Here is a 62,868-nt window from a genome sequence, read left to right as displayed (position 1 = left end):
CCCTCTCATTATAGAAGGACATTCTTTTGAGCTCCGCCCAGACAGTGAGTCTGAGTTGTTAGTCTTTGAGAAGCCTCCTTTGTAAGCCGTTCTGAGCATAGGACGATGTTAGTCTGCCTCTCGTTTGAGAGCCGTCATGCTGACGTCTCTCTCCTCAGACTTCAGCAGGGCAGTATGCTAGGTTTTTAGGCATCCTCTCATTATAGAGAGTCACTCTTCTAGGCCTCCACTCCCTAGAGCTCCACCTGAATAGCGGTTCTGAGTTGTTAGGCTTTGCAAAGCCTCCTTGGTAGCTGTTCTGAGCGTTGAACACCGATAATGCTCCTCTCACTTTAGAGAGTCGCCATATTCAGGGCGCCATCCTTAGAGCTCGGCCAGGCAGTAGTGTCAAGTTGTTAGGCTCTCTGTGAGCCTCCTTGACTACTGCCCTTACAGAGGAGTGAGGTTGAGGCCTCCACACCTAAGAGCAACACCTGGGCAGCAGTGTCACATGGCTTGGCACTTCAAATATTAAGGTGCACCTCCTTGATGGCTATTTTTAAGTGTTGCTAGGCCTCCTCTCACTATCAAAAGTTAGAGGCCTCCACTCCTTAAGTCCGATTGAATAGATATTCTGAGTTGTAGGCTCTCTGTGAGACTCCTTTGAAGTTGAGCATTGAATGTATTTAGGCATCCTCTCCCTTCAGAGAGTCGTCATGTTGAGGCTTCTGTTCTCAGAGCTCGGCTAGGCATTGGTACTGAGTGGCAGGTTCTCTGTGGTACTCCTGCCCAGCCAGCAGAGCCATGTGGGGCCCAAATGGGTTTGACCTGGGCTATCTAACTGGGACCCAGCCAGTTTTGCACCCAGTTTCCATGTAGGCCCCACATGGATTTGCCCAGATGAAATGAACACTGCTTAGTGTGCACACTACAGGCGGTTTAATGTAACACTTAATCAGTGTTGGAGGTAATGAGATAATTAAGTGACTGAATAATGATTTTGTATTAGTGAAGAACACCTGCTGTTAACAAGCATAATCACTGAAGGAAAGAGAAACACAAGAACTACTTCCAGCCACAGCCTTGGATGAAATCAACTGAAGATAAAATACATTACATCTCTCAAGATCTGATTAAACAACTCCACAAACAACATTAGCTTCACTTATTACTAACCAGACTGACTTTATTTCTGTCAGACATCTACAGAAGTTCGTATTAAGAATTAAGAAGAGGCTTAGATGTTGATTACTTATTTGAAAGTAATAGTTTGATTTGATGTTACCATTGTGGTGATTAGTGTATGCTTTAGTCAGGCTCTTGACTTTTTAACATTAGTTTTTCTCTTGACAGCTGTGTCTGTTTGTTATTTTTTTTGTAATACATGTATTTGTGTGTGTGCCTTGACTTTGTTACAGTTTTGGCATTGAAGGGAAGAAATGTACTGCCCGACAGGGAGTGAGCAGAAGATCAGCACGGTGGTGCAGAGTGATGGCCATCAACCCACGTCAACAGCTTCGTTCGGTCCTTTGTGTTTAAATGGAAGACTTCACACTGAGGGACTGTGGCCTGTTTGCAGCCATCCACGTGCCCTTCAGTTAGGGGTGAATCTTGTGGGACACTTGTTGTTTTTGCTCACTTTTTAAGATAAATCAAATTGCTGATGTACTGCACCAGTATTATATAATATATATATTATATTTATATATATATATATATTTTATCATTATTAGCAATGATTATAAGTAATATTTAACAGTAAAATAACAATATATATTACAATATAGTAAAATACAGTAAAACTGGAACAAATTACAAAATACTGTAAAAATACAGTAAAATACTGTTATGTAGTTATACAGTACTGTTCTTTGTACTGTAAAATTGCATTACAGTACATTGCTGTAAAGCAAAATACAGTACATTGCTGGCAACCCTGCTGCAAGTACTGTACTGTAAAAATACAGGGAAATCGTTAACAGTGTGCCCATGCTGACCCCTGTCCACCACCAAAAGCATCAACAGAGGGCATGTGAGCATGGATTGGATACTTGTTTGTATACTTGATTTTGTTACAATGTCTGTTTCTACTTTATTAAATAATGTTTGGAAATGTTTTTTTTTTTTAAAATTGCAAATTCTTCATGTTTTTCCTAATTGTCCCAAAATTGGATTGTTTTGACTGACTTCTCAATTATTGTCAGATGTTTTGGGGTATATTATGTTTTGTTTGGTTCTGAGTGTGTGTTTGTGTTGTTTTACTGTATACAATGTGAGAATGTCTGACTAGCTTTATAAATTACACAATTTGTGCTGTCCAGGGGAGGGCTCCTAGCTCAGAATTTTGGCCCGAACCCAGAGTACTCCCCCCAGATGTAGACAGAACTAGAAGTGAGGAGATGGGGTGGTGGAGGGATGCTGATAAACTGTCAAAGAACAGAGGTATGTCTGCAGCATATATACCGCTTGTTGTTGGTTGATTAGCTGAATGCTTTCCACTTGTGCTAATTAGGTTAATTATCTGCAACTGCTCCTCCCAAACTTCATTAATAAAACATCATATAAAATATAAGTGTATTATTTAAAAAAAAAAAAAAAAAAAAAGATAATTTGAATAGAACAAATTTGTCTTGGAATTTTTACTCACTTCTGAATTATTCTTTCTTATGGTAAACTTATCCGGTTTTACTGTGGTGTAAAAAATTGACATGGTACCATGGTAATACCATGTTTTTTGTTGGGGTTTTTTTGGAATCTACCATGATTATAATATCTTTTTTCTTTTTCTTTTTTTCTTTTAGGTACCTTTAAGTTGTTGTTGAGGTGCTGGTTAGTCGGCCCAACGAAAATGATCAATTCAAACAGTCTTTATTTAAAAACCATTTAATAACTTGGAATACATAAACAGGCAAAACATTAAGTAAACCAAACTGCACTCATACATTGACAAGGACCGTCAAAAAAACAAGATTGACATATTAGTGGCGAGGAAATAGAAAAAGTAAACGCGTAACCGAAGAGAAAAACAAACTAAAAGTCCATGGAAATGAAACTAAACACAAAAAGGATGACAGAAGTAGGCTACCATGCACATACCATGGTATATGACTGTGATAATCATACAGTACTATGATATATATCAAGGTATTACCATCTGATGTACCACAGTAATATTACAGAACATTTTGTATTGAGATGATAGAAACAGCCTTGATACAACAATTGATACAAGGTTACTAGTTTAGTTTATTTAGATGTAAACATATAGGCATGAGTAGTTATGAAATGTTGAAAAACAATTTGTCGAACTTACTAAAACAAGCATTAAAATAAAAATTGAAAAAAACCGAATGATTAACTAATGATTAACTTTCATTCTTTGAACAGCAGCACGTTTTCATATTTGCAATTACAAAAATCATCATCTTTATCATATTGGGGTGTAAATTCATTTAGTGTATTTGACAGGTGTGATGATCAGTGGAGTTGAGTTTTTACCTCCATCATTAAATTCTGGGCTAAAATATGGATAGAGTTTGTCAGTGAAAGACTGACCAGTGAAAGAGTAGATATGAGAGCTGGACTCCACATCATAAAAGGAGACCAGACCCTCCTCATAATCCACAAACACACCGACCCGCTGCGGCTTCACGCTCAGAGGCAGAGGGACAGGAGGACCAGTACAGGATTCATATTCATTTTCATTCATCAGAGCCACAGTCCAGAATCCATCCTCAGGACACAGTGTGATCAATCCCTTCCTGTCAATGGATTCTCTGGCCACTCCTAAAGTCCATTCAGTCTTCCCCTTCACCTGCACCTCAAAATAAAATCTCCCTGAGGAGAATCCCTCCTTTCCCAGGACATCTACACATGTATCAAATCTCTCTGGGTTGTCTGGAAGTTTCTGTCTTTTGTCTCCACATGTCACTTGTTTTCCATCATCAGACAGGATGAGTTTAGGATGAGCTGTATCAGGATCCAGAGTCACATCCACTGAGAAAACAGAGAATATGAATCACAATTTTACAATACAGATACTTTGTGATGATGTTTTTAATATTTAATCGGTGTTTAATCATCCTGTATGTCAGTAATGAAGCTGTAAGTATATGAATGTAATCTAGTGTAGTTCAGACACACACTGTACCTTCATACTGCTGCATCCTCTTCAGATCTGTAGAGACTAATGACAATAGAAAAAAAAAAAATCATCTGGGGCCGTATTCACAAAACATTTTAACTTACCACTAAGAGTTCTCCTAAATAGCAGTAAAAGTTCTTAGCTAAGAGTTTTCTCTTAAAACCTATTCACAAAGCTGCTGAGACCAACTTGAAGTCTTAAGCTAAGAGTAAGGGCGGGGTTGACCTCGTTGCTATGGAGTAAACACAGTGATTGGCTGATGGGGGAGGAGTCAGTGATTTAATCACAGAAATATTGTAGAATGAGGTGTCATGTTTCCATATTAAAATAAGGTTTAAAAATACAAATGTTGCCCTATTCAAAATAAAATGTTGCCATATTGTTGCCATAAAGGTTTTAAAATATAGGCTAAGTGTCACTAATTAAACTAGTATATACAGTTAAAAAAAAATATATATATATGTGTGTATGTGTGTGTGTGTGTGTGTGTTTTTTTTTACTCTATTCGATCATTTGTAAGTGTGAACTAATGAAAACCACTGGCACAGGTAATCAGACAATCTTTATTTATTTGTTAAAGATTTTTTTTGGTGTCTCATCGTAGATTCAAATCTATAAATCAAAATGTATTGCATTTAGGAAGAAAAGGTTCAGCACCCAAGGCTCTGTCGCTATTGCCTCAATGGTGTTCAGTGTCTTTGGGTGGATTAGGACTGTTTGTGATTTGGTCTTACCTACATAGAAGGCAACGTTCTCAGGACCTTACGCAATGTTCCCTAAAAGTTCTCAAAAGGTGATGAAATTTCTGAACCTTTACAGAACATTCGGGGCGTTCCTAAAACGTCCTCTTTTTGGTAATGAAAGTGCTGCAGTTCAAGGTTCCTTATATGACTTTAGGGCAGGGATGGACAACTCCGGTCCTGGAGGGCCAGTGTCCAGCAGAGTTTAGCTCCAACCCTAATCAAACACACCTGAACCAGCTAATCAAGGTCTTTAGGATTAGTACACAGCAAAAACTGCAGTGTTAAATTAACTCTCCTGGAGTACATGTGAGACCATACTCAAGAGTGTTAAAGTGTTAAAATAAAAGTGTTAAAAGAACACTGAAAAGTGTTAAAGTTAATTAGATAATTAAGTGATTAATTGAGTGATGATTGAGCATTATTGAAGACACCTGATGATAACAAGTAGAATCACCAAAGGAGAAAATCACAATTTTTAAGCCACCATCGTGGAGATGAGGGTTTGTTTTAATTGGGCTCTTGTCCCTTGACTTTTTAAAATAAAATTTTGTTTGGGCTGTTTTAACTGTGTTATAACATCCAGACAAACAAAGAGAAAAAATGATTAGGTGGTGTTGGTTATGTTTTCACATAATCATTATTTGATTTGAATCACTGAACTCATTTAGAGCCCAATCTCTGAGTTAGATTTACATTATTGATTACAGCAGAACTGTGATTCTACAGCAGAAGATCAGCTTTATCAATATAATCTGAAGGATTTCACAAACAGTTGTTCTGAGCAAAAAAAGAAAAATCTTTCTCTTAGGCACACACAGACATCAAGAATCAGCCTGTGAATCTCAATGACGGTGACAAGCAACATATTCTGATCAACAGATCAACTCTGAACATTAGAAAACAAGCTACTAAAAAGTCGCATAAACGGAACAAAATAAAATATGAGAATAAAGGAAATTACTAAAACAATTCAGCTCATAATTTATTCATGCAGCAATGCATGATGGGAGCCATGGATGAATTTTGATTGGTGGCACCCAGAATGCACTGCAACATGGTTTATTATTCTCACCATTGTTGAGATTCACAGGCTGATTCTTGATGTCTGTGTGTGCCTAAGAGAAAGATTTTTCTTTTTTTGCTCAGAACAACTGTTTGTGAAATCCTTCAGATTATATTGATAAAGCTGATCTTCTGCTGTAGAATCACAGTTCTGCTGTAATCAATAATGTAAATCTAACTCAGAGATTGGGCTCTAAATGAGTTCAGTGATTCAAATCAAATAATGATTATGTGAAAACATAACCAACACCACCTAATCATTTTTTCTCTTTGTTTGTCTGGATGTTATAACACAGTTAAAACAGCCCAAACAAAATTTTATTTTAAAAAGTCAAGGGACAAGAGCCCAATTAAAACAAACCCTCATCTCCACGATGGTGGCTTAAAAATTGTGATTTTCTCCTTTGGTGATTCTGCTTGTTATCATCAGGTGTCTTCAATAATGCTCAATCATCACTCAATTAATCACTTAATTATCTAATTAACTTTAACACTTTTCGGTGTTCTTTTAACACTCTTATTTTAACACTTTAACACTCTTGAGTATGGTCTCACATGTACTCCCAGGAGAGTTAATTTAACACTGCAGTTTTTGCTGTGTACTAATCCTAAAGACCTTGATTAGCTGGTTCAGGTGTGTTTGATTAGGGTTGGAGCTAAACTCTGTTGGACACTGGCCCTCCAGGACCAGAGTTGTCCATCCCTGCTTTAGGGGGACGTTCCATTTTGGTTATTTTATGGTCAAAAAAGAACGTTACAATGAGGATATTTGGGACATTAACAGAACGTTCCCACACGGTCCTCTGTTGATCATTTAATAACGTTCCCGATATGAGTTTAGGGGAACGTTCCATTTTGGTTATTTTATGGTCATGCAAGAACGTTACAAAGAGGACATTTGGGAAGTTATCAGAACGTCCTATAGTAATAGTACCCTCAACATTCCCAGAACGTCCTGAATGTTCCCTGAAGGTCCACCAAATAACGTTCCCCAAACCTTAAAAGAACTCCACATCGTGACCGTCTCTGAATGTTCTGGGAACGTTACTAGGTGACAGGTTGTCCTGCTAAAAATTTTACATTCCCAGAACATTCTCAGAACGTCCACTGGTATTAAGAATGTTGTCTAGTAACGTTCCCAGAACGTTTAGAGACGGTCACGATGTGGAGATCTTTTAAGGTTTGGGGAATGTTATTTGGTGGATCTTCAGGGAACATTCAGGACGTTCTGGGAATGTTTAGGGGACTATCACTATAGGACGTTCTGATAACTTCCCAAACGTCCTCTTTGTAACGTTCTTATGTGACCATAAAATAAACCAAATTGGAACGTCCCCCTAAAATCATGTAATGAACCTTGAACTGCAGCACTTTCATTACCAAAAGAGGACGTTTTATGTCCCAAATGTTCTGTAAAATTTCAGAATTTTCGTCACTTTTAGACAAAGTTGCCTTCTGTGTGTGTGTTTTATAGAAAATAATAAAGTTTGAAGTCACCGTTATAGAGGAGAGCGTTTGCTTTAGATGGGCTCTTGATTTTTGCTATTTAATTATCAGATTTTCTTTGGTTGCTTTAACTTTTCAAAACATGTTTGTTATAGCAAAAGATGCAGGAGAAAGTCTGATCAGATGAATTTGGTTGTTTAGTGCTGATGATTCACTGGTCTTCTCCAGAGTCTGAACTATGAGTGTGTTAAATGTCAGTTTTGCATCAACTTTTTTTCCCCTCCTTTTTTTATTAGTTTTTTTTTTTTTAAATATTTTATACAGAGTTTTGAGCAGTGTCTTTCAGACTCACACAGACATCATGAATCAGCATATGATCCTCAACAATGGTGACACTAAAAAAATCTTTTTTTTTGTGACTTTAGTAGCTTGTTTTGTGATGTTCAGAGTTAATCTGTTTATCTGAAAATTTTGTCACCATTGTTGAGGATCATACGCAGAATCTTGATGTCTGTGTGAATCTACATGATGCTGTCTGAATAATTTAAAAACTTTCAAAAAAGGACAGAATCTTATGCGTTATCATATGTCTACGTAAAAGAAAACACAATATTCAAAGATCAGTGAATAAGGTCACTGTATGATGATCAAATCAAAAATAGAAAGACACAGTTACAACAATTGGAGAAAAAAATAAAGTTAAATTGTCAAGGGTCAGGAGCCCAACTAAAGCAAGCGCTTACCTCCGTAACGGTGACATCTATAAATTTTGATAAAACATCAACACCTCATTATGAAGATTTGTATGAAAGAAACAAAGTCAGAGTGGTTTGTAATAAGTGAAGATGCAGATATCTAGAGAGATCTGGGGCCGTATTCACAAAACATCTTTAGGCTAAAAGTAGCTCCTAAATTGCTGATTTAGGAGAAACTCTTAAAAATAATGGGCGTGTCAGTCCTAATTTTAGGACTCTTAAATTTTTGCTCTAAGAGTATTTCACAAAGCATTTTAGCACTAAAACTAGCTCCTAAATCTGTGAAATGTTAGGAGTAGTCAAGAGGACCAAATCACAAACAGTCCTAATCCACCCAAAGACACTGAACACCATTGAGACAATAGCGACAGAGCCTTGGGTGCTGAACCTTTTCTTCATAAATGCAATAAAATGCAATGCAATAAAAAAATTTGATTTATAGATTTGAATCTATGATGAGACGCCAAAAATGAATCTTTAACAAATAAATAAATATTGTCTGATTACCTGTGGCAGTGGTTTTCATGGGTTCACACTTACAAATAATTTAATAGAGTAAAAAAAAAAAAATAATAATAATTTTATATATATATATATATATATATATATATATATATATATATATATATATATATATATATATATATATATAGTCTGTGTATTTATTCCTCTTCTCGTGCTGATTAGAAAGACCGTTTGAATGCGTTTCTCCCAAACTTTGTTTATAAAACATAATTTGTCGGTTGAATTCTGCATTCTCTTGAGATGCAGACATCCAAGAGGTGGACAATTAACTGTATAGTTTAATTAGTGACACTTAGCCTACATTTTAAAACCTTTATGGCAACAATATGTTGTTTATTTTGACTGTGGGAACATTTTTATTAAAAAAACATTTATTTGAATATGGCAACATTTGTATTTTAAAACCTTTATTTTAATATGGAAACATGACACCTCATTCTACAATATTTCTGTGATTAAATCACTGACTCCTCCCCATCAGCCAATCACTGAGTGTTTTCTCCATAGCAACGAGGTCAACCCCGCCCTTACTCTTAGCTTAAGACTTCAGTCTATTCCTTAGTAAAAGTTTGTCTCAGCAGCTTTGTGAATAGGTTTTAAGAGAAAACTCTTAGCTAAGAACTTTTACTGCTATTTAGGAGAACTCTTAGTGGTGAGATAAAATGTTTTGTGAATAAGGCCCCTGTTATTGTTTAATGTTGTTTGTGTTATCTGTTTTTTATGTGTCACCATTGTGCTGAAGGGTAGCTCCTGTGCTTCAGTCAGTGATGATCCAGAAACACTGATGTTCTGCTGCATGTTGCTTTATTTAAAGACAGTAACTGTGTAGTTGCTGGTGCAGTGATACAGCAGTTACGTTAGTTCATGTGTGTGTTTTTGTCAGTTAATGACTTACTGCAAGAGATTTGCAATTTAAAGAAAAGGTTTCATAATATTAATCCAGGAAATACCTGTAGAGAGCTTTAAGTGAAAATAGTTTTTGTTTGAACAGCCACTTTTATTAGTCAAGTTTTTGACAAGGGCAGCAGGGACGTTCTGAGAACATTTCCAAATAAAGTATGGTTCCCTAAACGTTCAGAGAATGTCTTGAATGTTCCCTGAAGGTCCACCAAATAACGTCCCCCAAACCTTAAAAGAACTCCACATCTTGACCGTCTGTGAACATAATGGGAACGTTACTCAACACCAGTGGGGACGTTCTGAGAATGTTCTGGGAACGTAAAATTTCTAGCGGGGATTCTAACTTAGGAGTCCTCTTGACTACTCCTAACATTTCACAGATTTAGGAGCTAGTTTTAGCGCTAAAATGCTTTGTGAAATACTCTTAGAGCAAAAATTTAGGAGTCCTAAAATTAGGACTGACACGCCCATTATTTTTAAGAGTTTCTCCTAAATCGGCAAGTTAGGAGCTACTTTTAGCCTTAAGATGTTTTGTGAATACGGCCCCAGATCTTTGAGATGCTTTTATATATGGAAATTATAGACAAGATTTAAAGTTATATTTAAAGAATTGTGTACATGTTTTATCTGTTCAATGTGTCTCTACTGATATTTAGATGATCAAAGCAGATGATCATTTTGCTTTGAGTTCGAGCTCTGAATATTCTTCTTTATAAAAAACGAAATTATTTTATGCAGGTTATTTTTTGACTAACAATATTAATTCAATTTTGAAGTAGATTAGTGCTGATTATGCAGCAAATACAATATTTTAAAACTAACCAAAAAACAAAAAAACAATTAAAGTCCAGCGCTGAAGAAAAAAAAAAAAAATGTCTGCCCCTTTCACACATGCACACACAAATCCAACTTCTCAGGAAGAATACATTTGCTATGATATAATGCTATAAAATGATATTGAATATTATAGCTAATGATATATGATTTAACATTTATGATTACAATAACTTACATATGTTCTGACCAATGTTTAAACTCATTGCACATGATCATTTTGTAATTGTATTATGTTATCATAGATCACAATGCAAGTTTCAATATTCACAGAATTAAATCCCCTTAAAGAACGTACCAGTTAGTGTGAGTTTCTCCTGTAGAGTGTCCTGCAGTTGAGTCAGAGCTCTCCTCAGAGTCTCCAGACTCTTATCAGTCTTCACACTGATCTCAGACCAGTTCCTGGTGTTTCTAGAGCTGCACAGGGATGAGTAAATCTACAGCAGGAGAGAGGAGAAATCCTTCAGCATGGGGAGTGTTATGGTGTCATATACTGCATTATCATTGATCAGAGAGATGTTGACTGACCTGTAGGAGGTGGAGGTGATCTTCAGTGTGTGAGAGCTGCTCCAGCTCAGTGTTTCTCATCTTTAGCTCAGTGATCTCCTGCTCCAGCTCTTCAATGAGCTCTTCCTCCTGTTTCTCTGCTGCTTTCTGCTGCTCCTCCATCATCTCCAGCAGTTCAGTCTGACATCTCTCAATGGAGCGGATGAGATCAGTGAAGAGCTCGACACGGGCTGCTTTCTCCTTCTCTGTGTTTCTCTGCTCAACCAGGACAATCAATATTTTATTAGTCGTGTTTACTAAGATAAGAACCACATTACTACTGCTCATAATTGATAAGTGTTTTAAGGGGTTTTCAAAATCTCTCAACCGAAGAATTATCCTGTACCGTTTGCACTGAATGATTCCTCAAATCATGTGCCTTATTGAGGTGAGATGTGTTATTACTCCACTAATGGATCAAGTAATCTCAGACATGTCGATATTTAGAGCAGCAACACTGTGTGATATTACTTTTACACAACAACTTAATAAAGAAGTTACTATAAAATAACTTACATTTTAGAGAAATTATTGTCAGTTACCTTGTCTGTATTTACTTATACAACTGGAAAGAGTTTCAAATAAGTTGCACTAGTGGTGAATGAATCAGTTTTTGAACAAATCATTAGAGCGAATGAATCAAAATCAATGACTCGCTCATTAAGAGTGGTAAAAACAGTAGAAAGTCCCAGTGCTGACGGACTGTGTATAAAGAAACCTGGAGAACCGGAACTAAATGATGTATAATAGACATTTAAATTATACATATTTAATTATTTTAAACTCACTTTTCTGACTTCTGCTGAGTGTTTGACTTCTAGAATCTTCTTGGTTCTGTCCTGGATCATCTACTGCAGATCTTTTTGTGTCTTCATCAGTTGAGTCTATAGACAGAGAATGCACAATGTTTTCATAACCGATTCATTTACATCAAAGAACATGTGATTCCTCATTATAAGAGCCCTTAAAATCAGCTTGTCAGTAACTTCTACCTTCTTCTCTTCACTCTCCTCTTCTAAAGAAACAGTGTTGTGGTTCTTGTGGTCTGTTACACCACACACTAGACACACGGTTGTCTGATCATCTCTACAGAACAGCTCCAGAGGTCTCTCATGTTTCTGACATATATAGTCCTCCAGATTCCTCACAGGATTGATCAGTTTGTGTTTCTTTAAACCTGCCACTCTCAAATGAGGCTCCAGGTGAGTTTCACAGTAAGAGCTCTGACACACCAGACACGACTTCAGGGCTTTCAGCTTTCTTTCCTCACAGAAGTCACACAGAAGTTCAGGTTTTTTCTCAGGACTTTTCTTTTTATAGTGATCTACGAGCTCTCGGAGTGTGGTATTAATCTTGAGATCAGGTCTGATCTTGAATGTTTCTGTGCAATATGGACATTTGCAGGTCTGGCTGTTGTTCCAGCACTTATTCAGACAGATCTTGCAGAAGTTGTGTCCACATGGAGTGCTGACTGGATCAGTGAACACGTCCAGACATATCGAGCACTGAAGCTCCTCAGTCAGTGGACCGCTGGAGGATGACATCACTGGAAAGAGAAATGAAGATAAATCACCTACACTGCTAGTCTGAATGTAGTTATGTGCTGTTCGTTTAGGGTGTACACTCAGAATGTTTGGGGTCTCCCCAGACCGAAGACAGTAGGATGAGATTTTGTAACAAATTAATGCAATTTGTTTTTTTTTTAAACAAACATATCATCACTCACTTACATTAGTGGAAAATTGCTGCCATCTGCTGGACGACAATCACATATATAACTTAACTTTAAATTTCAGTGTGTATGTGAGCATGAACGTTCCACATTGTGGATGTTTTATAGTGTTGCCACTTCATTTCTGTATTCGTGTTCTGCATTGTGGCTGATTTATTGAATTTATTTGACAAATTAAGAACATTTATTGATTTTAATCAACCCCCATTCATTTTCAATGTGGGGTCTGAACATTCTGAGAGGTACTTTTTATGTCACAAGAACATACACTAAATATCACTTATGTTTGTAGATATAGCATGTGCCCACAAAAGTCACCAAGTCTCATACCATTTAGATGAAGGTACCTTTTTTATTATTACAGCAAACATCTTTTGGGGGTTGCCCATGACCGCAACAGGGCATAACGGAGATCAAAAAAATGAGCGTTCTTGGTAAAATGGTTATAAAGGAAATCCTGCCTCAAAAGTCAGATTTGCGGTGACTTAATATTCTGTTAAGAAGTTCTCTTGTGAGCATTTAATATATATATTTATATTGATGTGTTAACATTTCATTGATGAGGTAAACATTTGAACTATGACATGCTGTTTAGATCAGAAAAGTACAAAGTAGGGGTTGACAACTTTATTTTTTTTAAAGTCGACATTTATGTGATTAAAGACGAGTCGACGTCAATGATGAACAAATAAGGGGCTGTTCATACAGAACACGCTTTTCCATTCCAATGCGCTGCTTTTCCATTGTTTTCTATGTAAACGAGCTTGACAGACATTTTTAACTGTTGCGCTTGCGTCATCTGCGGTGCTCAAGTTCAAATCAGTTCAATTAATATTAAAAAATAAAATAAAATAAATAAAAACATCTCCAGACCTTGCGTTTTCCCCCATTCTACTTTTGAAAGCAAAAATGCATTCTGTGTGAACTATAGGTCCATGACTATGGATTTAAATAGTCAAATCATATTTGGGGGTTGCGCACAACCTTTTTTTGTGTTTTTTGAGATGTTTTACGTGTTAATACCCAAGCGATTTTCACTGGAGATGCGCCGAGTGAACGTGCAAATTCACTCCCTGACAGGATATGGCTCTTGTTCTTAGTGCAAGTGAACGGTAATGCAAATAAACACTTTTATGATATTAATAAAATTAAAGAATATAAAAATCCTTATATAAAATGGCATATATGGCATATACATGACATGAAGAGATGGTAGTCAGGTAGGGAAAATAAGTCACAATGACAGCAGTGCAAGTGAATGATACAGTGCAAATAAATTTTTATGAAATAGACATTCTCAACTAGATTTCTTGAATGTAAAAGAAAAAAAAAACAAATACAAATGTTACATTCCACGTATGTTTTTGTATTTTGTTTTTTGTTTTTCTCTCTCTCTCTCTTTGTATCTATCTGTCGAATTTTAGGTTGACGGTAAATCGGTGCTCATCTTGGTGACGTCATGACGCTCTGACGTCCCAACCAGCGTTCTGCCAATCTGCGGGTGGCTGATCATTTAAAAGGCTTTGGCGGCATTCCACCTGCAGTGAGCGTTTGGGCTCGGACCTCACTCAGGCTTGTCGAGCCAGAGCCAGCCATCCTTTGTGTCTGCGAACTGTTTATTTAGTCTGTGGTTTATTGAGACAGCACCTGGTTGTTTGTTTCTGTGTAATAGTTAAGCTGACGGAGTTAGAGAGTGATACAAGTCTCGTGTAAATGTTTGAGCCCATTTGAATTCTGGCGTGAAGTCATTATCTGTCAACCGAATGGTTGACCGATAATGAACCCTTTTGCTGCAGACAAGTTTCTCGTGTTAAATGTTTGAACCCATTCGAATTCTGGCGTGAAGTCATTATCTGTCAACCGAAGGGTTGACCGATAATGAAACCTTTTGCTGCGGACAGCTCAGAGATAACATCAACCTCACTGACCATTGTTAACGCCGTATAGTGCTTGTCGGCTCGATTTGGTAGCTAGCAATTAATGTTAGTTATAATGTCGGTGCTCGCCTCCCTTGTATTTTTGTTTATTTATTTAGTGGAGTTTAGTTAAGGCGCCGCGCCGAAGTTTTCGGTTTTGTTTCTACATTTTATTTTTGGTAGTTAGTTTAGGGGCGTGGGCGCTAGTTAGTGGGTTTTGTTTTGATTATTTCTTTTCTTTGGCGACATCCTCGTCTTTTTCTTACTTTCATTGAGTTTATGTCTTACTTGTGTTGACTTATTTCTACCGTGTTAATAAATATCGGATATTAATTGCATCCCTTGTCGTTTGATCTGTTCCTCCCCACACCGCAACAGCTGCATTTAATTGTTGCGGTCATTCCATTTAACAACTTTAAGCACGTAACACAAAAATAGAATGGCATATAATACACATCTATTGGCATCTTTAGCAATGTTGTGTCCTTGAATTGCTGTCAGGGTTTTATCACGATTGTGTGTCCACACAAATCTGTTAGCCTATTTGTAATAACAAGAATACTGTCTTTAAAAACAAATTATTTTTAGAAAATGCTAGGCTATGATAATGGCATTGTTCTTGTGAGATTTATTTAATGGACACCTGAGAGTAGCACATCCACATATAATACTCTGAAGAATTAATGGTGTGAAGATTTTAGATCACTTTTATCAGGGTTTCCGTTGTCCGGTAATTACCGGACATTGGCCGGGAAAAAAATTAAATGTCCGACAAAATTAAATCTCTCCGGTCAAATTGTCAGATTAAAACTGCCTAATAATCCCGGCCCCGCCCCCCTAACACAATCTGAATCGACCGTTTGAAAGTTTTTAAACAACATCGCATGTTGCATTTCAAATAAAGCGCACGCCTAACGGCTATAATATAGACCTAAACCACGAACTATTGAGAGACGTTTCAAATATGGCCAGGCCCAGGCAGACTAGCCTTAAAAGTTTTTTTCAGAGGCCAGACGCGAAGGAGGATACTGAATCAGGAACGCCTGAAGCCTCAGATGTCCAGAGCCAGACAGCTCCGCCACCACCGGAGAAAAAGCCGAAGTGTAGGGCGTATCGGTCGGAATGGAGTGACAAGTTCCCATGGCTAAGATGTGAGGTAGTTGATGGTAACGAAAAAATGTTCTGTTCGCGCTGCGAAAAGGCAGGACGACGCAACGGATTCACAAGAGGGTCGAATAATTTGAGAATGTCTGCTCTCATTGAACATAGTCAGAGCAATGACCATGTTGCGTTCAAGTTCATTTGACAAGGAGTCATTTCACACGGTGGCCAATTTAAATGTTACCAGCTAAATGAGACATACTGAGTTTATAATTAAGTTTGCTTGAGTAAAAACAATGCTATATTCGGATATTTTATGTGGGGAAGGGGGGTTGGTTTGTTAAACTATGAAACGTGAAACCATAGTAAAAAACAATTGGTTGATTGACGCCAATCGGACGTTCATGTTTTTTTTTCCGTCTATTTGAAAGTTAGGCTAGTAAACATGTTGCATATACGGCCTGATTATGTCATTTTTTAAGTTACATAAACTGCTTTCAGTTTTCCTCAACTTGACTAATTAAGAGGCGATATTTGACCGGCATATCATCAAAATGTCCGGAAAACGAAACCTCTGCCGGTCACTTTGACCGGCACCATTTTTTTCTAGCGGAAACTCTGCTTTACATCTTATCAGTTTAAACTGAAATGGTGCGATATATTAAGATATGTATAATGTATAATTTGTAAGAAGTATGTTCTTTTAATATTATTCCCTGGAGAAATAATTAGATTTAATTCATTTAATGCTGCTATAACAATGCGTACTTATGTAAATCCTCTGTATATTTTTGTATGAATAAGCTTATGTTGATCTTTATTGTGCAGGCACTGAAATAAGTAGAACATTAAGCATTGAATGAAAAGTTGTTGTTTTTTCTGCATGTAAACGTCAGAAACGTACATTTATTTCACAAATACATATTAACAACTTCATCCGTTTTTAAACAGCTTCAAAGTTTGCAAGTTACTAGGGGCAGCTGTGAGGTGAAGACCATAGACATATAATAAACACTAGACGCCCCATTGGCCTCTGGACCGTACGTCAACGGCGCCGCCATGTTGCGCGGGGCAACGTTCGCATTACGCTGATAACTGGAATTGAGAAAAATGCCTGCTTCGTGTGCTGCTTGGGGCTTTACAAATCGCTGCACAATTGAAAACTGGTCTCGGGGAATAACCTTTCACAGGTAAGACTGAACATTTGTTTCTGGTTGTATTTAGTCATTATATAATTGATAGTAGTTGGCCAACGGAGTCAGTTAGACTAAGCGATGTCACTAATTAGCTGTGAAAGTTGAGACGTGAGTTTACATGATTTCTAATATAGTTTTAGCTTATGTTATTTTATAAACTAAAGTTTAAATATGCATCTCTATTTTATTAAAACCGACTTTTATGACAAGTACTCGTTACGGCTAGGTGACTGATATTTTGTTAATCTTAATCTAACCCTTACTTTAAGGTTAGTTAGTGGGCTAGCTTTTCACACATTTAAGGTTTCACAAAGACAACGAGTTGAGGAGACAGTGGTAAGTAGCTAGAAGGGAAGTTTCCCGACTCATCTACATTATTTAAAAGTTTGCCATTAAATGGTGATTTGTTTATATTTTTATTTCTTTTTCAGCCCATTGCAACCAGGGCTACACAAGCCTCAAGGAAAGCTAAGGAGAGCCTGTCAGTGGATTGTTCTCACCATTTCCAAGAGACTGATGGAAAATATATATCCCAGTTCTGGGATATGTGGAATAATCTGAGCACAACAAAACCACAAGACCTACCAATACAAGATGGAGAAATCTGGACAAAACATTTTGAAAATTTATATAAAGAAATCCCACCAAAACAACTCAATGACAATTATAATCTGATCAACCAAAATCTACAAATTTATGAAGACACAATTAAAAATAATCAAAATCCACTCGACTTCCCAATTACACATGAAGAATTAACAAATAAACTCAAAAGCCAAAAATGTAAGAAATCTTGTGGTGCTGACAGCATTCTGGGTGAAATGCTGAAACACAGCACACCTGAGCTGCAGATGGCTGTGCTCAAATTATTCAACATTGTACTTAGTTCAGGCTGTTTTCCTGACATCTGGAGCCAAGGACTTATTACCCCAATTCTTAAGAGTGGGAATAAATTGGACCCTAATAATTTCAGAGGCATTTGTGTGAGCAGTAATCTGGGGAAGTTATTTAGCAGTATTTTAAACAATAGAATTGTAAACTTCCTTACCGAACACAATGTTCTGAGTCCGAGTCAGATTGGCTTCCTTCCAAATCACAGAACAACCGACCACATTTACACCCTACACACCCTAATTAATAAACACGTAAAACAGACCAAAAACGGAAAAATATTTGCATGCTTTGTCGATTTCAAAAAAGCATTTGATTCTATTTGGCATGACGGATTATATTACAAACTTTTACAAAGCGGTGTAGGGGGTAAAGCTTACGACATTATTAAATCAATGTATTCGAACAACAAATGTGCAATACTAATTGGCAACAAACATACAGAATTCTTCACCCAGAAGACAGGAGTGCGGTAGGGCTGTAGTCTGAGTCCAACGCTGTTCAACATTTACATTAATAAACTAGCGGTGCAGCTGGAACGGTCTACAGCTCCCGGACTCACTCTACAAGACAAGAACATTAAGCTCTTGCTGTATGCAGATGATCTGGTGCTGCTGTCACCCACTGCACAGGGACTACAGCAGCACCTGGACCTGCTGGACGACTGCTGCCAGAACTGGGCCCTGGCAGTGAACCTCAAGAAGACCAACGTTATGGTCTTCCAGAAAAAGCCCAGATGTCAGGAACACAGATACCAGTTCAGTCTAGGCAGCACCGCCCTAGAACACACGATGCAGTACACTTATCTCGGTCTGATCGTCACTGCATCAGGGAGTTTCAGTATGGCAGTGAATGCTCTCAAAGATAAAGCTCGAAGAGCTCTATACGCCATCAAGAAAAGATTCCAAAACGTTGATTTACCAATTCCAATCTGGTGTAAAATCTTTGATAGTGTGATTCAGCCCATTGCGCTGTATGGAAGTGAGGTTTGGGGTCCACTCAGTGATCAGAGCTACACTAGATGGGACAGACATCCAACAGAAGCCCTACACACAGAATTCTGCAAAATGATCCTAAAATTACAAAGAAGAACACCCAACAATGCATGTAGGGCAGAATTAGGCCGATTCCCATTGATTATTAATATGCAAAAAAGATCCCTCAAATTCTGGATGCATCTAAAATCAAGTCCCACAGAATCGCTACATTTTAAAGCATTACAAACCCAAGAACTGAACCCTGAAAAGAGTCCCCTCAGTCAGCTGGTCCTGAGACTTACTAACCTGACTAACTCTACTAACACTAACCAGTCTCAGACCAGCACTGCTTCTCCAAACATCAAAATAAACCAAATTTTCAAACAATCTAAAAATACATATCTGGAACATTGGGATGAGGAAACTAAAACACAAAGTAAATTACAATTCTATTGAACTCTGAAATCAAATTATGAATTAGAAGAATATCTCCAAAGTGTCAAAGACACAAAGCAGAGACACATCCTGACCAAGTACAGGCTCAGTGAACACAGTCTAGCCATCGAGACCGGCAGACACAGAAAGAGCTGGTTACCCAGAGAGCAAAGGGTGTGTGTTCACTGCAGGACAGGAGAGATTGAGACAGAGATGCACTTCCTCCTTCACTGTCAAAAATACATATCAATTAGAGATCTCTACTTCACCAAATTCAGTAATGTAATAAATAACTTTACTGCCATAAGTGAAGTAGAACAAATAAAGTTAATATTAGGAGAGGGACCGACAGCAGCACTGGCCGCGAGATACGTGTGGATGTGCCACAGCCTGAGAGACAGCAGGTGAATGTGTGTGTCTGACCTCAGTGTGTTTCCCTACCGTCCACCACAGTGACCCTTCGTACGTGTGTGTATATATATTTGTTTAACCACTGTGGTACCAAATGTTCAGACATGTTCTATTGTGTCACACTGTTAATTTAAGTTTAAGTTATGTTGTAATATTTGATAGCATTATAATATTTGATATTATTGTCTTCTATTATACAGATGTTTTTATTATTGTTTTATGTATGCTTTGGCAATATTGTATTATTTACAGTCATGCCAATAAAGCAATTTTGAATTTGGAAAATATATAGCCTTTTGTTATTATTATTATTATTATTATACCAATACTATGTTATTATTGTACTAGTCACTATTTAATTTACTATTTTTTTATTGTCTATATTATTCTGCAATTGATATTACATTGTATTTGCAATTATTATTATACCAATACTATTATTAATCTATTATAGTTATGATGTTATATTATTGTCTATATTCTGTAAATGATACTACATATTCTATTGCTATTATAGTATTATACTATGCTATTATCAATATATTATGATATTATATTATTGTACTTATACTATTTTATAAATGTTCTATTCATTACTATTTTATTTGTTGTATACTGTTTGTTTATTGACAATATTATATACTTTATTATTGACTATATTATTATATTATATACTACATAAACTATTTCTTATAGTGTATAACAAACTATTTACTATTCTCAATTTCTTTATTTGCATTGCACTAGATGTACCATATATGTATTACCATAAAGGATCCATCAGTTATCTTTGTTGTTGTATGTTTTTGGAGTATCTATCTGTATCATTTTAGTGCTATAAAAATACAGAAAGCAGCCTGTGTGATTTGTATTTGATGATTTTTGTTTCATTTTATCAATGGTGGTCAATTCTAAGTTCAAGAAAAGCTAAAATTGTGTTAAAGACAGAAAATCCCTTTTTTACAATAAGAAAACGTTATTTAATTTAATGTGAAAATTAAATTATATCTCAGTATGGGCGTTTTCACAATTCTTATTAGGGCTGCACGATATAATCGCATGGGATTGTCACGCGCATTTAGTCAGTAAAGCCGGTTCCCTGATTACCGCTAAATCACCATCACCTGCTTTCAAATGGAGCGGCATTTAATAGACAGAGCCGTAGTTCACTGACAAGTTACGCAATATCGCGTTCATTATCGAAGGCGATTCATCTGCGATATGAACGCAATATTGCAAGAATAAAGCAGTCAAATACATGACAAGCCTGAGCTTTGACTATTTTTTATTAAAATAAATATTTTATATGTCTAACTATAGAGATCTTAAGTAACTAGAACTTTTTGTACACCACGTACATTATAAACCACTGAAATTGGTTGATAAATGTAAATGTTATTTTTGTTTTTACATCATGTTTCCGCAGCTCGTCCGTTTACTTGTGTTTGTTAACAGCGCAGTCTTGCCCCGCACAATATGGCGGACTCATTGACGTATCACAGCAACAGTCCAAAGCGGCCAATAGGGCGTCTAGTGTTTATTATATGTCTATGGTGAAGACCACATGTCCCAAGATTCTGCGCTCAAACTTGGTGTCATCAAGCTACGCTTTTGTTTTGAATAGGACTCTAGCGACCTCTAGCGGACAGAAAATATTACATATTGCACCTTTAAAGGTGGTACAGGGGATGTTTTCGTCAACTGAATTTTTGAAATGAGCGCATGCGGAAGAACAATCCCCCTCCTTCACAGCTCATTTCAAGTGAACGCCTCCCAAAACTCGTGCACGAGTGTTTGTTTACCACCGGCATTCGCTGTGTTATTAAGCCGAGCACAAATTTTACGACTAGCTAAAACATTCTGACTATGCTCAACATACAGTGATAGTTTCCTGCTCCTGAAGCAGATTTATATACTTTCACATGGAATTTGAACACCGACTATAATCGCAGACTAAACGCAACTCGCTCTGACTGGACGCGTTTGAGCGCGATCAGCCATAAGTATCAATTTGCATTCATAATCGGCCTTACAATCGTTAAGCCGCGCACACACTTAGTGGATTCATTATGTCGGACTCACCGCAGGTAACTCATAATCTGCAGTTGTTACTCCTGTCTCCCGACAAAAACATTGCATGCGGCGCCTGTAGAGTGTGGAAAGTTACTAGAGCGCGCAGCCGCGCGTCTCTCACAAGGAATGTCATGGCAGTAATCGACAAGTCAGAGGGCCAATCCGCGCACGTCTCTCACAATGGCAGTGATTGACAAGCCAGAGGGCCAATCGTTTACGCGATTGGCTAATGTTTTTAAGGCCCTACCTCGTGCACATATGATGTATATTAATAATTTTCCTTTCAGTGCACCTAATAAATAGTCTTTTATCAGTTAGTAAAGACGGTTTCAAGTAATATTGCAAAAATGTATAAAACAAAACATCCTCTTTACCACCTTTAACTGATATATTGTGTCCAGGTATGTATGACTTAGTGCAGTTTTAATCTTGATTTTCAGCTGAAGTGTTGCAGGTTTGTGTTCAGTCTGTCTGCAGTTTCTTTAGCCTTTATGTCATGTGACAAAATGACAGAAACACCAAACTGCTTGAAACCAAACAAATCACAATAAGTTTAATACTATTCAGATACCATTTCAGTGCAGTAAACAACTAAAGCAGTTGTGTATTTGACAAATTGTTCAACTCATCCCAGTTTGACAAACCTACTAAACCTGAACACTTCCATTAGAAACCTGTTCAACTCAATCTCTCTTATATTTCTATCTCTTAACTGGGAGTATCAGAGGTGTTCACAAGACTGTTTAAACAGATCAATAAATATTCTGTTATTTAAATAGGTTGATCATTCAGGTGTTCATATTGTTGATCAAGTTCGTTCAACTTTTTTCTTTTTAATCTCTCTGAACTACAGTGATGTCAAAACTCCTCCTGTATTTACACATTTACATTTCTCCCTGTATTCAGTGTGTTGGGTTCATGTGTGTCTGTTTCTATTGTGACTGATGTTTCTATCAGGTCACAAAGAATAATAATGAGCAGACTTACAAAAGCTTGAAAAGATTGGTCATATCTGTAAAGAGTTTTCATGCGGGTATTCTAGAAAGCAAAGTTAACTTACCGTCACAAATACACTTAACTCTCGGTTGGTTAACCCAAACCTTGCTTACTCGAGGTATGTATGGTATGCTGGTTCAAAAAATGCGTCCGGGAGTAAAGCCAACTCTGGTTAAAACACAAGACATTCTCAACAGAGCGACGAATCGATGATTTACCATAACAAACGCCAAGAAAAAGCGCGCCATTCTACTTCCTTCTTCTTCTTTTGTTAAATGGCGATTTACATAGCTTACTTAGTACACATCGCCACCTATAGAGGGTATGCATCGACGTCACTTTCCCGCCGAAAGCGCGCTCCCTCAGCTGGACTGAGTGGCAAAAGAACCTGCTGCGTGACTGGATTTAATAGGGGAAAGCTGCGAAAACGCGAGTAAAACTAACGAATTACACTAAAGGCTGGAATTGAATGTGTTCCTTACAACTTGTCAAATAAACCTAATCCATGGATACTGACATGCAGCCAGGAGTCATGTTTCCTGACATTTATATGTGCCTGATGATTTGACGCCGGGGAAATACGTTACATAAAGCAAATCTGCCTGTGAATATTTTATATAACTACATATCGGCAGGTTTAAATCCGTGTAATCACTTATATCAATGTTATATCGTCATATTGTCCAGCCCTAAAACATATAACGTTATAGTTTTATATAGTTTTTGTCAGTGTTGTTTATTGAAAAACACTTAATTATGCAGAATTTAAGATGGAAAATATTTAATTGATGAGTTGTAACAATACAGTAGCCTATATACGGTATGATTTCACCTCAAAATCCAACAATTTGACACAAAATGATAACTGCAAATCCATGTTTCTCTGCTGGAGTCGAGCTGTTTCTGTGAATTGCAGTGATCCATTTGCTTCTTTTTTCTGTTGCTTTCTTTAGTTTTTAAATATATACCTCGGGTTTTGTGTCAAAGCTATTTGTACTGTCAATCACAAAGCTCTTTTTTCCGTTTTGGATGTGTTTTGTGTGTTTTTCGCGACATTCACGCTGAAAACCAATGCTGCCGCTCAGTCTTTTTCCACTCAGTGGGCGTGACCGCAGTCGTAACGGTCGACGGTGACGTCATGTGCAATACCCTTTATTTGCTGGTTGTGCAATCATTTTTCCAATATTTTTAGCTAATAGCCTAATCTTTATTCACTGAGAATAATTAAGAATTGTTTGTTTGATGCTAATTATTTAATGAGATCACATATGTATTTTATTATAGAAATACATTAGGCCTATAGCATAGAAAATGTCCCCTTATAAAAAGGGGGAAAAATGCATATTCATGTTTGAGATGACAATAAGATAATACTTTCGAACATACACACACACACACACACTTACATTGGCTACTTGCAGCCTGAGAGTTACATCCGTTTTTGGAACCAAAAGTTGAAGTTATCCGCTTACTTACTCTTAAACACACCCAGGTATGTCACATAACCTGCTTTCTGTAAAAAAAGTTAAATTCACTAAATGAAATAAGTTCATTTTACTTAAAACTTTAAAAAAGTTAATTCAACTTAACACATTTTGTGATGTGAACTCAAAAATGTATTATATTAAGTAGAACTCAAACTAAATAAGTCACTATGTTATTTTAACTTTAATGGTTTAAGTTACAGAAATTAATTTAATCTAGTAGCTTACCTCGTCTATAAATAAATAACTAAAAGCTATCAAATAAACACACAAACAATAATAAATACATTGATCTGTTTCATATTAAGCCTACATTCAACCTTTTTAAAGTAATTACATGTATTCATGTCAAAGTATTACCCAAGTGCGTTTCTAGGCAACAAAAATCGCGCCGGCGCCATTTTCCCTCCTTCAGTCGCAGCAGCAGGACGGGCTCACGCAACGGTCAAGAAAAATAACAGGTATGCATTTCTAACTACTTTATTCATATTTGTGGCACTTTTGAACGTTTTCGGTTTTATTCTCGTACCTATTTAATTGAAGATTAACCAGCTCAGTAATACTAATTTGTTTAACGTTTGCTAGCAAACAGTCGAGGCGCCAGGCCGCCAGCCAACACGTTATCCAAGTTATCGACGGCAGGTGAAATGCTGTGTTTTTGTACCCCACAGGTTGTCTGTGGTAAATTAAGAAATATTTTTTTGTGCTTTCCAACAGTAGGACTCAGATAACGCGACTTTTATATTTTGAGACGGTTGGCAGTAGCCTGACTTCGTCATACTCATATTCTAGGCAGAATGTGAGTCTGATACTGCTCCATTGCACTTGAATTATGGGGCGTGTCTTAACCGAACCAGTAAAAAAAAAAAACTCTGCACTCAATTGGATAGACCTACAACCAATCAGAGCAACGCAGTAAGTGACGTATGTTGAACTTGTACTTAAACTTTTGCCGAATCCCGTTGGAAAGACGGCAAACATCTTTCCCATCGACAAATGCCTTGATTGCGGTTCTTTGTTCGTCTTTTAAAATGAATGCGCTGTCGATTTCTTTTATTACAGACGTGATAGCGGAATCTAAACATCTTACTTCTCCAGCTGTAGTCATCGTTGGTGAAAACCAATTCAACCCAAGCGCTCTTTGATGACGTGGGTGGTTACGTAATTTCATATAATATATCCTTGTAATGCTAATTCAGTTTACTAAAGCAAGCCGAAGCCCCGGTGAACAGAGGCTCGAGGGTCGTTTATGATGGCTGTTTTGCTAACGTTAGTTAACATTTAAGACTGTTGCTCTTCACGTTTTCTAATGTGAAACTCATAATAACAATTTGTTGTCATGCTTTTGAAATTAATCTTTTCAGAGCAAAGACGTTGAAAGGTGGTGTGATATCAACATGGCTACAATAATATGAGTAAGTATAATTCACATTGAACAAATCGATGGGCTTTAGTATGGTACGAAATGCAAATTGTCACGTTTATGAACATGTTAAATGCATCTTTCTTCAATTTAAATTTTTAAATTGCCATTTTTGCAAATGTATGTAATGATGACCAGAAATTTATTGCAGCACAAATGGTAAGTATACTGAAGCAATACAATATTTGTTTTTGCAATTTATTATAATGAAATTTAAATCTAAACATATTGATCAATGCATACACAGCCCACACAAAAAATAATACAAACCTCAACTAACGTCAAGCTATATTGGTTCTTGCACACCACATGAATGGCATCATGACCTCCAAGGACCAATGATGTTTGATAATGTATTGTCACCATTTTCTGTATTGGCAGAGTGAATAACAACTTAAATTTCAGTCTGTCTTGTCATGTTGTATTGCTTCAGAAGAATACTGGTTACGTCTTAAGTTCTGGTTATAGCTGACTTTATTAATATGGATAGAAAAATTATCTTTTGTGTTATTTTCCACTGGCACTTATCCTGAAGTTGACTTGGGTTTGTATAAAGGTGTCAATTAATTGCTAATCCTAGGTTGCAGTGATTGAAAATTGTCTTATCATGAATCATAAAAATAAACTGACCATAAATGTTGTTTAATTGTGAGTTAAACTAACCTAATTTTTTGTTTTGTTTTCAAGGGCTGCATTTTTTGGCTTTGATGTAGGGCTGCACGATTAATCGCATGCTATTCTCACGCGCATTTCGTCAGTAAAGCCGGTTCCCTGATTACCGCTAAATCGCCATCACCTGTTTTTAAACGCAGCGCCTTTTAATAGACGGAGCCGTAGTTCACGGACAAGCCACGCAATATCGCGTTCATTATCGCAGGCGATTCATCTGCGATATGAACGCGATATTGCGTGGCTTTTCAGTGACCTACGGCTCTGTCTATTAAATGCCGCTTCATTTGAAAGCAGGTGATGGCGATTTAGCGGTAATCAGGGAACCGGCTTTACTGACGAAATGCGCGTGAGAATAGCATGCGATTAATCGTGCAGCCCTACTTTGATGTCATTCGAACTACGATCTGGCGGGTCTTACTATCTGTAAAGAAGAGTCTGCCGATGTTTTTAAGACACAAGGTAGGTCAAAACAACATTATATTTACTTAGCAACATTTTAAGCTTTTTGCTGACATGAGCATAAATGCATGGTGTGGGTAACTGTGTTTTTATGTTCCTCTTGAAGCTGAACTATACTTTTAAAGGGTTAGTTCACCCAAAAATGAGAATTCTATCATTAATTACTGTCCCTCATGTCGTTCCACACCCGTAAGACCTTCGTTCATCTTCAGAACACAAATTAAGATGTTTTTGATGAAATCAGATAGTTAGTAAGGCCTGCATCGCCAGCAAGATATTGTACACTTTTAATGCCCAGAAAGCTACTAAAAACATTTAAAACAGTTCATGTGACTACAGTGGTTCAACCTTAATATTTAGGGTTGTTCCGATTCCGATACTAGTATCGGAAATACCACCGATACCACAAAAATTTCTGGCATCGGTATCGGCGAGTATTTAAACTCACGTACCGATCCGATACCATTTTCTTAAACAATACCTAGTTGTGCCAGCTATCTTTGCTTAACGCAGCAAATCGGAAATCAATTCTTCTTCGCGGCTCAGAATGCAAACACAGGAAGTTGTGCTGTGTTGCCACAAGCAACCACTGTTTAGAGCAGCGGAGAAGTGAAAACGCGCTAGCAGTATGTCTGCTGTTTGGCTGTATTTCAGACCAGTAAAACGGCGACATGTCTCATATGCAATGCTGCAATTTCGAGTGGCACAAGTATTGGCAACTTTAACACAAATAACTTAATAAAGCATTTGAAGACGCGTCACCCCGCGCAACACGATGGTTACATAAAGGCTAATGCTGCGTTCACACCAGACGCGAATGAAGCGATAAGCGTGAGTGATTTACATGTTAAGTCAATGCAAAGACGCGAATTGACTCCCTGCGGCGCGATTCACGTGAATGACGCGGTGCGAATTGAGCGATTCGGGCCTTTGACGCGCTTAAGATGGAGAAGGATGAGGCGTGCCAGCTTCATTCAAACAAAGATAAAAGTTTTCAAAAGACAAATAAAGATAACCGACAAAATTGTCGGGTTTATTGTTCTGGATGACCAGCTGCTGTCAGTCGTCGAAAACGTGAGATTTTTATTTAACAAAATTGTTTCTGGACTTTAGGTTTTAAAGAGATTATTTTCTTATATAGCCTAATTATATTCCTAGATTTATTTGTTGCACTGTTTTTATAGTTATATTGTAAAACTAATATACCTTTTTCAGTTTACAGTGTTAGATTTGTGGCTGCATTTGAAGTTCTTTTTCACTTAAAATAAATAAATAATATAACTGACAAATGTATGTCAGATAATAAAAAATACTCTAGTTCACTGTATGTTTTTGTTCTTGTTTTATTAAGGGATAAGTCTGAAGCACACCATAAATAATTCTATCAATTCATACGGGGACTAGTAGTATTATATATATATATACAGATACACACCCAGGTATCGGATCGGTACTCGGTATCGGCCGATACCCTGAGCTCAGTTATCGGAATCGGTATCGGGAATGGAAAAGGGGTATCGGAACATCTCTATTAATATTATAAAGTGGCTAGAATACTTTAACAATATCTAATGATTGCCGATTTCAAAACACTGCTTCATGAATCTTCAAAGTGAATCGAAACAAAAGATTCGTAAAAGTGGTTCAGAGTGCCGAAGTCACTGATTTCAGTAAACGAGGCTTTGTTACATCAAGTGTTTTGAAATGTCAATGGTTCATGTGACTTTGGCAGTTTGATAGCCACTTCAAACCACTTATACGAAACAAGATTCGTAAAGCTTCATTAAGCAGTGTTTTGAAATCGACCATCAATAGATATTGTTGAATAAAGTAATTTTGTTTTTTGGCTTACAAAAAGTATTCTCATCGCTTTATAATATTAAGGTTGAACCGCTGTACTCATGAACTGTTTTAAATATGTTTTTAGTAGCTTTTTAGACATCTGAAAGTGTTCAATATCTTGCTGGCGATGCAGGCCTCACTGAGCCACCGGATTTTATGAAAAATACCTTAATTTATGTTCTGAAGATGAAAGAAGGTCTTACGGGTGTGGAACGGCATGAGGGTGAGTAATAAATGACAGAATTTTCATTTTTGGGTGAACTAACCCTTTAAGCACCACTTTTCTTTAGTTAGTGTAATAAATTTATAACTTTAGGCTGATGCCAAATTAAATTTTTATTAATAAAAATGAACATTCAAACAACTCTGGAAGACATGTTGTGAAAATTAAAGTACTACAGGGTTTTAAATAAGCACACCCTATTGAGTAAACATTACTCCAAAACCTTCACAATGTTATTTTCATTTATGAAAATTTAAATATGGTGTCTGCTCTGACAAGGGTTGTTTTTATGTGTGGTGATATACACTAACACAATTTTTTTTCCCAATGCGTTTAGAAAAAGGAGCTTGACCAGGTGCAGAAGGCAACACTCACCATCATTGCTGTTGAGGAGGAAGAGGGAACTTTTTACCTTTTAACCCACTGGATATTTTGATTGTCTTTGAAGATGAGGTGATGTCTGCCAAGTCAGTGCACTGCCTTTGGAGTACACTTAGTTCGTACAGAAAGTACTGTTGAATTACCTTTCTTACATAAAAATTATCTACTCTGTTTCTGGTGGTGTTAGAACATAGTTATTTTATATTATTAATTTAATTTGACAAACTTTTACAATTTTAAAATTAAAATGTTTAAACAAACATATTTCCTTGTTTGTGCGGTCTTATACTTGGAGGGAAAAAAATCTAAGATTGTTTTAAAGTTATATTTTTGACTTGACAGCCCAATTATTTTATGCTTGAACATTTTGTGAATTAACTGTTGTTTTTCAATAAATACTTAAGAATACCCTCTTGTTCTGTCATAATTTTGTGCCAGTGTTAAGTTTTGCTTAGTCTTACGTAACTTTATTACTTTGAGTTGGATTAACTTAAACCATTTGTCGCAATCTGTTTCCTAAAACCATTTAAGTAACGTTATAGTTGTTAAGACCTAGTTAGATTTGTTACCTGAACTCAAACTGAATGAGTGGAATAAACTTAAAATCTTTAAGTTGACTTTACTCTTATGATTAACTAAACCAACTCTAAAATTTAAGTGAATTTAACTCAATGCATATGAGTTTAGAGTACTTATACATATTAGTTTTAAAACTTAAATGGTTTGAAGCAATTAGTTTCCTCAAATGGTTTGAGTTACCGCAACTTATCGGGTTTTACAGTGTGGAATACCCACCAAATGCTGCTCAACTTACAGATGTTCCATAAAGTCATAAGGATTGTCAATATGTTGCTCTTATATCCAACATTTTATGGGATGGTCTGTTGCTCTCGTAGAGGAGAGCAGCAGACCAACAGACCAACAGTTGATCGGTTGGAACCTGCTATGAGAAACACTTCTATGATTTTATAAGATCCAATTAAAAAGGTTTATAATGTCTAAAACACAAAAGACAGCAGCAGTAAAACAAGTTTCTTGATATGAAGATTAATCTCAGCATTTGTCTGAATAACTATTAATAGATTTAATAACATTCATCAAGATGCTTACTGTCCAAATGATTTAAAACTGGCCACCAAAGAACATATTGTCTTATTTCAGTTTTATTCAAAACAAGATGGTAAAAAAATAAAATAAAAATGACATGACCAACTTTTTACATCAGCTACACAAAACAAAAGTGATGAATATCTAAAAGCGGGGGGGAAAGGTTTGGATCCACTGATACATCATCAATGATGTCTTCAGTACCTTTCTGTATAGCTCAAAATTGCTCAAGAAGTTAATGCTGGTTCTGATAGAAAGGCATCAGAATACACAGTGCACTGCAGTTTTTTCCATATATGGTTAGGGGTCACTTCTGTCTAGTTTATTTCTTGCTTTTGTGACAGAGCTCTGACACTGCTATTGTCTCATCTTTTTCATTGTGTATATCATATTAGGGCTGTAAATTCATTTATTGTATTTGACAGGTGTGATGATCAGTGGAGTTGAGTTTTTACCTCCATCATTAGACTCTGGGCTAAAAAATGGATAGAGATTCCCAGTGAAATACTGACCAGTGTAAGAGTAGATATGAGAGCTGGACTCCACATCATAAAAGGAGACCAGACCCTCCTCATAATCCACAAACACACCGACCCGCTGCGGCTTCACTCTCAGAGACAGAGAGACATCAGGACCAGCACAGGCCCAGTATTCATTCCCATTGCTCAGAGCCACAGTCCAGAATCCATCACTGGGTCTCAGTGTGATCTGTCCCTTCCTGTTAATGTATTCTCTGGCCACTCCTAAATCCCATTCAGTCTTTCCCTTCACCTGCACCTCAAAATAAAATCTCCCTGAGGAGAATCCCTCCTTTCCCAGGACACAGGGACATGAATCAATTCTCTCTGGTTTGTTTGGGAGTTTCTGCTCAATGTATTCATGTCTCACTTGCTTTCCATCATCAGACAGGATGAGTTGAGGATGAGCTGTATCCGGATCCAGAGTCACATCCACTGAGAAAACAGAATATGATTCACAACTTCACAATACAGACATTTTGTAATGTTTTAATGTTTAATCATCCTGTATGTCAGTAATGAAGCTGTGAGTATATGAATGTAATCTAGTGTAGTTCAGACACACACTGTACCTTCATACTGCTGCATCCTCTTCAGATCTGTAGAGACTAATGACAATAAAACATCATCAGATCTTTGACATGATTTATGTGTGGAATTATAGACAAGCTTTAAGGATATATTTAAAGAATTGTGTACAACACCACTATTTCAATAGTGTTTGAGCTTTAAATATTCCTGCTTTTTAGAACATCTTTGTGAATGTTTTGTGAAACATTTTATGATATTTTTATTTTAGATAATTTTATGACTAATGTTATTCATCTCAGTTTAAGAGTGGATTAGTGTTGTGGTTATTAATGAAGACAACACTATAAAAATTAATCTTTAATAAAATTAAATTAATTAAATCCCAGCACTGCAAAGCTGTTTGAGCTATCTGAAATTTATCTCTACAACAACAAATTTGCATCTTAAATACATGATGTCAATTGATTTGATTTTCTTCTGCTAAATTGAATTTATCTGACACATAATCACAACATTTAGATGAGACAGCTGAAAAGACTAACAGCAAATGGCAGAAAATAAATGTTTCTCTCTGTAGTTTCTCATCTAAACATGTTCGCAGATGTACTAAAGCCTCACATTTGTGGTTACAGGGATGAAGCTATAAGATAAATACTGCATATTTTCTGAAATTAGAGCTGAAAATGACCTGCTCTCTTCAAGAAGAACTGTGAGCTGAAGATAATGAGACACAAACACATGATCACAAACTTCTCTTATTTCAGTTTGGACCAGGCTCATTCTCCATTACTGATATTAAAAGATGATTAATATGTTAAAATTTATGTACAGTATCTGTATACAGAGTATTTGATGTTGTCATACCAGTTTGTGTGAGTTTCTCCTGTAGAGTGTCCTGCAGTCGAGTCAGAGCTCTCCTCAGAGGCTCCAGAGTCTCATCAGTATTTATACTGATCTCAGACCAGTTCCTGATGTTTCTAGAGCTGCACAGGGATGAGTAAATCTACAGCAGGAGAGAGGAGAAATCCTTCAGCATGGGGAGTGTTATGGTGTCATATACTGCATTATCATTGATCAGAGAGATGTTGACTGACCTGTAGGAGGTGGAGGTGATCTTCAGTGTGTGAGAGCTGCTCCAGTTCAGTGTTTCTCATCTTTAGCTCAGTGATCTCCTGCTCCAGCTCTTCAATGAGCTCTTCCTCCTGTTTCTCTGCTGCTTTCTGCTGCTCCTCCATCATCTCCAGCAGTTCAGTCTGACATCTCTCAATGGAGCGGATGAGATCAGTGAAGAGCTCGACACAGGCTGCTTTCTCCTTCTCTGTGTTTCTCTGCTCAAACAGGACAATCAACACGTTATTAGCGGTGTTTGATAAGGCAGGACTCAATAGCGTTACTATTGCTCATACTTTTTCTTAAAACTGAAGTATTTCCATCAGCTGAAGTATTAAGTTCATCCTGCACTGTTTGCACTGAATGATTCTTGCAATCGTGTGTTGTTGAGGAGAGATGTGTTATTACTTTAGTGATCACAGCCGTGTCGATATTCAGAGCAACAGTGCGATTGTGAGTGTGATATTGTTTTTATAGAACAATTCAATAAACAATTCAATAAAGAAGTTATTATGAAGTAACTGTAATTTTAGACATATTATTGTCAGTTACCTTGTTTGTATTTGTTCTGAACACCGAAAAGAGTTTCAAACAACTCAAACAATACAAACAGTATAAAGTCTTAGTGTTGTTAGACTGTATCAGGACTCTTGGAGAACCAGAACTAAGTGATGAGTAAAAAAATATTTAGATTAATTAAATTAAATTATTTTAAACTCACTTTTCTGAGTTCTGCTGAGTTTTTGACATTTTGAATCTTCTTGATTCTGTCCTGGATCATCTGCTGCACATCTTTCTGTGTCTTCATCACTTGAGTCTATAGACAGAGAAGGTGAACGTGATTTCACCAAGTACAACATGTTCCTGTATCAACATCTTTGTTGTTCCTCGAACAACATTCCAATCAACCTATCAGATTTGAGGGACAAGTTTACAGTTTATGTCAAGTTTGGCTTACAACCAGGGTTAGGTGCTTCTACTGTACATCAGTTTCACCATCATTTCCCTCTGATTTTAGTGATAATTTATGGGTAGGGGTAGCGAAAGTGTCAGGACCAAATTTTCAGACAGGAATGTTGTTCCAGGATCAACAAAATATGTTGATCCAGGAACATGTCGGACTTAAGGAATCACAGTGACCAGACACAATATTATTCATACAATTCATACAATAATATTCATAATTGATTAATTTTTTTCACAAAATCATAGAATATGATTCCTCATGATATGAGTCCTTTAAAATAATTTTTTAGTAACTTCTACCTTCTTCTCTTCACTCTCCTCTTCTATAGGAACAGTGTTGTGGTTCTTGTGGTCTTTCACAGCACACATCGGACATACACATGTCTGATCATCTCTACAGAACAGCTCCAGAGGTCTCTCATGTTTCTGACATATATAGTCCTCCAGATTCCTCACAGGATTGATCAGTTTGTGTTTCTTTAAACCTGCCACTCTCAAATGAGGCTCCAGGTGAGTTTCACAGTAAGAGCTCTGACACACCAGACACGACTTCAGGGCTTTCAGCTTTCTTTCCTCACAGACGTCACACAGAACTTCAGGTTTTTTCAGAACTTCAGGTTTTTTCTCAGGACTTTTCTTTTTATAGTGATCTACAACTCCTCGGAGTGTGGTATTAATCTTGAGATCAGGTCTGATCTTGAATGTTTCTTTACAATATGGACAGTTGCAGGTCCGGCTGTTGTCCCAGCACTTATTCAGACAGGTCTTGCAGAAGTTGTGTCCACACGGAGTGCTGACTGGATCAGTGAACACGTCCAGACATATAGAGCATTGAAGATCCTCAGTCAGTGGACCACTGGAGGATGACATCACTGGAGAAAGAAATGATGAAGATAAATCATGTGTAAGAGATCATGTACAGTCAAAATGAACACAGACAAGCTGATCAGTACCGTAATGTGATGCTCATTACATGACCACTTACCAAATAAATAAATATATAAATGAAATACATTGATTTGAGCTCAAATTATTTTATCATCTTATTTGAAGTACAACAATACTACCGCAATATTAATTCTAATTCATTATTTATTTTTTTATTTTTTTGGTTATTGACTTACATGGAGGTATATCCTCAATACTCCATTTCCTGGTTTTTCTTGCTTTTGTTGATGATGGTGAAGATTCTGCCATTGTTCTTTCTCTTTTCAATTAAAAAAAAAAAAACACATTGTTTTTCACCGTATAAATTATGACCAATGGTCTGATAAGAAACTGTCAGGATTATGTTATGTGTTAGTTTCATTCCTGTGTGCTTGTTTCCTGTGCTTCAGTTCAGTGCATTCAAGATTGCCATCGTGAAACAATCATTGCGATTTCTGTGATCGTTAATTGGTGGTCCTATGGTGGTCATACAGTGAGAGAGGTTAAAAAGACAGCTGATTTGCCGGTCTTGCGATCTTTTATGTTTGCTGCTACGACCTACATCTACTGACCAGCCAATAAAAATGCAACATGAAATCAATGCGTCATGCTGCTAAAATTTAAAACTGCTTACCTCAAGCTCCTTTGTCCCTTCCTTTTTTTCAGCACACATAAAAACTATAACTGCCGAAGTGTGATTCTACATGGTCTTTTTGTTTACCACTACGCATACTGATGACGTTTTATTCTTCTATAGAAATTTGCAATGTAGCCTACGAGTCAACGGGTGATGAACAAAGTTCAGCTTCCTGACAGCCTGATGGACGAAGCTGTTTGAAAGCCTTGTGCAGCAAGCCTGGAGGTAAGGCGGGTGTGGAAGATGTCCATAACGGAGGGCAGAGAGACACAGATGATCTTACTGACTTTGGCTTGCTTAGTTGGGGACACTTGACATTTGACTTGACATTTGATATTCAACAGTATTCTTGACATTTATTCAACAGTGCTTTGATCTGCCTGCATTGACATTATTCTTTAAGAGCTGCTGTGCAGCCAAAATTATGTACCAGTTATCAATGTAAAGCTGCTTTGACACAATCTGCATTGTAAAAAGCGCTATATAAATAAAGGTGACTTGACTTGACTTGACTGCATTTACTATGCATTGCAAAGTCTTTCGACAGGATGCAGCATTGCATCTGTACTACACTGTGATGCAGCTGGTGAGGATGCTTTCAATGGTGCCTCAGTAGAAGGAGAACATGACAGGAGATGGGACTCATGCTTTACTCAGTTTACAGAGGAAGTTGAGGCGTGACTGAGCCTTCTTGGCCAGCGATGTGGTGTTTGTCATCCAGGAGAGGTCCTCAGAGATATGCACCCCTAGGAACTTGGTGCTGCTCACCCTCTCCACTACAGCACCATTATTCTTCTGAAGTCAATGACAAGTTATTTGGTCTTCCCCATATTGAGTAAGAGATTGTTGTCATTACACAATCGGAGCAGTTGGCTAATTTCACTCCTGTAGTTGGCCTCATTGTTGTTGGTGATGAGATCCACTACCGTTGTATCGTCCACAAACTTAATGATGTGGTTGGTACTGTAACTGAGTGCACAATCATGGGTCAACAGGGTGAAAAGCAGCGGGCTGAATACGCACCCTTGTGGTGCCCCTGTGCTTAGTGTGACAGTCTTAGATGTTTTTCCGCCAACCCTTACATTTAGTAGTTGTGGCTGGATGTGTGCGGCTTGGAATTATTGTGGTGGCCTTGAAATACTTGGGGATAACTGTGTGACTCAGTGAGATGTTAAAAATGTCAGTTAGTGCATTCTTAAGTTCTTCAGCACAGTCCTTTAGAACCTGACCAGGTATGTTGTCTGGTCTGGCTACCTTGCGTGGGTTGATCCTCAGGACGGTCTTTTTCATGCAGTCTACACAGACACACAGCCTGCTCGTGTGGGAAAAGTGCAATCTTCTGTGCCTGTGTGTTATTTTGGCTCTCAAATCGGCCAAAGAAATCACTTAGGCAGTTAATCAGAGATAGGGCTTTATAGTTTGTTAGAGTTTGGATACCTTGCCAGAGATTCTAGTCTCTAGTGTTGCTGAAATGTCCAGATATTTTATTGCTGTATTGTCGTTTTGCTTCCCTGATTCCATGGGACAAGTTGGCTCTTGCTGTTGCTAGGCCTGCAGTGTTACCAGCTCTAAAGGCTGCGTCAAGAGCCCTTAGAAGCTTGTGCACTTCTCCTGGTTTCTGGTTAGCCCGAATAGTGATGGTTTTCCCGTGTGTGACATCATCAGTGCACTTTGAGATGTAAGTAGTTACAGCTTCAGTATATTCTCTATGTATGTATGTTTGTTGTTGTAAGTTGCTGCTTCTTTAAAGATCTCCCAGTTTGTTGTGTCAAAGCAATCTTTAAGGGCAGACTGGGCCCTTGGTCTGGTGACTTTCACCTTCGGTCTGTACACAGAGCATGATGGTGATGTGGTCAGAGAGTCCAAAGTGGGAGGCTGTAGCGGTTTTGTACAGTTATTAATCAATTTATGGGTGGAATATGAATATAATAATTCATAAAGCTTTATGAATAATTATTATGCACATACCGACCCAAGGGGGAATTAACCATATATGGTGAATTAATTACAACGAATTATAATCAATTATATATATGATTAGTTCTGGTTTAATAATTATTTAGAGAAACTGTTCGTTTGTCCAGCAAACTAAGCTCCTCATAGAATATTATCAAAGGAAGGTTTTTCTCTGGCCACGAGAAGGACCTCCTATAGCATCCAAATGTAAAGCAAGGATAGGATCTAAACATTAAAGTGACTTGGTTTTTGTTGAACGAGTAAGAGAACAAAAAGCATGGATATAATGTATTTAATATATGAAAACTACTACTACAGAGGTTATACGCCTAAATACAGAATATACACATATATACAAGAGTGGAAGTTAAGAAAGGGAAAGAAAGAAAGCAAGTAGCAAAACCTAACAGTCATTGAAAGCCAGCACAGAAATCAGTTTCATTATCTAAGATTCAGAAACGGTACTTGCGTCAGTTTGCTTGCTGGGTTTCAGTTCAGTGCTGCTGCAGTTCATTGGCTTCTTCCGTTTCCGTGAGAGGGTTTGAACGGAGGACGTGAAAGTTAGTTTCGCCGGAAAAATGGTGGTCCCGAAGAGACTGGCGCGATGGTCGCGCGGTCGCCGTGACGTCCGGGAGAGACGTGCGTGAGTGGGCGATGGATGATTCAGGGCAATCGGGAGAACACACGGGAGAATCCTGGTGTTCCTCTTTTATGACAGATAAGCCGACACACCTCCTTGAGGAGGAATAGCCAATGACATAGGTGCAAAGTTGGCGGGCAAACCTTTGTCCTGTCTTGTAACTTAATTTGCATAATTTATGACTATCAGATCGGATTTCAAGATGGAGTACTTTCTTCACAGCATCATTAAACAAATGCATTTGACAGCCATATAATATACATAAGTGAATGAGACGTGGAAGTAGCTTTAAAATGAATCTAAACTTAACATATAAGAAAAGCATGTAGAAGATGTTATGGTTTACAGACAAAATTCCATCATTAAAATGAACACTAGCACAAATACAGCCATTTAAACTAAGTCTAAACACTAGGAAGCATATATGCCCTGGATATACGTGACGGGTACACTTTGGCACAGTCATATTCTAAGAGTAGCTGTACATACAGTCTCTAAACATGTTTGTGTGTTTTTGTGTGTCTGTGTGTGTGTGGTGTGTGTGTGTGGAATTTGATCTGGCACTCAGTTTACATGAGGGGCCCCTTTGATGTCCCAAGAGCTAGGAAATTAGGCCCTCTGTTTTACCTCGGAGGGTAACAAAGATGTCAGAGTGTCTGTTTTTCTCTGGACTGGCCGGAGCCGAGGTCAGATTACAACACAGTCCAGCATGCGAGAGGCATCCTGAAGATTCCAGATTTTATTGACTGTCCTGATAAGTGTGCATATGCTACAAGGCTTTGTATGCTCCTTTTCTGTTTGTGTATGCCAAGTCCAATGTTTTGTTGCCCTTTGTGGGAAAGTCTATGTGCTGATGAAGTTTTGGTAGAAAAGGCTTTAAATCTGCATGATTAAAGTCCCTAGCAGTGAAGAGAAATCCGTCCGGGTGTCACTCGAGTGCCTCGAGTTCAGTCACTGTTGTTAGCGCTGGTGGGGGGGGGGGTAGAAGGGCCTCAGTAGGTAGAAGGGCCAGCACTCGATGATAATAAACTCTACCAGCGGAGAACAGTGTTTACGAACAACAGAAGCATTTAGGCACCAAGCATCGCTGATATAAAGACAAACACCCCTGCCCGGAGTCTTACCACCCTCAGCACAGACTTGGTCAGCACGGTAGCATGTTAGGCCAGCTAGCTGGATAGCAAAGTCCGGAATGTTGTCATTTAACCACGTCTCCGTAAAGATGTAAACACAACATTCTGTCACCTCACGCTTGCATCTTACAAGTTGTATGTGATCCATTTTATTATCCAGTGATCTTACATTCTAGAATGGGCTAGAATGAGGGATGGTATCGTGGGTCTGTGTGGGCTAGCTGCTAGCCTAGCCCAAATGCCTCCGTGTTTGCCTCGCTTCTGCTTCCACTTGCAGCACTTTCGGCACTTCCTCTCTGGGTGATGAGCAGCAGGCGAGGTTGGTGTTTTAGTCGGCCAGCGGAATATACCAAGGGCTCGAAGTTTCTCAGATACTGTGTTGTCAAAGATGTGGTTTATTGTCCTTGTTTCAGTTTCCAAAAGGAAATGGCGACTGTATATTACATGGGACAAAGATGATGGAAAACTAAACAAACATGAACGTGAACAAAAAGCAAACAAACACAATATCGGAGAGAGAGGGTCCGTTGCGTCCGCTTGCACCGCCATTCATGTTGGAATTATTGTTATCTTCATCTTCGTCTGCTTTCCTGCAACCCACCATGACAGAAGAACCGATCCCAAAATGACAGAAGAACCGATCCCAAAATGGATTATGAGGACTGCTTTTCACAGAACCACTGGTCACTGAAGAATTATGTGCAGGAGTACCTACAGCTCTATCACGAGGCGCACTAGGATGATGAATTTCTGAAACCACATTTCTGGAGCGGGATGGACGATATTCTTGCCCAGATGTTGCTGTTGGGGGTCGGATCACTTTCCTTTCATCGAGTTTGTTGACTATGCCTTGTGGGTGTGTGGATCTTCCCTCACTGTGAGAGTCATCGAGGACAATGACACCATTATCTCTGACTCCACAGGACTATCAACACCTCCAGCCGCCATCTCTCTTCCCGCTCCAGAGAAAATGTCCTGGAACGACAAAGAGATCTCCCGCAGCGATTCCAGTGATGACAGTTCTCAGATGAGAAGTGAGGAGTTGAGGAGTTGAGGAGTTGAGGAGTGCTTGCTCATAAATTTCTTCACGTAGCTCATCCCTCTACATCCTAACACACTCTCTATCATAGATAAATCTATCCCACCCAATATCCTGCCCACCCCATTGTCACCATCATCTCCGCTGATTCCATCATATTCCCAGGATTTACCTGCCCCACTAGTGTCTCATAGCTCCTCGAATCTGCCCTCGCCGCTGATCCCCACCAGCTCATTGGCTCCACCTCAGGCTCTTTCTACTCCAGCATGGCTCTGTGATGCAGATCCCCTGGCTACACCTTGGGCCTCCAGGCCCAGTCCTCCACCTCGACCTGTCAGCCTTTCAGATCTGCCTTGACTCTGCGCTCCATCAGCTCCGCCATGGTCCGCCATCACTAAGGCTCCACCGGGTTCCCTCATCCCTCCAGCTCCACAATGGTCTCTCGTCACCCTGGTTTTGCTGCGCCTCAACTCTCCACCCCTCTAGCTTCACCGGGCTCCTGCTTTCCTCTGGTTCCACCATGGTCCTCCACCATGGTGTCAACCCATTCTGCCAGGCCCCTGCCTACACCTTGGTCACTCAAGCCGACAACGTCACCTCAGTCCTCCAGGCCTGCGATGATGCCCTGGGCTGTCATCCTTGTGGCTTCGCTTGGGTCTCCAACTCATTCCGCTCCACTGCTGTGGTATTCCTCCCTGCTGTCTCCTCCTGTCTCCTGCCCAGCTTCAGCTTCTCTTCACCCTCCTCCTAAACCCCCTCCCTCCCTCCACAGCTGGACTTTTACTTTACATCCCTAGTGAGAGGGGGGAGTACTGTCAGGATTATGTTATGTGATGTGTTATACCAAGTTCACACTACAGGATTTTAAGCCTGATTTGCAAGTTAACGAGCTCGGCGACAGGTCGGGCTGTGATCAGGGGCAAATCAGCGAGTGATCAGCACTCGCCAATCTTTATGTGTGAACTACTCAAAGACGCTTGCTGATGCCTCGCCAACGCCTCATCGACACCAGACAAATATCTAGCATGCCAAATATCTGGAGCTGTCAGCCGAATTGAAATCCTGTGGTTTCACATGTCTTGACAAGCTACAGCTAATGAGAGCATAGGCGCCGGTCCCGTTCACCCAAGGAAAAACATTCTCCATTCATTTTAACCAATAATAAAGAAAAACAATTGCAGCTCTCAGACACAACTTTCTTCTCATTTTTATAGTTCATTTGAGGCCGTTTCCATGATGTTATTTTAATGACAATTGTGGAGAGTGCATTATTGAAATGCGAGAACACATCCATGTAATTAATCTCTCCGCTTTCTTTCACACAAAACTGGACGTGCACTCGCAAATATACAGAAGACTCATGGCTCTGCTCTTGCTCAGATTTTATGTGTGCGCACTCACTAGAATTGAAAAGCTTTCAACCACCAGACTTTCACGATTGACTGATAACACAGTATAGCCTACCTTTAAATTCACCATTGTTTCATGAGATAGCATTTTCAAGGTGATTTTGGTCATCCAGTTCTTTAACTGATCATCAGATATCAACGTGAGTGCGATTCCGTACCTACAGCACTCTTGAATGGAATGTGTTTTTGTTTGGTTGGTAATGTATTTGCAGTCTGTGCGTTACTTGCGAAACACAAAAAACATTTGTGTAATTAATTCAGCAAGCGCATCATCGAACTGAGAAAATGACAGTACTCTTGGAAAAATGAGAATGATCCTTGTCCTCCCTGTCTCATTCAGTTCATTGTCGGTTCTTGTCTAAGTTTAGTGTATGTTGCTACCCGTTCGCTGTTCTTTGGATTGTGTAAATAAACTTTTGTGTTGGAATTATTATTATCTTCATCTTCGTCTTTCCTGCAACCCAACGTGACATAATCATCTAAGTCCATTTGCACCTGGTAATAATGAGTTTGTATTTGGTCACTGATGTTTAAATGAGTCAGTCTGGTTACTTATTCTTCATACTACTATTTCACATTAGTTAATTTCAAAGAGCACACAGTTCATACACTCTTGTGAACAACTCTTCACTTTGATTAATTTCTGAAAGAGAGTGACATTCAAGTTATTTAAATAATTTATTTTCTCTCAAACTTAAAATCAAATTGGATCATGGCAGTAAATCAACTGAAACAAATTTACAATCATTCTTTTAAACACAGTAAGAGACTCATAAACTCACACAATCTGAACAATCTGAACTTTGACCTGCTGTTTAGATTAACGAAAGTACAAAGTAGCGACATATTTTCTAACAAATATATATATTTATATATGTGTGTGTGTGTTTATAAATCTCTCTACAAAATATATTAAATGTAGTAATTTTCATCTTGTTCAATGTAAATGTGATGATTTTCAGTTTAGCAGGTTTGTGTTCAGTCACTCTTCAGGCTTCAGTCTTCCGTTTAATTCCTGTTTCTTTAGTCTTAATGTTGTATGACAAAATGACAGAAACACCAAACTTTGCTTTACAACCAGTCAAATGATATACTTAATTTTAATACCATTTCCAACTAAAGTAGTTGAATATTTGACATGCTTAAACCTGATTTTGTTCAACTTATTCCAGTTCAACATAAACCCTACTAAAAAGATCACTTCCATTAGAAACCTGTTCAGTTCAATCTCTCTTATATTTCTATCTCTTACCTGTGAGTATCAGATGTGTCCACAAGGCCCTTTGAATGGCTTAATAAATATTCTGCTGTTTAAAGAGGTTTCAGGTGTCCATATTGTTGTTGATAAAGTTAGCTTCACTTTCTCTGAATGTCTCTGAACTGCTGTGATGTCAGAGCTCCTCCTGTATTTACACATTAATTTGTCACTGTATTCAGTGTATCATGACTGATGTTTCCAGATTAATCTCAGTGTTTGTATATATATAGAATATACAAGAAGAAATTGAAATTGTATGAATTTCTAAATGTCTTTTGTGCTCCACAGTCACTTAGACATAATGAGTCAATGATGACAGAATGCTGCTCTTCCTTTAAACATCTTCAGTCTTTTCAAACATGAGGTAATTAGGGCCTGAGGACCAATGGTGTGAGAACCCTATTGTAATTGCTCGGTCTATATTCTTCTTCTCCGAAATTAATCGCATTTTTGAGGGACTAAACATGCTTGAAAACTCATGAAACTTTGCACACACGTCAGAAGTGGTGAAAATTTACATCTGATATGGGTTTCAGAATTAAGTGTGGCAAAATGGCTTGATAGCACCACCAACAAAATTTAAATTAAGCACCCTTTGCACTACATTTCACGTACACCATGAAATTCGGTAGACACATGTCAGCACAAAACCTACAAAAAAGTCCCTGGGAGCAAAATCTGAAAATATAATATTTTTAATTTTTTCTGTAAACTTTTTGCAGTTTTTGCCATTTCCAGATGTTGTACTTTAACGAACACCTCCTAGAAATTTTATCAGACAAACATCATATTTGGTCAGTCTAATCTAAAGGCCTTTGCGATATTCAGTTGCGAAGATCTTGAGTTTTTGCCACGAAACAGTAAGTTTTTGTAACTCTGGCATACAATCTACATGCACATTTTCAGTTACAGTCATAGCGCCACCTGAAGGCAACAGAAAATTACATTTTTACACTGTGATTAACTCCTCATTGAGATTTAACCAGATCAGCATCATGTTGTCAGTCTAATCTTAAGGCCTTAGTGATGTTAAATTGCGAAGATCTTGAGTTTTCATTGAAAGTCTGATGTTTCACCATGAAAGAGGAAGCTGCTGTAACTCAGGCATACAACCTGCCCCAAACTTCACATGTTTGATAAAAGTCCTGGCCTGAAGGCATCTATATGCCAATGTTCAGTTAGTCATAGTGCCACCTGTTGGCAACAGGAAATGGCACGCTTTACACTGTAATTCACTCCCTGAAACATATTTAAATATGCCATGAAGTACCAAACATGCTAGAAACACGTTAAATCATGCAACACTTGGCTAAGTGCTAATGTAACTCCACGAAACAGGAAGTTATAGTAACTTAGGCCTACAATGTCCGATCTGCCCCAAATGACTGACGTAGTCCTCCTATTGTAATAACACAGTGGGCATTTCGAAGAAACTATTTTGCTGTATTTCTGGAGACATAAATTAATAAATACATTGTAAATATGCAAATCATTTTGAACAATTTTTATATTTTGGTCTTGCATTAAATGTACAGACAAGAAGACAATTCCCAAAAGTCTCCAGCAGAGGCCGCCATTCAGTTTCAGATTCCAGTTGCTTTACATATATTTGCACATTCGTAGTGCATTTTCAGCATTGCTGCATACAATTAAGAATAGAGCAAAACAACGTAAAGAAAGGAAGAAAAAACAGTAATATAACATAGATGGTGTTAAAGAATAGAATACATTTACAAGTTAGAGTAAATAAAAAAATAGCAGAATGATTTCTGAAGGATCATGTGACACTGAAGACTGGAGTAATGATGCTGAAAATTCAGCTTTGCCATCACAGGAATAAATTACTTTGTGAAATATATTCAAATAGAAAACAGTTATTTTAAATTGTAATAATATTTCACAATATTATTGTTTTTACTGTATTTTTAATTAACCCTTTCGAGCGTGAGTTTAAAATATTCTAACTGTCCCCCCAGAGTGAGTTTTTTAAGGCGACTGTTATTTTAGAACGTTTGCCTTTAATGTTTCCATAGCGACGCGTCATGCGTGTCACGAGCGCTGAGCGCAGCCACAATAACACTGTATGACAGGTGGATCGCTATTATTTTGTTTTTCCTTGTTTATTTAAAATATTCACAAACTGGCTTACCATGTTATCAACTATCTGATATTCCGATCCACAAATATGTGTAAGTGAGTGTGTTTTGTCGTTTAAAAGCCTTTATAAATGATCTTTATCTTGATCTATAATGCGAGATGGGCGCCGCCATCTTAGTTTGCCCCGCAGTTCGCAGAGTCCTGTCAGTCGGATTTACAGCAGGTGAATTCATCATTTTCTCCCAAAATATATGCAAGTAAGTGGCTGGTGAACTGGAAGAATAATAGAGTAAACTTTGTAGTTACTTGGGCCCATTATGTGTGTCTGATATGAATAAATGTCGGCAAATTGTAAACGAATGGATTGTTATTGCTCCTTCCACTGATGTCTGACATCAGTGTGTATTTTATAAACTCTAAATATATTGTTTTAATGGTGCTTATGCGTATTTAAATGTCTGAAACCTTAAAAGAAACGTTATGTGGCTGAAAACACTGCATAGCTGCAATATATGACAAGAGCTGCGCGCGTCCGTCTCACAGCCAAAGCGCGAAAGCGCAGTTTGAATATGGCAGTTATGTGACGTCGCTGAACGTTCGAAATCCCATATGTGGGACCGTACGCCCAGGGGCACTGGAATAAAAATCCCATATGTGGGACCGTACCGCTCAAAGGGTTAAATAAATGTAGCCTTGGTGAGCAGACGAAACTTCTTTTAAAAACATTAAAAATCTTAGTGGTTCCAAACTTTTGGTCTGTACTGTATATTTAAAAAAAAAAAAAAAAAAAAAAAAAAAAAAAAAAAAATTATAATGGTAGATTTGTTTTAATGGATAGAGACAAAATATCAAACATAAAATCCAGGTGGAAAAAAAAACATGATATAAAGGTTATAAATTTATTTGTGTTTTAGTGAGTGAAATAAGTATTTGATCCCCAAGCAAAACATGACTTGGACTTGGTGGAGAAACCCTTGTTGGCGAGCACAGAGATAAGATGTTTCTTGTAGTTGGTCACCAGGTTTGCACACATCTCAGGGGGGATTTTGGTCCACTCCTCTTTACAGATCCTCTCTAAATCCTTAAGGTTTCTTGGCTGTTGCTTGGCAACTTGAAGTTTCAGCTCCCTCCACAGATTTTCTATAGGATTAAGATCTGGAGACTGGCTAGGCCACTCCATGACCTCAATGTGCTTCTTCTTGAGCCACTCCTTTGTTGCCTTGGCGGAATGTTTTGGGTCATTGTCATGCTGGAAGACCCATCCATGACCCATCTTCAGTGTTCTGGCTGAGGGAAGGAGGTTCTCGTCCAAGATTTTACGGTAGGCTACATGGCTCCACCCATCGGCCCTTCAACGCGATGATGTCGTCCTGTACCCTTAGCAGAGAAACGGCCCCAAAGCATAATGTTTCCACCTCATGCTTGACTGTAGGGATGGTGTTCTTGGGGTCATAGTCATGTCTCTCCCTCCAAATACGGCGAGTTGATGCAAAGAGCTCAATTTTGGTCTCATCTGACCACAGTACTTTCTCCCAAGCCTTCTCTGAATCATTTAGATCAGTGGTTCCCAGACCTGCCCTGAAGGACCCCCAGCACTGCATATTTTGGATGTCTCTCTCATTTAACACATCTGATTCAACTCATCAGCTCATTAGTAAAGACTACAAGACCTGAAGTAGGTGTGTCAAATAAGGGTGACATACAAAATGTGCAGTGCTCAGGACCAGTTTGGGAACCACTGATTTAGATGTTCATTGGCAAACTTCAGGCAGACATGTACATGCCCCTTTTTTAGCAAGGGGACCTTGCGGGCACTGCAGGATTTCAATCCATTGTGGCATAGTGTGTTACCAAAGGTTTTCTTGGTGAAGGTGGTCCCAAATGCCTTGAGATCATTTACAAGCTCCCATGTAGTTCTGGGCTGATCCCTCACCTTTCTCATCATCATCCTTACCTCATGAGGCGAGATCTTGCATGGAGCTCCAGACAGAGGGCGACTGATGGTTATTTTGTATTTCTTCAATTTCTGAATAATCACAACAGACAACCTTCTTACCAGGCTTCTTGCTGATGGTCTTGTAGCCCATTCCAGCCTTGTGCAGGATATGGGCAAACTTACAAAATCAGCAGGGCATCAAATAATAATTTTCCCCACTGTGTGTCCTGAAATTAAGTTTTCATGTTTTAAGGTACTCTTTTATAAGGTTTCATATTTGTATCTTCAGATCAGCACCATCAGATATTTAACACATTTTATTTGAAGATGGACTCAACTGTATCAGTAAAAAGGAGCATTTATATTAATCTAATGTGTGCTGAAATTTGTATTTTGAACTTGACTAATTCATTCTATTCTTATGGTTTAACATACCTAGTTTTACCATGGTGTTAACATTTAACTTGTCTTATTATTATTATTATTATTATTATTATTATTACCAAAATCATAATATCATGGTGTTTTAGGCACCTTTAAGTACCATAGTGTTGTGTAAGAATATGGTAATCATACAGTTCTGTGATATATATTGAGGTATTACCGTCTGATGTACCACAGTAAAATCAAAGAAAAATTTGTAATTGAAATAGTAGAAACAACCTTAATACAGTTTGTCAAGGTTATCATGTGGTTTATTTTTATATAAAAAAATTACAGGCAATTTCACATTGTCAGGTAGAAATGGGGAAAATTGCATGAATAATTATGAAAAGTAAAAAAAAAAAAAAAATGTTATTATTTGTTAAACAAGCATATTTTTACATTATAGTTTGCAATTATAGCTAGAAATGATATTTTAAGAATGAAAAGCAAATATATAAAATAGCAAAACGTTTTTAGATTTTTAATTTAGCAATCATTATTTTCATTGTGTATTTCATATTAGGGATGTAAATTCATTTATTGTAATTCACAGGTGTGATGATCAGTGGAGTTGAGTTTTTACCTTCATTATTAGGCTCTGGGCTAAAAAATGGATAAAGATTCCCAGTGAAATACTGACCAGTGTAAGAGTAGACATGAGATCTGGTCTCCACATCATAAAAGGAGACCAGACCCTCCTCATAATCCACAAACACACCGACCTGCTGCGGCTTCACTCTCAGACACAGATAGACAGAGGGATCATCACAGGCCCAATATTCATTCCCATTGCTCAGAGCCACAGTCCAGAATCCAACACTGGGTCTCAGTGTGATCTTTCCCTTCCTGTTAATGTATTCTCTGGCCACTCCTAAAGCCCAGTGAGTCTTTCCCTTCACCTGCACCTCAAAATAAAATCTCCCTGAGGAGAATCCCTCCTTTCCCAGGACACCTACACATGGATCAAATCTCTCTAGTTTGTTTGGGAGTTTCTGCTCAATGTGTTCATGTCTCACTTGTTTTCCATTATCAGACAGGATGAGTTGAGGATGAGCTGTATCAGGATCCAGAGTCACATCCACTGAGAATACAGAGAATATGAAATCACAAATTCACAATACAGATACTTTGTGATGTTTTAATATTTAATCCATTATTTCCCACTTGGCGGGGAAGGTTTCTTGCGCATTCCGTCTTTTTCAGCGTGGCAAAGTAGTTTAATTCCAAATATTCCTTTATCTGACTCCATGTTATTATGACCTCGAATTTAGTTTAGAATGTCAATTGATTATTGGTCATTTTGTATAATAATTTAGCTTTACATTTGAATATTCTATTTAACTCTTTACTCTTATTATACTCGTTCATTCGGTTCTCAGTGTCGCACAGGGTCCTCGCACTGGCCATTCATTAATATGCGGGCCCACGATCACAAACTCGTCAGTCTTGGTCACTAGACAGAGGTAATTGACTATACTAATAGAGTGCCGCTCTCATGCTTGCTTTCTCTAAAAGTATTTGTGTAGTCCCCATAGATCTGTATACACTTGAATTAAAGTAACACTAACTCTAGTCAGAGGTCATAACCACTACTACAGGTAAGCCGACCAATATTACTTCTCTTATAGTAGCTTTGGTTTGGTTATGCCATGATTTCTCATGTACACTTAGCTAGAGTAACATTACAATAAACAGAGGTAAGGCTCACCCTATTTAGGTTGGTCGATTAGATGTCCTAAACGGAATTCCCTTTTAGCCTTTACAGTCTAAGTACACTTGAACTAATGCCAAGCGTTAGTTGGAGCTCTAAAATCACAGTTAGTGTGCCCTATGCTCCACTCAACTGGACTTTAGTCCGTTACTAACCTGACGCAGATTTGCGGTAACAATGGATACATCGTAATCTACTGAAGTCAATAATTTCAGAGTAAGTCAGAATAAATCAAATGTGACAATTTATTAGTCAGGTAAATGTATCATGCCAATTACATAATCAATTCAAAGGTGATCAATACCAAACATCAAATGCTCAGAAATAGAGTAAGATGCATACCTGACATTAGGAAAATACACACTGCTGAGTGTCCTAGACACCCAGCAATGAGGGCACGTCTGAATACAGAAGCGCCTTGAGCCTTTTGCAACATTTCTTTAAATACTCAGACCAAGACAAAACATCCCCCAATGTGGGGCATGAACTTACAATCAGAATTTGCATTGACTAGGGTCACAGACCTCAGGGGTTCGCACCTTGCTGTGGAACAGGAGGTAATTTAGATGAAAGACCCTGGGAAAGAGGCACACCCATGGTTGCAACCAAAGTATCTCTAAAACTCTTAAAACCTTTAATACCTTTGGTTTACTTTTATGTAGACGAGACCATTGTACCAGTTGCATTGAGACATTTCAAATGATACCAAACATGACTGTTAATTCATTTGCATTGACAGAACATTATAATTTGTATATAATCTTTTTAAGTGAACTGAGTGATGGAAGAATGTGTAAAGGGAAGGAAGTGGGGGAGAAGGAGCAAATGCGAAGGAAGGACAGGATGGAAAGAAGCCTTCCCGCAACTTCACGCTGTGGGGTGTGGAGACAAATGGCTGTATGCGTTTGTGCTGTCCATATCTCAGGAGATCAAAGTATCTGAGGATCTGTTGATCTTACACGAGTTTATTTTCGCCCACTTGATGCAAACCTTGAGCATAATACCTATAGGTTTCTGACGAACAAAACGGTAATGTAGGCTACATATACATTTCCTTGCTTTGTTCTTAACCTGATGAATTAATTATCTCTTACATCGAGCAATGCTGCTGAATAAATAAATATAAACACATTATTGCGGTTACAGCAAATACACAAGGATTGTCTCCGTCCTGTTGCATATTTCCCGACATTATAGCTGTTCTTTGTGTGCTCGTAATTACAATGCGCGGTGAGCATTTTTCAGTTCAATCATAGAATAATCAATTCTGTCAAACTTCCAATAGACAATTCCTAGACCTACAGACAGTTCTGTAATAACTACTGGCACTAGACCTATATTTTTTTTTACCAGTAGCATATATATTCTTCTTTTTTTATTGGCCTACGCACTTTAATAGATTCAATTAAAAAAATAAAGCCTTTCTTTCGGTTGGAAAAATTATATCTTAATATTGATCAATGTTTTCAACAACACACACACACACACATATATATATATATATATATCAGAGGTTGCGTTAGACTGTAACTTTGACGGACAAGGTCGTAAAAAATCCGTCATAATCTATTATTACCCGTCATTTTAATTTTCATCTTTTAATTATAATAATTGCTTTTATTTTTGTTCACATTTGAATTGGTAATATTTCCTCCATAGTGAGAGCGCCTCTCTGAAGATTCTCGCTCAGTCCGCTCGTTCAACTCAGAATAGCCCTTTGTGACGTGCTGGATCGAGAGAGAAAAAAAAAAAATTATATAGGCTATATATATATGTGTGTGTGTGTGTGTGTGTGTGTGTGTGTGTGTGTGTGTGTGTTGTTGAAACATTGATCAATATTAAGATATAATTTTTCCAAACCGAAAGAAAGGCTTTATTTTTTTAATTGAATCTATTAAAGTGCATTGGCCAATAAAAAAAAGAAGAATATGCTACTGGTAAAAAAAATATAGGCCTAGTGCCAGTAGTTATTACAGAACTGTCTGTAGGTCTAGGAATTGTCTAATGGAAGTTTGACAGAATTGATTATTCTATGATTGAACTGAAAAAATGCTCACCGCGCTGCTAGAAATTGTAATTACGAGCACACAAAGAACAGCTATAATGTCGGGAAATATGCAACAGGATCGAGACAATCCTTGTGTATTTGCTGTAACCGCAATAATTTGTTTATATTTATTTATTCAGCAGCATTGCTCGATGTAAGAGATAAATTAATTCATCAGGTTAAGAACAAAGCAAGGAAATGTATATGTAGCCTACATTACCGTTTTGTTCGTCAGAAACCTATAGGTATTATGCTCAAGGTTTGCATCAAGTGGGCGAAAATAAACTCGCTTGTGTAGGAAATATTTTTAATCAACAATAAACCCGACCCAAAGCCATTGCACACAACAATAAGAAACCTATATTTAGCTGTTGCGTGTAGGCTATTAAAGCATGTGCCAGGTCGCCTGTTAAAAAGCATTATGAATAAAGCATTTCCTGTTGGTTAAGTTGTCAGCAACATACAGTTGTAGATATTTAAAAGACCAAACAGAATAATACAAAAACGAAAAGGAGAGAGAGAGAGAGAGAGAGAGAGAGACCTCGAACTCCTGTCACGAAATAAAGAGTAGACTACTGACTAGTGAACAAACGATAGCTCTGTGGTTTTCACAAACAATAACGTACACAAAAGATTATAAAATAGTTTTACTTAGGCATATATGATTAAGGAAAAGGCACATACACACATGCCCAATGAAAAAATACAAATATCACACGATGAAAGTCCAAATATCAGTTGCAATAGCGTTAAAAGACAGGACTCTTGAGGTGGATCGACATTCTACTACACAGGTCTTACCGTCTTTTAATGGGGCTGGGCTGTGTAGTAAAAGGAGGGGCTGGTTTGAATATTATAGAAAACGCCGCTTTTTACGCCGTCTTTGACAGACTGAAGCGCCGTAACTGACGGCGTAATATGGAACGCCAAACGGCGAAATGAACGGCGTTTTGGGTCGGATCAAAACCGCCGATATTAACGGCGTTTCTGCGGTGAAAACGCCGTAATTTACGGCGCTTGTACTACATAACGCCGTATTTTGCGCCGTCTTTTCGTCTAAAACGCCGCAAATAACGGCGTTTTCTGGGCACCAGGCGTTTGGTTACTGGCGTATTTTGACCCATTTGGCGTTCCATACCAGAACTGCAACTGATAGAATGTGCTTCAAAGGCAGATAGTGGAGACAACGACGGACATTGGTGTTCGACAAAAAACATAGGGAAGTTAATTCGGGATTTTTACATGGGTGATGATGATGAGAGAAAAACACTGACATTCTGCATTCAAACGGCAATAAAATCAATCGACTCGTCCCTGTAAATGTTGAAAACACCTTTCGTTTCCATGAGAAACAATTACCATCCGAATAGGACTTAACTCGTTATATATAAGAATAATGACTTGCTGCAGTTGCTATCTCACCTTCTTCAACGTGTAAAGCACGCAGATCGGCGACGGTGTCGGTGGGTGAAGATAATTGTGAGCTGCCGCTGCACGCGGGGTCTTCTGGCTCGGATGTTTTATGTGAACCGTAGTAGTTAGTTTTGGAATTTTTGCTGTAAGATTAGCATCCCTTTTCTCCCTTTCAAGCTTATTTTTCCTCTTTTTTTTTTGCGCATCACTTTTTTAATCATTTTGAACACCAGCGAGGCTGAACAAGCAAAAAAGGCCAATTTCCCATTTTCTAGTCTACATCTACATGCGATAGCATAACGCAAAGAGGCGTTTTCCGATGTCATTTTGATTGGACGGTGATTTATCAGTCAGGCACGTTTTCCAATCAATTTTTCTTGTTATTTTATTAGACACAAATCAACCACCTATGACTTGTCAATCTCATGTCCTCCAGCCAATCACGGGCCCCCTTTACCCGCGGGCCCTGGGGCTTCAGCCCCACCTAGCCCTTATGTTAATCCGGCCCTGATCAGAACTTCAATGTTTCAACCACATAATGTTTATCTGAGGTTTCAGACATGTCTGTCTGTAGTTCTTTATTTCCTGTTTCTTTAGCCTTTATGCCGTGTGAAAAAATTACAAAAACGCCAAACTTTGCTTTGAAACCAAACAAATCACATAATTTTAATAGCCTATTCTGATACCTTTTGAGTGCAGTAAACAACTAAAGTAGTTGAGTATTTGACATGCCTGATTCATGAACTTAGCCTATTCCAGTTCAACATGAACTCTACTAAACCAGATCACTTCCATTCAGAAACCTGTTCAAGCTCAATCTCTCTTATATTTCTATCATTACCTGTGAGGATCAGATGTGTCCACAAGACTCTTTGAACGGCTCAATAAATATTCTGTTGTTTAAAGAGGTTGATCGTTTCAGGCGTCCATATTGTTGTTGGTCAAGTTAGTTTCATTTTCTCTGAACTACAGTGATGTCAGAGCTCCTCCTGTATTTACACTTTCACTTAAATTTGTTCTCTGTATTCAGTGTGTCTAGTTCATGTGTGTCTGTAATTTGGAACCTGATGTTTCTATCAGGTCACAAAGAAGAAAAAAATAGCAGACTTACAAAAGCTTGATTGTTTGGTGATTTCTGTGAAGTTTCCAGGACAAATGCTGCTCAACTTACAGATGTTTCATAGTGTCATAAGGATTGTTAGTCAATATGACATTTTATGGGGCAGTCTGTTGCTCTTGTAAAAGAAGGGCACACTCATGCTCTGAGAAACACTATGAAACACAAGATCCAAGTTAAAAGGTTTATAACATCTCAAACACAAAAAATGGCAGCAGTAAAACGAGTTTCTCGATATGAAGATTATCTCAATGTTTGTTTGAACAACTAGTATTAATAGATTTAATAACATCAAGATGCTTACTGCCCAAATGATTTTTAATTCAATCATTTAATTTTTTAATCTGGCCACCAAAGAACAAATCATTTTCTTATTTCAGTTTTATTCAAAACAAGATGGTAAAAAAAAAAAAAAATGACATGACCAACTTTTTACATTAGCTACACAAGTTTAACAAAACAAAAGTGATGGATATCCAAAAGCAGGAGGGAAAGGTTTGGATCCACTGATACATCATAAATAAAAAGATTCCAGCATTATGAGCAGTTCTGGAACATGTTTGAAATACATATCATGCAATAACCAGGATCTGAATCCATCAGAGACTAAAAATCACTTGAGAGCTTCACTACGGTCAGGAAAGAAGCAAACACAAGAGTGGAGAAATACTGGGGAAGATCCAGACGTTCTGGAACTGGAGAGAATCAGGACTGACTGAAGAGGTTTGTGTGAATGTCTGTGAGTGAAACTGAGGAGATCTGTTAGGCCGAGTAATCCTGCAGAATCAACACAAATCAAACTATTACACAGAGAAAAACACTGTGGATAAAGAGATGAGCTAATATGAGTGAGAGCTTTGACAATTTAAATTTACATTAAATTATTTTATTAACAAAAGGTTTAAACAGGATAACATCAGAATATGCAAATACTGTCATCACTGATTGGTCTGTAGTGACATCATCTGACACATTCAAACTTCAACAATATATTTAACAGCAAAAAAATAAATAAAAAAAATACATGTGTACAAGAAAAATACATCTGAACTTACCGCTCTGGGTTTCTTGTTCATCTTCATGTCAAATCTGTAAGGAGAAAACAAATGAACCCCATCATGGTCAGATAAACTAATGAACCCGTTTAAAACTCTGCATGCAACTAACTAAAAAACCCAACATGTCTATGAACTCCACAAGCATGCAGCTGAAAAATAAATACAAAACCAAATCAAAACTGCAGCAACATCTGCCAATGATGAGGTAGAAGCAAGCAGCACAGCATTCATCCACACGAAGTGGACGGCCCTACTCAGCTAACGGACAGAAGACACGGGAGTGAGAAACAGGAAGTAAAATTGAGACTTACTCAAAGTCATAATCAAACATGCCAGAGGGGCTGAAGGGGGCAGCGTTAGGAAGGAAGAGAGCATCAGAGGTTAGTGCACTAGACCGACCAGCACATCAATCCCACAGTGGACTAGATAGGGTGTCGCACTTGGGTTTATATATAGACACTAAAACATCCTCTATAGGGCCAATATCAGACCCTAACTAGTGCTCATCTTATTTAATGGGAAACGATCCTGGATGCAAACTTCATCTGCTCCAAAGCAAACCACACATGACAAAATCATGATTCAACATCATTTTTTGTGGCTTAATGACAGGATTATATTGGCAAATGGAGTTTATTTTGTACAACAATAAAGGAAAAATGTTGTGCATTTCCTTAAAAAAAAGCTACAGGCCAACTGACAAGATTTACTTATGAAAGTCACATTTGAGGCTAATTTTAGACACTGTTAATATCAAAACTTCCAATCCATAGTAATTTTCCATAAATCATCAATAAATACAGTAAGAAAATGAGCTGTAAATATACTCTTCACTGTGAGATGTTGAAAACTACCTTCTCAAAATCTTCCTTCTCTCTATCTAATACAAACACAGACATCTGGCAGTTTCATTTGAGTGTTTTATTCTCTAATCAAACGGGCCTCTTATAGGTCTGAACTGGACCAAAACAACATTAGATAAACATTAGGACAGAGTAAGAGACTTTAAATCAAATCCACAAGAGATGAAAGAACAAAGATACAGAGCAAACTCAACTGAGCAGGAGCTACAGCATTATGAAAATCTGAAGTAAACCCCTCCCATTTGGAAAAAGAGGCAATGGTTATCATAATCATCTATGAATATGTTAATTTATAACCCCTCCCACATCCAATCAGATGTGTCCACAGGAGATTACATTAAACATTTCACAGCCTCTTCTGAAATAGCACTGGATCAGCTGGAATGAGGTCATAAATAAATAACTATCTTATATCCTGGACCCCAAGGGCATGCTGGAGATCAGGTACCTGTGTCTGTTCTTGTTCTTGCGTTTCTTGTGGCTGTTGTGGTGGCTTCCAGAGGAAGAGGAAGCAGCTTTCTGGGGTTTCAGGTCCTGTAGGGCTCCGTCTGCCTCCTCTGTGTCTTCCTGGCTGGGTTCGTTTTCCTGGTTCTGGAGGTCCGGGGACGTGTCGCTCTCTGTTCCACTGCCTGGCTCACCTATAAGAGCAGAGGAAAAAGAAAGTTTACAAACATAAAGTGATTAACATATCAGGCCACTAAATACACTGAATCAAAGTAACTTACAAATCAAGATGGTTACAACTACACATCCCACCCTAAGACAGCTTTCATATTGGGAGATATTTGCATGCATTAAGGAGCTGCTTTCAAAACGTGTGGTATTAAAATTGCGTTTAAATGTGTGCTCGTATTTTACTTTCGATTTTGCGATCACTCATACTCTGTGAAAAGGAAGCGGCAGTGCTGAGTGCACATTCTACAAGATAAGACATTTATCAGAAGCTTAGTCTCTGCTGTGCAATGAATCCTCCGCCATGGTCTTGTCAGTGACCTCGTCACTTTTGTCACATGATCAGAGACCTCTGACTGCTCCTGCACTATGTACAACACTGCAGCTCATGTTGGATGGTTATCCAACTGAATTAAATGGTATTAATCTCTATAAAAAGCAAAACGACAGGGGAGGTGTAATGTAAATGTAGCATATTCTATCCTAATTTCACGCTCATACTCTGTCATGGCAATATCGCAAGAATCTTGTCACACACCTAATACACTATATAACTTTTTTTTTAATCCTTCTTCCAAAACATGTTTTTGTCTTACCCTGATTCACTATGGTAAGCCTATTATAAGCGTTTACATTTTAGACCTGAAGGGATTTTTTTTCATGGGAAACTGAGTGCATACATCACTCGCCATGTGTGTTTTGTCATATCTGTAAATAGAGAAAAGTTGCTCCGGCTGCTTTGACACGTGTCTAGTCTGGGAGTGGCATAGGTTAGTTAAAAAGACAATGGTTGATATGGAGCAGCTAAATCTCAAACCTCGGAATATCTGCTGACAAAAAAGAAAACTCAACAGAGCTCGTAATAAAACAAGAATCAACATTAGCTTGGATTTTTCGAAGATGACAAGAACTGAGGGATTTGAAATGTTGTAAAAGCGATGTGAAGATGATGTTTTTATTACTCAACAGGTGAGTAAGGTATTTTATTGAACAGATAAATTGCAATATGTAGCTCTAACAGAGTTCATTGTAAAGCATTATCTATTGTGAAGGGTCATTTCAATATGGTTGTTGTAGCGCTGTGCTGGAATTCATTATCAAGGAAGTACTGTGTCTTAATGGGTAAAGCTACAGTAATGTCTTCAGCTGGTCAGCTTCAGATCTTTCCATCAAAACTGGTTATATCTTTTAAGACTAGTAGTAAATGTTTTGTGAGCAGAAGGATAACCGTATTCATCGCACAGTCATGCATAGCCGAAGCACAACCAAAACAATGTTCCTCTGCAAAATGCATGCAGTTTTGTCTTTTAACTGCTAGAAGGTTGAAAGCTATATAGTGTACATTTAGGTGTGTCTGACTTGAAGCGGTGCCGAGCAGACCAATCGGTGAATTACATCAAAATACCGCGAGAGTGAGATTCAAAAGCATGCTCTCTAAACACTCTTTGATGTCATACACCGATCGGTCTGTGCAGCACTGCTTTAAGTTGAACACACCTTTTAACTTTGTGAGCTGCCAACCTAGACAGCATTTGTGGACTTCACATGCATGTCTGAATATTCCTTTGACGATACTTATGTTCACTGCCAATACCCAAAAATGCTGCCTAGGTATAAATCTCTTTTAAATTTTGAATGTTCAGGTGAGCCTATGATGGAGGGGAAGTTTTAAAACACAGCTTATTTTTTTACAATAAATGAAGATACATGATTGATTAAAAGTTCTTGCAGACACAAGGAGCTACTTACGTTTTTCATTCATATGATCAGGAATCCCTCCAAGAGCACAAACAGCCTGCCAGACAATCCACACACACACAAAAATGATTTAGATAATTTTCTTAATTATTGTTTAATTTCTTTGTTATTATTTCCTAATATATATTTCTGAAATACCCACCGCCACTGATGTGACAGAGGACTTGCTGAAAAGACGTTCTGCTTCCTTGAACTTCCTGTTCCTCCGATCAGTCTTGCTGTTGGAATTCCTAAAGCAGAAGAAAGTTGATGCTGACCTGAACACCTTTCAGATTTATACATCGTTAAACCACATGAAGTCTCTTCACACTCACTTTTGATTGGTCAGATATCGGTCCCATCCTCGAATGATGTTTCCGTACATCTGAGTGTCCTCCAGGTAACTGCCTTCAAATGCATAGATCTGTCTTTCTAGATTCACCAGAGTCTCCTGATAAACAATGTGTGCAAAATGTGTAAAATTTATATACATTATATAATATATATATATATTATATATATACACATATATAGATATAGATAGATATATAACACACTGTTCATAGTGTTTATTTTAGCTTAATGCTAAAAACAAGATTTAAAATTGACGTTAAAAAATAATTTTAGCTGCAGCTGTCAATCACACATGACCTACATATGATGACATCCTAATAATATTAATTTCACTGTGCAGTTCTACTTTCTTCACTTGTTATTTTCTCAAACTGCACAAACTTCAATCTGTGCACAAGTGGCATGCTTGAATGCCGTGTATGTTGTGCATCAGTAGGCGCCACAACAAAAGCGGCTAACAGTTAGCATGTTAACAATGATATGCAAGATATACAGCAGTAATTGGAAAAGTCACTCTGATATATGTAGTACAAATAGTATAATCTAAGACTATCTGATTATTAAATACAAACACACATGCATTCATTTTAAATAATGTATCTGTACAAATTTATTTCAGTCTCGCATTAGCATGCTAACGTAGATACGGGTATTCCAGTCTATATACGCATTATTTGGTGCCGGATCAAGATGGTTTCTTGGACTTTTGGATGTTTAGAAACGTGTATAATTACCGCAAGCTCTTGTTTTCTCTTGACCAGCTCGGAGAGCTCGCGGCGGGTATCTGGGATCTGCGGTGGAGTCGCTTTGGCGTGCATCGCCATGATGGAACTGAACTGCTCAATGACCGAGAGTAGCTGATGCGGATCCTGCTGACTGCAGTACTGCACATGTCCTCCAGTCCGACAGGGGACGCGCTCTAGGTTTTTTATTTATTTATTTATTTTTTTAAGGTATGTGTTTAAACTTATTTACTATTGTCATCCCTCTAAATTGAACTTTTTTTTTTAGGTCTTGTGGTTTAGGAACGATCCGTTTTATGCTCGGAAATAAAATAATAAAAAATAATAATAAATCTGAGTGTCAGATTTATGACAGTGGGTGTATACAAAACACTGAAGCAGTGTTTTGAAATCAGCCATCACTAAATAAGTCGTTATTGTGTTTTTTTTTGGCGCACCAAAAATATTCTCGTCGCTTTATAATATTAATATTGAACCACTGTACTCACATGAACTGATTTAAATATGGTTTTAGTACATTTATGGATCTTGAGAGAGGAAATGTCATTGCTCCCTATGCAGGCCTCACTGAGCCATCGGATTTCAACAAAAATATCTTAATTTGTGTTCCGAAGATGAACGAAGGTCTTACAGGTGTGGAACGGCATGAGGGTGAGTAATTAATGACATTATTTTCATTTTTGGATAAAACTAACCCTTTAAATCCCTAATAATAGTGACAATTATTATATCCAAAAAATGTAACATTTATCAGATTTCATACTTCATTGAGATTACGTTTGAGGCGTTTCCATGTGACGTATCCTCTTTGACCAATGAAACACGGACACAAACGGGTAAGCCACGCCTTCGTGGGATTTGCTCTTGCGTTCTTTTTCTTTCTAGCCAATATGAAATTTCAGCCAACAATAACATGGAGCTCGAGCTCGAGCTCGCGTGTGTCCCGCACAACAAGATCTCGCGCTTTCTCCCGCTTTTTTGACTTTTCCGTCATTTTACACACACACATAGAGCCAGTAGCCACCAAGCGGCGACAGAGTGTTTGTTATAAAAGCACTTGCCTTGAGTTAACTGATATACAAACGTCCTGGAGGACAATGGAACGAAGGGAAGAACAACTATCATATTAAATAAAATATTTAAGCTAACGGGGTCATAAAATTATAGATTTTTTAATTTATAATTATTTTAATTAATTTATAATTGTTTTAGGTAGTTTTGTATATTTATGTTGTTTGTTTTTTGCGTGGTTTGCCAGTCAAACTTTTTTTCTGAACCCACAGCGTGACGTTTACATGTTGCCATGACAACAAAGAATAAATCCGACCCAAACTCTTGAGTTAGTTCACCTGCAACAGCATGAAAACAACAGGACAGGTACTTCTCTCGATGTTTAAACTGACTAGAGATTAGTAGATAAAGCCATTTTTAGGGCCCAAGCGAAAATTCGCGCAGGGCCCTCTTGTTTTTCTAAGGATTATTATTATTTATTTATTTATTTTTTTTTTTTTTTTTTTTTTTTTTTCCGTCTTCCGGGGCTTTTTGGGGGCCTTAACATGCTCAAAAACTCTTGAAAATTGGCACACACATTGGAATCCGCGGCCAACAGGGCCGGGCAGAAGCTGGTACCCGGGCGTGGCAGGGGGGCTCAACAGCGCCCCCTTGAAAAAGGTCTGAAAATTTGGTCCATATATTAAACACGCTTGCACGTATTAGTCTGAAACTCGGTACACATATAGACCTCATCGGGCCAAACAACTTTCGTGCTCTAAGTTAAACGTCACGCCAACAGGAAGTCAGCTATTAAGGGTTGTTTGAAAAACGCATGCTCTGGAATTTGATATACTCCTCCTAGACGATTAATCCGATCGCCACCAAACTCGGTCAGCATGAAGTCAAGACACTGATGATTAAAAATTGCCAGGGGATTTTTGATATCTCGAACGGTTTGTCCGTGGCGAGGCAACGAATTTATGGCGAGAAAAAGGAAACAGGAAATGTGTTATAACGTCTGCATACATATATTGATCTTTATGAAACTTCACAAGTGTGTTCGTTATAGGAGTCTGATCACATGTATGTGACTATTGTGAGTCAAAGTTATAGCGCCACCAACTGGCAGCAGGAAGTGTATCACTTTTTGAAATGTTTTGAGATCACCCTCTTATTTTTACCTGATTTGCTTCAAACTTCATCAGTGTAATGTCAATACACAGCAGATGTAGACCTATGACAGGATTTTTGATATTTGAAATATTGTTGCCATGGCAACAGGTCAAACTGTAATAATATTCTTGAGTGTTTTTGAGGCTCTTAACATGCTTCAAATTGCATGAAACTCGACACACACATCAATATTGTCAACCAGTAGACATGGACAAAGCCATAGAAATGGGCGTGGTGGAGGGGCTCAGTAGCGCCACCTTTTGACAAAAGTGGGGGGGTTTGTTTTTCCTACAGTCACCAAACTTGGTACACATATTGTTCTCATCAAGCCGGACAATTTTCTAATTTACATTCATTAGCTCCGACCAACAGGAAGTCAGCTATTTTGGTTTGAATGTTAATTTTTTGAAAAACAGGCTATGAATTTTATACTACTACTCCTACAGGGTTTATCCAATTTACACCAAGCTTTTTTTAACTTGTTGCTAACACATTGAAGTTGTTTAATTGCAAACGGATTTTGGATATCTCAAACGGTTTGGCCGTGGCGAGGCAACGAATTTATGGCAAGAAAAGGGAAACAAAGTGTTATAACTTCTGCATACATTAATTGATTTTGATGAACTTCGGCTTAGTCTTCGTTGTACAAGGCTGATCACATGGATGTGACTATTGTGATTCAAAGTCATAGCGCCACCAACTGGAAGCAGAAATGTGTCACTTTCAGCATACATTGAGATCACCCTCTTATTTTTACCTGATTTGCTTCAAAATTCATCAGAATAATGTTAAAACTTGGCACATGTAATCCTTTGAAAATGGGCAGGGAGGAGGGGCTCTATAGTGGCACCTTGTAGTGCAGTAAATGTGGAGTGAATTTGACATAGTCCTTTGATGTTTAACCGTTTTAAGTGCCTATTGCCCGCTGTGCACAGTTGCCCTGAAGCCACCGGGGTGGCGGTGCCACCGGGCTTGGGCCCGCCATCGCTGCTCGCAGCTATATTTTCTGTTTATCTTTTTCTTTCTCCCTCTACACACAGAAAACTGCCTGACAGGGAAAGGAAAGCATGGGTAAACTACACAAAGGACTGTATGTGTGTGAGTGAATTACCTCTAGTTACCTCCTTAAATTTGCTAAAGAGGTTGTAGGCCTACTGTATTTATTATTATTCCGAGTCACGTGTCTGCTTCTGTAGCTCAGGGATGTGCTTCATCCATTCCTACCAAGTACCAGACAGTCATCATCAGAAATGAAGAGAAGAAAGGCTTTTCCTCTCAGACAAAGAGGCTTCAGGATCACCTGGTGAGTTTCATAAATAATCCATCTCTCCCACATTCATTTGTTATGGCATATGGCATTCCATTAAAAGCAATTATCTATCTATCTATCTATCTATCTATCTATCTATCTATCTATCTATCTATCAGAATGAGAACCCAGGGCCTGGTTCATATATCTCACATGCATCTGTTGAAGGATCCAGTCCTTCATTCTCTAAGAGAGGAACAGGCAGCTTTGCGTCAAAAGTGAGAGCGTTATCATCACACACTTATTCTACATTAATCGGTTTCTTTTTTATAATTAATGTCTTAATATAAGTCTAAGACATTCAACATATACTCTTATTCTTTAGACATCAGGCAGTTTAATTTGAATAATTGGTTCATTCCTTGCAGCTCTTTGAAATATGATATTATGAATAATACTACTGACTGTTTTTGCATCTCAAGGCTGGTCGTGTGCCCCATAGCTTTCCGAGGTTAAGCCCAGGACCTGATGCTTATAATCTCCAGACGTCTCTGCTTCACAAGCATGATTTTAACAGAGGAGAATCCAGAACGTTCCGTCTGCCTCTTGCACTAAAGAGGGAAACGCAAAAAAGTGAACATCCTGCTCCAAATCAGTATGATGTATGTATGTAGTATCATTGATTAAAGCTTTCAGCTTTCAGTGTCACATGATCCTTCAGAAATCATTCTAATATGCTGATTGTCTGCTCAAGAATTTCTTATTATTGTCAATGTTAAAAACAGTTGTGCTGATTAATTTTTTTGTGGAAAACATGATATTTTTTAAGGATTCTATAATGAATAAAAGCATTTATTTGAAATAACTTCTTTGCAGTGACTTTTGATCAATTTAATGCATCC

The 62,868-nt window shown here is 37.9% G+C and overlaps 3 protein-coding genes, 2 long non-coding RNA genes and 1 pseudogene across 7 annotated transcripts in view; 3 read left to right on the top strand and 3 right to left on the bottom strand.

Annotated features, from left to right (window-relative positions):
* Window positions 1-2,846: 2,846 nt before the first annotated feature.
* LOC125261946 lies at window positions 2,847-22,956 on the bottom strand (annotated as a pseudogene).
* Window positions 22,957-23,778: 822 nt separating this feature from the next.
* LOC125261948 lies at window positions 23,779-26,283 on the top strand. Its single transcript, XR_007183478.1, has 3 exons — window positions 23,779-24,607; window positions 25,511-25,561; window positions 26,257-26,283. It is a non-coding gene; the product is annotated as an uncharacterized LOC125261948 (long non-coding RNA).
* Window positions 26,284-26,623: 340 nt separating this feature from the next.
* On the top strand, window positions 26,624-29,551 carry LOC125261947. Its single transcript, XR_007183477.1, has 2 exons — window positions 26,624-26,700; window positions 29,103-29,551. It is a non-coding gene; the product is annotated as an uncharacterized LOC125261947 (long non-coding RNA).
* A 787-nt stretch (window positions 29,552-30,338) lies between these two features.
* On the bottom strand, window positions 30,339-34,653 carry LOC125261945 (E3 ubiquitin-protein ligase TRIM39-like). 2 transcript variants are annotated; one of them, XM_048180525.1, is made up of 7 exons: window positions 34,503-34,653; window positions 33,679-34,250; window positions 33,134-33,229; window positions 32,397-32,630; window positions 32,167-32,305; window positions 31,344-31,379; window positions 30,339-31,206 (listed from the first exon to the last, which is right to left on the bottom strand). In XM_048180525.1, exons 1-7 carry the CDS (start codon window positions 34,573-34,575, stop codon window positions 30,659-30,661), a joined length of 1,698 nt encoding a protein of 565 aa, XP_048036482.1. In that variant the 5' UTR covers window positions 34,576-34,653; the 3' UTR covers window positions 30,339-30,658. The 2 variants fall into 2 exon arrangements, with proteins under 2 accessions (XP_048036482.1, XP_048036484.1); XM_048180527.1 differs by having other exon boundaries at window positions 30,340-31,206; window positions 33,134-33,208.
* Window positions 34,654-53,490: 18,837 nt separating this feature from the next.
* On the bottom strand, window positions 53,491-58,718 carry LOC125261950 (chromatin modification-related protein MEAF6). 2 transcript variants are annotated; one of them, XM_048180529.1, is made up of 8 exons: window positions 58,543-58,718; window positions 57,790-57,905; window positions 57,618-57,705; window positions 57,467-57,512; window positions 55,494-55,683; window positions 54,494-54,523; window positions 54,180-54,213; window positions 53,491-53,901 (listed from the first exon to the last, which is right to left on the bottom strand). In XM_048180529.1, exons 1-8 carry the CDS (start codon window positions 58,630-58,632, stop codon window positions 53,887-53,889), a joined length of 609 nt encoding a protein of 202 aa, XP_048036486.1. In that variant the 5' UTR covers window positions 58,633-58,718; the 3' UTR covers window positions 53,491-53,886. The 2 variants fall into 2 exon arrangements, with proteins under 2 accessions (XP_048036486.1, XP_048036487.1); XM_048180530.1 differs by lacking the exon at window positions 54,494-54,523 and having other exon boundaries at window positions 58,543-58,715.
* Window positions 58,719-59,368: 650 nt separating this feature from the next.
* Window positions 59,369-62,868, top strand: part of LOC125261949 (O(6)-methylguanine-induced apoptosis 2-like) — a 5,235-nt gene continuing 1,735 nt past the window's right edge. Inside the window, exons 1-6 of the mRNA XM_048180528.1 lie at window positions 59,369-59,387; window positions 59,835-59,928; window positions 61,758-61,815; window positions 61,914-62,020; window positions 62,146-62,244; window positions 62,449-62,628. Of these exons, the coding sequence (XP_048036485.1) occupies window positions 61,785-61,815; window positions 61,914-62,020; window positions 62,146-62,244; window positions 62,449-62,628 (417 nt within the window). The 5' untranslated portion in view covers window positions 59,369-59,387; window positions 59,835-59,928; window positions 61,758-61,784. The remainder of the gene's footprint in view (window positions 59,388-59,834; window positions 59,929-61,757; window positions 61,816-61,913; window positions 62,021-62,145; window positions 62,245-62,448; window positions 62,629-62,868) is intronic.

The sequence above is a fragment of the Megalobrama amblycephala genome, unplaced genomic scaffold (genome assembly GCF_018812025.1).
Source record: "Megalobrama amblycephala isolate DHTTF-2021 unplaced genomic scaffold, ASM1881202v1 scaffold534, whole genome shotgun sequence".
Classification (NCBI taxonomy): Eukaryota; Metazoa; Chordata; class Actinopteri; order Cypriniformes; family Xenocyprididae; genus Megalobrama; species Megalobrama amblycephala.
This window is presented reverse-complemented; position numbering and strand designations above follow the sequence as displayed.

Excerpts from the sequence above, each read along its gene's own strand:
- LOC125261945 (XM_048180525.1), bottom strand. The coding sequence starts at position 34,575 with ATGGCAGAATCTTCACCATCATCAACAAAAGCAAGAAAAACCAGGAAA. Across the intron at positions 32,631-33,133 it reads ACTCAGCAGAACTCAGAAAA|AGAAACACAGAGAAGGAGAA; the intron begins GTGAGTTTAAAA and ends CTGTTTGAGCAG. Across the intron at positions 31,380-32,166 it reads GGAGAAACTCACACAAACTG|TCTCTACAGATCTGAAGAGG; the intron begins GTATGACAACAT and ends TATTGTCATTAG.
- LOC125261950 (XM_048180529.1), bottom strand. The coding sequence starts at position 58,632 with ATGGCGATGCACGCCAAAGCGACTCCACCGCAGATCCCAGATACCCGC. Across the intron at positions 57,906-58,542 it reads AGAGAAAACAAGAGCTTGCG|GAGACTCTGGTGAATCTAGA; the intron begins GTAATTATACAC and ends ATTGTTTATCAG. Across the intron at positions 57,513-57,617 it reads CCTCTGTCACATCAGTGGCG|GCTGTTTGTGCTCTTGGAGG; the intron begins GTGGGTATTTCA and ends ATTGTCTGGCAG.